This window comes from Lonchura striata, chromosome 4A (genome assembly GCF_050655825.1).
Source record: "Lonchura striata isolate lonStrDom1 chromosome 4A, ASM5065582v1, whole genome shotgun sequence".
NCBI classification, from domain to species: domain Eukaryota; kingdom Metazoa; phylum Chordata; class Aves; order Passeriformes; family Estrildidae; genus Lonchura; species Lonchura striata.
In genome coordinates, this window is record NC_140742.1 from 5,121,588 (window position 1) to 5,174,041 (window position 52,454).

Genomic DNA, 52,454 nt, shown 5'->3' on the forward strand with positions numbered 1-52,454 from the left:
GTATTTTACAGAAAAAGTTGACTTTAGTGATGATGGTCTTTGAACAATTCTTTGTTCAAATGTACAGGAATATAATGGGGGAAAGGGAAGCTACATTTCACTGGCAATTGGACTTCACAGACCTTAGAAAATTTAGAAATGTTTGATCCAAAACAGCACATTTATGGACCACATTTCTCCATAAAATAAATCAAACTCTTGTGCCCAAGCAGAAGAAATTCCCAAGGCCTGACATCTGTTGTAAATGGATGCAATGCAGCCACTGCTCTGGAGCAGGAGATGAGGATGAACAGTGACAGGGACAACACAGCGACACACAAAGTTAATGTAAGAAACTCTACAGCTTGCATTTCCAGTTGGCTGTTCCCATTTTATACCCACACCCCTTCCAGACCTCCTTTTCCCGCTAGTCCTTCTTGTTCTATATTCCTTTTCCCATGTTTGGTTTTGGTGACACCACCTTAGATCCATCTGTCCCAAACCTCCTCATCCTGGAGCAAACTCTCTGCCCGTCACTGCTGCAAGCACTCTGAAACCCCAGGGCGTGTTTCCTTTTCCATGTTTCTGTTTCCATAATTTAGGAGCTCTCTGGCACCATTTCCAGCATTTCATGGAGCAACTGGCACAGGGAGGCACTTATGTGACATGTTTAAAACTTATCTTTGGTAAACACTCACACACAAACTAATGTGTAATTCATGTTTTGCTTCCTGATCGTAAATCCTTGTTTGCTACCGGTGGATTTATGCAGGTATCTAAACACAGACAGGACTTCACCAGTATAAAATAGTTTTTCAAATGCCACTGCCAAAGATTTGTTTTAATTCACCTAAAAATAGCGCCAGTCCTGGGCTTTTGGAGTTTTTTCCTGACTCTTGTTTGTTGTGCATTAAAGCAGCTCTGATCAATAACAAATTAGAAAGTGAGCCCGTTCTGCTCTATTTTCACTTCCTTTCTCCTCTTGCCTTGGTTTTCAAAACCAATTTCATCACAATAGTTGTACCTCTTACAGCTTTTGTTATCTCTGAGGCAGATCCTGGGCTCTGACACTGCCTGACTTGAGCAGCCAAATCTTTCACTGGGATCACTGGAAATTTCAGACACACAAAATGCTGAGTCTGCTCTTGGTAGGGGCATTTCCTGCTCACCAGTACAAACCAGTACTCTGGGGAGGGGAGTGACCCCGAGTGTCTGACTGACCTGAGGAACGATCAGCCACCAAGAGACGACCCATCAATGTGTGTTTTCAAAGGTGCTGCAAATAAATGTTGCTGGAACTGCATGGATAAAACCAAGGGATGATTGACTTTGACGTACCCAGAGCACTGTCCCTTCTGACATCAGGCATTTCTACAGAGAGGTATTTCACTGGCTTCAGTTTTCATTGACACCATTTAAATTTTGCTTGAGAATTATTTTTTTTTTCTAGAACCCAGAACTTAGTGCATTTCATTTTTATAAAATTAGAATAATTTATATCCTTCTCTTTTCATTGCAAAAAAATACAGCCCAAACACACACCAAGGTATAAACACTTCACGAATGACAGATGCTTCACTTATTTCACCTGCTTAATGGTGAATTAGACATTGATCAACCAAACAACTTTGGCAACTTGCACAAAAATATGTCCTTAACTCAAAAGTGCTGATAAAACTCGCTTTAATGAGGCCTTTATTAAAGAGAGAACTGGAAAGAGAGGAGTGGTGAGTGCTTGGAGGTTGGAGCGTTCCTACACCATCCCGCTCTGTAGCTGTATGTGGAAAGGGTACAACTGGTAGAACACAGGGGGTTGTCCATGGGCAATGTAGTAGTTGCTGAAGTTTCTGTCACTGATATAGGGAGCAGGCTGATAGTAGCACGTGACATTGGCCGCGTTGGGGATGATGTTCTGTTCTCCGAGCACCTTTAAAGCCAGAATTGTGATCATATTGAGGGTTTGCCTTCGCTCGTGCCCCATGAGGCAGACTGTGCTCTTGTTCACCACCCCACGCAGGGTCATCAAGTAGTCGTACTTGCTCTTCTCCTCCCCGATGAAGTGGTTGCGCAGGTAGGACTCGATTTTCCTCTGCTGCTCGGCAACGTCGGGAAAATCAATGAAGAACCTGGAGCACATGTAACGTTCCAGAGATTTAATTTCAGCCTCATCTGCCGGCTTAAAGTCACGGACCAGGAGGTTGCTGTACTTCAGGAGGCCGCCTCCCCTGATCTCCTCCGGGTTCCGGGTGGAGATCAGTTTGTACTTCAGGTGGTCCATGGCTTGGTTGAAGTCCCCGTACATGCTCTCAGCGATGACGGCGGGGTGATAGTCCTGCGTCAGGGGCCGGTCCGAGGCTCTGTAGATGTCCAGGATGGAGTCCAGGATGATCTGGAAGGAGTCCACGCTGAACTCGAACTGCCGCCGCAGCGAGCTGACGAACTTCAGCTCCACGTTCTTGCCGCTGTTGTTGGACAGTGAGATGAGGCTCCAGCGGTCGTGGTCGGTGGAGACTTTGACCATCTTCTGCACGTAGGCATCTTTCATGGTCTGAGCCGTGATTTTTTGCTTGTTAACGCATTTTGGCAAGAAGTCCAATAGGCAATTGAGAACTGCTTCCTTAACGACCTGGAACTCGAGCTCACTGGGAAGTTCCACTCCAAAGATGATGTCCAGGTCCTTGTAACTGGTGCCATTGTGCTTCACCAGGATGTGACTGGCAGTGGAACCGTTCAGGCGGATGTCCCTGACATGGATCTGCTTCTCAATGAGCTGCTCCTTTACCATATGGATGATATCCTTTGGCTTTACCTCCAGGGTTGGAAAATTTCCTCTCCCATGAATAGGTATAGCCTCAGTTAAAACCTGATCCAGGATTTTAATCTGATCCCAAGTGAGATAACTGAATCTGTGGTCCAAGTCCTCAGTCATTGTGATATTGGTTGGCTAAACAGGGAGAAAGAGGAATTGGAGACAAATGTTAGAATTTTCTGGAATACCAGAGAGGACATTTTACTTGGTTATACCAAACTTCCTCCCTCCGTATAGTGACAGAGCTGTTAATTTTAGAGACACAGCCCCAGTTAACAGTCTGAGTCAACCATTGCACTTGTCACAGGCTTTTAATTGAATTTTAATGTACTCAGGTTTTAATCCTGCTGAGAAGCCATCACGTTATTGTATAACCCATGACTCAAAGTAAATGCAGCAAACCATATAGACCCAATTTAAAACTACTCAAAGGTTAATAATATGAAGTACTTGGTGGTTCTAATGGAACTCCAAATAAATTTCACTATGAAGAGATAAAATGAGCAAAATGAGCAAATTTGTTCTTTCTGTCCTGCCTAGACATCTCCCTTGATCTTCAGTGACTTGAATACTTTAAAAGTACTAAAAGGCCAGGAAGTTTTTTTGTGAGAACCAGGAATGTTGCAACCTGCTCCCTGTTTATCCAGCCATATGCCTTGGATGAACTTTGGTCTCTATGGATCATCTAAGCACACACATCCTTTAATATCACTTGTGGTTTAAGGACTGGTTATCTGATAATTGTCAAGTAATTTCCACGATGTTTCTGTGGAAAATATTTCCCTTCTAGGCCATAAGCCATGTTTTACATTAATGCATCAATGCTGCAAGTCGTAGTTTGCAGATCTGGTGAGAAAACCCCTTCCAGTCTTGTGGAAAAAGGACCTCCAGAAAGAATCACCTATAGAATACATGGGATGAAGCTCAGCTTTGGGAATTTCTCAGTTTAAAATGATACCTTGAATTCACATGGCATCACATTTAACAGGGAGATGAGACACTCAGGTGGTGGCCAGGTGGCATCTGAGCGGGCTCAGTGAGGCATGAGCCGGGTGGAAGAAGTGCCTTTGGGAGTCTGCCAGCACCCAGAACCTGCTTCCGAAACACCCCCGAGTGTTTCTGCAGCCAGATGGCTCAAACATATTCTTTCAGCCACAGCTCAAGAATAAAAATAAAGTAAAATCAGACTAAGTAACAACCCTACTGAAAAGTCCCCACTGTTGTTTCTTAACCAGTGGTGACTCCATATGAACATTGTCATACATTCCCCTTCCTTCACCTTCAGATTCCACATTCTGGAATATTTTAGTAATTTCAAGTAACTTGTGAGCTGCCAAATGGCTTGGGAATATGGCAGAGCTCTATTTCACATACTTCTGCTGGAATTTCAGCTCCCATTAAGTTGATCAGGAGCATATGTAATTCCAAGCACCTTCCTGGCCTCATGACAAAGAATGGGACTAACCAGATGTTTGAAGTTGAAGGAATGTTTTAAAAGTTGGCTAAAGCAGCACTGAAGTTGGGAATTTAATTGACCGTGTGAAGGTCTTGGAATCAGTCCCATAGGTCTGGCACAACCATGTAGCTCCTGGCATTGTGCACATAGTGTATAAATACACCTATAACAGGTATGTTTACAGGTGTATTCAAAAATATCCACATTTTTCCTGCAGGCATTTAGAGGATACAACATTTGAACTGAAAAGGAGAGAAACTGCCCTTCACAGCACTGCCAATTTTACATGCTAATGATTTCACAATTGAATATTCATTAGAATTCCATGCTTATTCCTTTAAAACTATAGCTGTGCATCCTTCAGAGCCATTATGACAACTCAGTAAAAGTCTGTCTAAAAAACAGCTTTTACAGAGAGCTACTGTTAATTCTGGAAGTGGGACAACCTTGGACGGAGGCAGGTTGGAAGGAGAAGGTTTTGTTCAAATGTTTTATGCTGCCATGTTGTTACCTAAGTCATCCATAGAATAGCAGAATTAAGGTTGCAAAAGACTTCCAAGATCATCAACTCCAGTTTTTTGTATGTCAGATTATGGTGGAGCAGCCCAAATGAAACCCTAGCAAACTTAAAATTGTCAGAATTGTTGTCTAAGCAGCAGTTTTTATTACAACATTTGTTTGATATTGCAAAACCTTGACCTTTCTGAGGCTGATGCTGTGATGTAAAAAAAAAAAAAGGGAGTAGAGAGGGGAATGTTGAAATTCACCCCCCTTTTAGCAGAGGGACCCTCTTCAAACACTTGAAAAGTCAGAAGATGGACATATCCGTAAATAAGCTTAGAGATCCTTCCTTTATTGCTACATGTTTTTAGGTATTTCAGATGTTATTGCAATATACTGAGGTTTGAAACTGAAAGGAGAAGGTAATGTCAGTAAATCTCTCTTTTGTGTTGAAGAGGCATCCCTCAAAATGCCATTCTTTCTGAAGTGATTCCTGGAGAATCTGAGGAGGCTTTGGGAGCTCAGAGTCTCACCATTAATGTTTTACGATAAATATTAAAGAATTCTGTGCTAAAATACACCTTCAACTCTGACAAGTGAGAAAAGTGTACTAGGAAAAAACCCAGGAATTCAGTTTTCCAAATTATTAAAAAAAAATAATTAATTTGCAGGTAAGCCTAAATAAATATTATTAGTAGGAGTATTTTTATTATTTACAAATTTGCTACCAGTTTGCAATCCAATACTTTAACCCTGCACTCTCCTAGAGGGATTTTATCTTTTTGTTTCCTTCAATCACATCTGGCAAAAAGAACAATTTCCAGGCAATTTTATAGTCATTAGAAGCCTGATTTCTCAAAGCAGGGGCAAATTTACTTACTGAGGTGCTCAGGATAATGCCAGGAGTTATTATTAATGTAATTAACCTCAATTCCAATACATCATCAGCAACATGTTGTATTTAGGTTGTAATTAGTCAAAGTGTTGTGTAAAACAAGAGCTCCTGGGATGAAGGGAAGGAAACTCCCTGCACGTGACCACAGCACCTGGATGAAGCCAAGCACAAGTGAGTACTGAGCTGGTTAATTAGAAAAGGGGCTGGAAAATCACTTTATTCCTTTGAAACTGCTGTTGTATGCAATGGAAGGTGATCACTTTACAGGGGAAGAGAGTAATAGGACAGGGGAATGGTTTCAAAGCAAAAGAAGGGAGGTTTAGATTAAATTAGACCGAAATTCTGAGGTCCTGGCACAGATTCCAGAGAAGCTGGGGCTGTCCTTGGATCCCTGGAAATGTCCAAGGCCAGGCTGGACAGGGCTTGCAGCACTCTGGGACAGTAGAAGTGGAACTGCAAGCAGATGATCTTTAAAGTCCCTTCTAACCAAACCATCTCAGGATTCTCTAATCCCTGGATGCAGGTCCCTCACTGGCACCCCCAATCCCAGCTGTCCCTAAGCCTTCCCTGCAGCATTCTGCCAGAGACTTCCCTTTGTGAAACTCCTTCCACACAAATACCCCAAAGCATCTCACACGTTCCACATTCAGGGTTTTCGTGTCCTAAAATCTGCACATGGGCAAATGGAAGCTGCACAAACATCACCACCACGGCAATGAAATTCAAAAGAAGGTGTTTTTCCCCACACTTCATCAATATTTTAATTTACTGAGATTCTCTCCTAGCAATTTTTCTGAAGATTTTTTGTTTATGGGATTTTAAATGTTACCATAAACTGCAGCAGACCCTGAATCCCATCTCATTTAAGATCTCTGCCAGAAAAAAAGGATGAGGAAAAGCAGTTTTCAGGGTGTGTTCTTTTACATACATCGGCTAGAGAAGAACAGAATAAGATGGATCAGATTCAGTCAAGTTTTGTGATATATCATCCTTATTATAAGGTTAGAAAAATATTTCCCTGACTCAACTTCCAACTTGTCCTTGAGTGGTCACCTTCACCTGATAAAGCAGTGACAATGTGGAAAAATGTTTGGATACTTAAACATCATATTGTTAAGTTTTATCATTTGTTTTCCTATTCAAATTAGAGGCTCTAATTTTCTTTTTGGAGCAAGCAGCTCTGAGTTTGGGCTTATAATGATGCTAAAATGTTTCATTAAACACCTCTTAGCACTCCACTGTGCATGAGCCTCATCAAAAAACCCCAAGCAGATCGGGCTTTACATCTGAATGAAGCAAATCTGTCATTCTAATGACAGCTTTCATGCTCCCCACAACTTTCATAGAAACAGATACTTGCAGTCTAGAGAACAGTCTCATCAAATTTAGCTCATATTTTACTGATAAACTGTTTAGATTCTCTTTTTATATATTCCATAATGTTGATTCAGTGTGTTTTCAAAGGGTTTGCCATGTGCTGGCATTTTCAGGCAGGATACAGCTGAAATAGTTTTTGTGCAGCTGTGGCAGCTCCATCCTCTTCCCTTTGCTTCTATTTCTCCCATGTTTTTCTGTTTACAATAAAGGTTGGGAATACTTAAATGCTCCAATTCTTTTTACTTTGCACTTGAAATGGTTGTGCAGGGACCTTTCACAGATCACAGAACTCCAGAATGAGTGAGGTTGGAAAAGCCCTCCAAGATCACCCAGTCCCACCAGTGCCAGATCCCCACCTTGTCACCAGCCCAGAGCTCTGAGTGGCACCTCCAGTCCTTCCTTGGACACCTCCAGGAATGGGGACTCCAAAACTCCCTGGGCAGCCCCTTCCAATGCCTGGCCACCCTTTCCAAGGAGAAATTCCTGCTGCTGTCCAACCTGAGCCTCCCCTGGCATGCCTTGAGGCTGTTTCCCCTCATCCTGTCCCCTGTTCCCTGGGAGAAGAGGCTAAAAAAGAGATGTAGCAAAATATTTTGGGAGCTGCTGTGGCAGCCTTGTTTTGGGGGATTGCTCCAGAAACCCCCACAGAAATTCAGCCATTCCTTTTACCTCTGCACTGGCTTTCCTGCTTACACATTATAAACATCACTATGAATGTCCATGACCTCCTGCTAAAGATTTATTTCAACTCAAAGATCCATTTCTCTACTAAGCTGGACATTAGGAAGTATTTTGCTCACTTACTTCAGAACTGCAGCTGGCATAATCTCCAAAGGCAGGAATATCAAATGTGGAGGGACTTCCAGTCATAATTTAAACCCAGACGAGACAAGGAGAAGCAGTAAAGCATCTGGGAAACCTAAATGGGGACATATTTAAACTGATTTGACAGTGCTTTCCATGAGTTTTTCCTTCCATTAATGTTAATGCAGGCGGTGAAGGTGTTTATTTATCCTGTTATCAGGAGATAATGCATGAATTGCCATCAGTTTTCAGTCCAGTTCCCACTGAGTTTCCCTGGGATAACAAATGTTAGCTCAGCTCTTCCTTGGCAGATAAGGCTGCAAGGTGGGCAAATGCACTGCAAAGCTGTGGGCTTGGGCTATGCCACAGAATGGCACCTTAGAGGGCACAAAAAGCAAACACAGGATGAGACTTGATCCTCAAAAACGTGTCCTACTTTTTCCACCAACAGAAGGAACATGGATAATGCCTTTAAGGCAAAGAGGGCAGGGTTAGATGGGATGCTGGGAAGAAATTCTTTCCTTTAAGGGTGGGGAGGCCCTGGCACAGGGTGCCCAGAGAAGCTGTGCCTGCCCCTGAATTCTTGGAAGTGTCCAAGGCCAGGTTGAACAGGGCTTGGTGCATCCCAGACTAGGATGGTTCCATGCCCATGGAATAAGATGGGATGTAAGGTTCCTTCCAAACCATCCTGGGATTCTGTTTCTACTGGAATATTACAGGATATTGGCTCAATGAGCTGGGAGTTCTTAGGAGGCACAAAATGAGGAGTTTAACTTGGGCACTCAATATGAAATCATTATCCATATTCTGTCATGCTGGATATTTGGGTTTTTTTGGAAGTCCCATTTTTCCATCATGACTCATGGTAGACTCATTCTTAGCCAGATGGGGATCCCCTCACAGGACAACTTTTTCAAGGGCCTATTTATCGTGACTTGATATCAGTTCCCACAACACATGAGGCTCCATCTCACAGGGCCTCCAGTCCAATCCAACCAAGCCCTTTAAAAAACGTGAGGCCAGCAGTATCTCAATCTAAAATACTTCAATAACTTTTAAAAAATAGCTGCCATATGCAATATTTGGTCTGTTTGTGGCTATGGTCATCCCTGGGAAGTTTCTGCTTTAGGAAAATCTTATTTGTACTACCAAACACATACTTATGGACTAAATCCTGAATAATATTCCCAACAAGAATGAAAAATTCCACAGACTCACCGTGGCAGGATGACTGGGAGCGTGTATTCCAGCAGAGTTAATAGGATGAGTCACTGGATCATTTGGTAGAAATATGAATTGTCATCTTGTCGCTGACAGAAACACAAAGCTCCCCGGGAAAGCTGCAGGAAATAAAACCCAACAAACAATCACATTCATTTGGAGATCAATGTTAACCACCGGTCACCTGCTGGACATAATAAATGATGCATTATAGCCTGGCAGTCCTGCAGGTAACAACAGACTTTGAAGTTGGGAATGGTAAGGGAAAAGTAGTGGGAAAAGCACCAAAGGGTTTATAAAGACTCTGGGTTTCAGGTCATGCTTAATCCTCTGCAAGGATATTAACAAACCTGCCATTTTCCCTATGGGATTTTGAGTGGGAATTTATTATTATTAATAGACATGCAAATTAGCAGGGATAGAGTAGAATAATATAGAATTTAGAATGAATAATAATTCAGCAAGATGAAGTACTATGAATTGTGTAGTGGCTTTAGATTCTTTCTATCAGAGTGTGCAGCTGACAGGAAGGTCTTGTTTCCTGGCACATGAGGTTATTGGTTCATTTTGAGTAAGCCCAGGATCCTGTTGCTGGAATTTCCATGTTCATGCCAGGTGCTAGAATGAAATATTTCTGTAAATATTCACCTGCTATCATAAAGGCACTTCCTTATATTTGCCTCTCATTTCAAACACGTGCTGACAGTCAGTATTCTCAGGCTTTCCTTGCAAGACCTCCCATTCCAGCACCCATCCTGCAAAGCTCACAACACCCACTCAAGTTCCCTGACTATCCCAAGCAGGGCCTGTCCACTCTGTGGTTTGATATTCACAGGAATATATACTCTTTCTTGAGTTGTGTTCCACAATCGTAGCTTTTATGCTCAAATTACATATGGTTCTCACTAAAGGTAATATTTAAAGTATGATTTAAGGGTAAATATCTGCATAACCTGCAGGGAAAGCTGAAATTATAGCCCGAGGAGGTATTGACTGTGTTATTCCTTTATTAGGAATATAGTGGATTTTTCCTCCCTGCTACAGCAGGCAGATTTTTATCCCTGAAAATGCCATTTTAGTGCTGCCAGAAGCACAGCACTTGCTTTGCTCACCCTGTGAGGACCTGTCTGTTGTGCCAGGGCCTGTCTGCAGCTTTCATTTCCTTTCCAACTCCTGATGGGCAACTAATTATCTGCATGCGTGTTCCTGACCTGCTCCCAAATCCGTGCACCGACGGCTCACGTTGGCAGCTGGAATAAAGGGTTAAATCTGGCAAGGGCTGAGCTCTGCTCTGAGCCTGGCAGTGAGCAGCAAGTTAGGCCTTGATGGCAAAGGGAAGAGTTCTGGGCTGCTTAGATAAAAGGATCTCAGCATGTGGAGTCTGGAAAAGTCAGACAAATCAGTCACTTTGCCAAAAAAAAATTAAAAAAAAAATTAAAACTTCTTTTTAACACTGAAATATTGTTATTTCTTTCTGTTCAAGGATGGAAGGTTTAATGGATATATGATATCCATTAATGGATATATCACTGTGATAGAACAGATTAACACTGAAGCAGAATTTATGGCTTCCCCTGATGATTTTTAGGGGAAGAAGAGAGGCACCTTTATAGCTTTTTTTTTTTTTTTTTGTAGAAGAAGAGGCATTATTATATAATATGTTCATAGAAGCAGCAGCTGAATTGATGAGCTGCTTTGCCTACTGGGACATTATTCCCAACAACTGCCTTTTATTGGCTCAGTCACCACAGGAAAAAGCATCATTTCCATACTCTACGCTCAGGGTTCCCAGGATTTTTTTCAGCTGAAGGAAAAACGAAAATAAAATTGATGATGTCAACAATTCCCCTGTGTTTTAAAGAGACTATTTCCCTGTGCCTGAATCTGGGATGTGAATTATGGCAACATGCACCAACAAAACCATTCCTAAGCCTTTTTTGTCCTGGTGTGTCTGTGCCTAAGGAGCACAGGACTATCCTGAGATCCAGCAGGGACTGGGAGATGACTGGGCTCTGTGCCTTGGATTCCCCTCTGTGCCACAATTTCCCAGCTGAGCTGGGACTCCTTTGGGCACCCCCAGTCCCACGTCCCACCCTAAGGAATATGGACTCTCAAATCTTCCAGGTGGAACTCAAATCTTTGGTAGATGTGGAGGTTGCTCAGACATCTCATGAGCTCTCCCTCACCTCTCAGGAGGTGACGCCTCCTGAACTGGCAGGAGCAAGAGCCAAGGGTCCCAGAGATTCCTTCCTCTCCCTGTGTGCTGCAGCCTCCCCTGACTGCTCTGCTCAGCTCCTCAGACTAATCCCAAAATCTATTTACTCACTCGAGATCCCAGTGACTCAATCCAAAGCTCACTAATCAAAAACTCTCATTATTATGACTAAACTGCAGCAAAAGCAGGCAAGGTAAAAACTGAAACAATCCTCCTTTTCCATCTATTAACCATCTTCATAATCATCTCTCCTCTTCAAATGCCAGAGGAAGAGGGATGAACGATGCCAGGTGCCACTGCAACCCTAAAGCTGAGCTGCTTTCAGGTAAAAAGGGCATTACAAAGTCAAGGCTCTCCTCAGGAACTCTCCAGAACCATCTTCCCCTCATCTACACCGAAGGACAACTATCAAATATTCCCACGGTCACTAACCCATGAAAGGATCCTCCAGGATCACATTTCTGTCCCTCATTTTTTGAGAGGATTCCAACACAACCACATCCACTGAATAGATTTCTCTTTTTTGACTGATCACACCCCAAAACCTCTTGCTGGAAGCTGCATTTAGTTCCTTCAGTCAATGCAGTGTGGGGGGTTCCCCTCTAAGCCAGTACTGAGCCACTGGGGTATCGAAGGTGAGTTTTGATGGTTCACCCCGAGTGGATTTGGAGCTTTCCTTGGGAGGAGCCTAAAAGATGAAAGCAATGCACCCTGAAAGCCTCTCTACCTCAACCCTGCTCTGCTCAGGTTACAAAAGTGTTTCTGTAGAGCAATTATTCTGTTCCACTCCAGGAGTATTTTCATTTCATGGCAGAAGCTGTGAGCTCCAGGCCCAGGCTCCAGGCTGATTTGTGAAGCACTTTAGGATCCCTCCAAATAAAGATCCCTCCAAATAAATCCCTCCAACCCCTCCCCTCTTCCCTATTCCTACAGCAAGAGCAGAGTTTTAATTCAATTGGGAAAACTTCTGTGTGCTGGAGCACGCTGGGCTGGCACCTCCACAGGACTGTGTCTCACAGGCTACTCAAAGATTACTGTGTCTTCCATTATTTAATTATGTTTCTATTTGTGTTTACGAAGTTCATATAGAATTCATACTTTTATGAATTAATTTCCATACTTGTATGAGAAAGTTACTCTCTGAATACAAAACACAGCAGTGGGATTTCATTTTAATGCCATTTTCCCAATTTTACGAGTAACACTGTAAAAATAGGGGGAAAGAAATGAATTATTCATTATCTTCAAAGTATTTGCTGCACAGGAGTTTATGTTTAATTTTGCATCAGTAACAACCAAGATTTCCATAGAAAATAGTTTTTTGATAAGTGAAATGTTTTCTAGAATTTGCAATGGAAAAATCTGCAAACTACAACAGGAAAAAGGATTCTGGCTGCAGCAGCAGAGCAGGGAACTGCTCCTCTTTTGTGGCGAAGGCAGCACGAAATCTCTGTTGACATTATTACTAAAAGGCAGAGAGGAGATAAAGTGATGATTAAACCCAAGGAAAAGGCCCAGGCCCTGCAGCACAGCTGTGCATTCGTGACTTTTCCATCACTATCAATAATTCATAATGACCATCATGCACCTGACAACACCAAGTTGGGGAGAAAGACTGAGTCAAGCTTTCACCAAATGTGCAAAAACATTCAACCTGACATCGGATGTCAGGGCAACAGGACCTGCTGGATAAGCAAAGATCCAGCAGAAAGGGTAATGGAGAAGAAAATCAGCTGATGTGGACATAAATCAACATCTGCTGTACCCGTTTGTGGCATTTTATGGAGGAAAACTCTCCTTTTGGTGGTACACACTGAAAGAAAGTTTTAGAGCTTCTAAAATAAGTTTTTCTAGAAAAGAACTGAAATGATGGTTTACCTGTGAGCAATTCTGCAACATGAAGGAATCATGCTCAATGTTATGCTCAAGATTTGCAGCTGGATTCTCCTTTGCTGTACCACACTAACTCAGCATGGCCATAGGCAATGGCACATTGCTGATTCCCTGGGGCATCTTAGAGTCTCTGCTGATGCTTTGAAAAATTATTTTTGCATGAAGATCATGGTGGAAAAGGCAAAAAGCCAGACTGCAATTCCCAAAATCTTTGTATTTTTTTAGTGTTTGAATCCAAATGGCATAAACTCATAGAATCCTGAGAAAGGAATTGACTGAATAACAATTCAATTCAGCAGGAATTGCTCTGGTGTAAATGGGAGCAGAATTGGCCTCGCTGTTCGTGGCTGAACATCTGAGTTCTGCAATACAAACTCTGGGCTGGCTTCCACTCTCCATGGACCATCCCTCACTCCATGTTACCCATCCTTTCATGGTGAAATTTGACTTGGAATTTGCCTCCAAATCCTCTGACTGTTCATTGACTTTCATCCATTAAAACCACTGGGTTAAACACAGACACATAAGAGACATATGATATGGAAGGCATAACTACATATTAAATCCATAAAAAAGGTCTATCCCCATATGCAGAGACCATCATGTTACTGAGAACTCAACAAACACTGTCAACAACCTCAGGAGGACCCACCAAGGGCTTTTCAACACAAATGAGAGAGGAAAAACAAAGCAAAACGTAGCAAAATTTCCCCCCTGCTGTGGCCAAGCATGGGTGGCACAGCCCAAACCCCTCCTGCAGTCTGATCATCAAGGCCCAGAACCACGAAACCACTCTGAATTAGGAGTGTTTTGAAACATGGGTAGAATTTAATTCCTTCAAGCACTGTTAATTAATGAATTAATTTACACTGCCAGCCTAAATGCTGCTTAATTGACTCTCCAAAATTACTCAGTCTCAATGTGGTCTTTCAAGAAACTTGGTCTACTTCTGTCTCCCTGATTTAAGGTCGATTCATAAATTATGGGACTCTACTGTGTCAGCAGTTACTCCTGATCTTGAGCAGGAGCTCAAACTCTGATCTGCAGGGCAGGAATTTAGGGTCAGGCTTTTTGCTCACAAGGGTCAACGTGTCTCTGTGTGGCAGCTGAATCATTCCAGAGCACACAGTCCTTACAACAGCCCTGTGTGTCTGTGTGTGCTTAATGAGGCAACAAAACTAAATTTACTGTAAAGTTGTGCCTGGGATGCACAACGGGGCAGGGAGGGTGTGGAGGCAGCACTGCCTTGAGGTCAAAGGTCTGCAGCACTGCAAATTACAGGAATTATTGGTGCTCCCTTTGACCTAAGCTGTGGCAATGCCAGAGGGATAAGACATAAGGAACAGAAGGTATAATGCAGACAGCTATTCTGCCTCCACACATCAAGCCCATATTCCCAAGTACTGGATGCTGCAGGCACAGCACATAGAGGATGAAAGGGCACAGCGATTGTTTTTAACATTTCTGAATGGGACGGACACATCACATCTGCCTCTAGAGCTTAAGGAGAAGTCAGGAGCGTGAAGCATGGGAGAGTCCCTGCTCTGAAGTCACTGTCATTCATTATTCATCCCTCGGCCTTTAGCGGAGAATTCGGCACATCCCCATTCATTCCCACCTGGCTGCTTTTCATGGGAGCCACGAACAGGCTGTTACTCTCAAGGCAGCACACGGAACACAACGTGTGAGCCTGCAGAGCCCAGCCTCCTCTTTCCGAGGGAACAATTAACGCTATTACAGATTTGCAGTGGCTTAAAGATGTGTCAGAGATGCCTGTGGGAGAAAGCAGGGAGCACACGAGAGGGATTCCTGGCTGGGAAGACACAGAATTCCAGCCCCGAGTTGCTGGAAAGCAGTTTTGCTTTGCATGCAGGCACTTCCGAATAGTTCAGGGCACAGAATCGCAGTTTGCTGTCACTGTCACATCACTGTCACTGTCACCTCCAGGCTGTGACCTCCCCCAAAACACGGATGGTCCTTGCAGAATACACAGAAAAGGCCTCAGCTACCAGGGCTGTCATCATCTCAGTGGGATGACAGAGCTTCCAACAGCGAGTAAGGCATGCCACGCTGCTACTACCGCTACTATGAATGTGGCGAGGCAGGGCTTGCCCAAAGCCAGGGAGCTTTTTTGGGATTCAGGCAAAGCAACGCCCGTAGTGGGATGGAGCTCACGTGCAGCCACACACTCACAGCCCCCTCCAGCACCGCCGCGCCGCCAAGCCGCCCTTTTTACAAGTTCACCCCTAAAGTTTCGAAGGAAAACGCCTTACGGAGAGAGAAGGAAAAGGCCCGAGCCCAGCCGGGCGCTCCGCGTCTCTCCAAGTTTTTTAACCGAGCCCAACCGCTCCCGCAACGGCCCCGCCCGGCCCAACCCCGCGGGCACCCGCGACCCGCCGGCCCTGCGGGCTGGGCACAGCACCCGCCGTGCGGGGACACCCATCCCCGGGCGGGGACACCCATCCCCGGGCGGGGACACCCATCCCCAAGCGGGGACACCCATCCCCGGGCGGGGACACCCATCCCCGGGCGGGGACATGCACTCACCGAGCGGGGACATGCACTCACCGGGCGGCTGCGGGGGACACTCAGTCACCGCGCGGGACTCACGCAGCGAGCGGGACCCTCCCTCACCGCGTGGGGCCACTCCGGGTGCGGGCGCAGGGGACGCTCCGTGCGGCTCCGCGGGACGGTGCCCGCGCCGCTCCAGCCGGGGCCGCCGCTGTCCGCGGCCGCGCCGGTGCTGAAGGGGCCGCCCCGCCCCGCCCCGCGCCCGCCCCCGCCCGCCCCCGCGGAGCGCAGCGCCATGGCCGCCATGGCAACGCCGTGAGGGGCCGCGCCCGCCGCAGCGCCGTGAGGGGCCCGCCGCCACCCCGCCATCCCGCCATCCCGGCGGCTGTGTCACACCCAGCACCCCCGGTACCCCCGGGAGCTCTGCCACTCTGTCACACCCGGCACCCCCGGGAGCTCTGCCACTCTGTCACACCCGGCACCCCCGGGAGCTCTGCCACTCTGTCACACCCGGCACCCCCGGCAGCTCTGTCACACCCGGTACCCCCGGGAGCTCTGTCACTCTGTCACACCCGGTACCCCCGGGAGCTCTGCCACTCTGTCACACCCGGTACCCCCGGGAGCTCTGCCACTCTGTCACACCCGGCACCCCCGGCACCCCCGGAGGCTCCGCACACCGGCCCCGCGGCCGTGCTGTGCCCCGCGGTGACATGGAGAGGACGCGTGGCCACCATGGCCTCGTCCAGCCTCCCCGCCACACGCCTGCCGGTGGAGGGCACGGAGCCGTGGAATCAAAGAAGCATAAAATCCGGGAATTGTTTGGCTTGGAAAAGCTCGCTAAAGCCACCGAGAGATCTCGGCGCCAAGCCCACCGCTAATCCCTGTACCCAAGTGCCACATCTGCGTGGCTGCCAAATGACTCCAGGGATGGGGACTGAGGTCCAGGAGCACTTGGACAACGTTCTCAGGGTTGGATTGTTGGGATGTCTGTGCAGGGCTGGGAGTGGGACTTGATGATCTTGATGGGTTCCTTCCAAGTCAGCGTATTCCATGGTTCTGTGATTCCACCACCGCCCTAGGCAGTCCAATCCAATGCTTTAAGAAAGCTTTCCATAAAGAAATTTTCCCTAATATCCAACCTGACTCTCCATGGTGCAACATGAGGGCCTGTCAGCCCATGGAAAAAAGGTCCCACTGACTTGGTGGCAAACATTTTTATCCTGGTGATCCAGTTCCCAGATCACTAAACCCAAGAAAAGTCATTAAAACTTACTTAGTTTTGAGGTCCTTCCTGCACAAATGGTCTGTGGGTTTGGCCTCTCAGTATTTCATAAAATCCTGGAATGGTTTGGGTTGGAAGGGACCTTAAAGAGCATCGTTCTACCATGCCATGGGCAAGGACATCTTCCACTATCCCAGGGTGCTCCAAGCCCTGTCCAACCTGGCCTGGGACACTGCCAGGGATCCCAGGGGCAGCCAAGCATGCTCTGGGCAAGACACCTGCATAGGATGTAGTTGCCAAGGAAATCTAAGGAAACCTACGTTTCAGACGTGCAAATAGAAGGATTAAGATGATTGAGGAGAAATCAGTGATGTGAGCACCAGCACCTTCACTTTGGCCACTCAGTCCTCCAAATTGTGCCTCACCTGCAGCTCTGCTCTTCCAGGAGTAGAAAATGCTTGGCTGCTGTGTGATCCTCAGCTCTGGAACCAGGATCTCCTCCAGCATGGCTCTGCTTGGAGATGGTCCCACTGTAAATATTCTGTATGCTCCTCCCTGTACAAGGCATGATGTCACAGACTCAGTTCTGGCTCTAAACACCCAATTTAAAATCCAAGCTTTTCAACATGAGCTTCTAAAATTTATTATCTTTGATCAATTACTTCACTGGATGGATGGGCTAAAACCTGGCATGGGATGAGGTTATGGCATTTGTGCCATTTTTAGTAATTTCCATTGCACTGTGACACCGAATACCTTTGATGTTGTACAATGTTTTAAGTTTGCTCAGACACAGACCTAAAATGATAGATAATTTACTTAACTGTTCTGAGAAAATATGCCAAATGGGTAAGCCATGATTAGTTTTGAAAAAAAGTGCAGGTTTAGTACTACAGTGACTCATAAAAATGAGCAAAAAAAAAGGTCATGAAAGTATTTTAAACTGCATTTTATCATAGGGAAATATAAAATTACCTGAAATAGCTGTGTCTATACTTGACCTTCCAGCACCCCGATACTTGTAGGCTGGCTCCTGGGTATTACACCAAAGCAGGATTTTAACCTTTTCTCCTAAAAGAATCCACAGCAAGGAAATACAACCCTTGTTGAACATAAACGTCCCCAGACCAGCTGTTATTCTTTAGGGCCCTTAAAGACATCTTTCCTCTTGGGAATAGTTTTATGATGGAGCAATTGCAGCTACTGCAAAGCAATTCACAATTAAAGAATCCCACTCTGGAGAAAACTTCATTTTATGTCATAAAGTTAGTTTATAATACTTTATATTCCCAGCTCTGAAAAGCATTTATATTTAAATTACTTTATATTACTGTACTATTTTAAAAATTTATTTTCTTTGTTTATTATTATTACATTAATTTATATTCCTAGTTCACAAATTAAGGAAAAGAGGCGAGGAAACATTTGAAAATCACAAATTCCAAACACAAACCAAATCTCAGCCCCAGAAAGTTTCTTTTCCAGTTGCCTGGTTCCTGGGCCACCAGAGCCAAGCTGGAAGGAGCCCAGAGGCCCTGGACAGGCAGCATTTCTGGAGAGAGAAATGGGATAGGAGAGCATCCTAACTCTTAGCCTGTGCCAGGATGAAGCCCATGGCTTGCCCAGCCATTGTATGTAGCTATTGAGTGATTAATTTGGCAAATTAATTAGTTAATGGTCCTCCTGCACTAAGGAAAAGATACATATCTTTCTTTTTTTCCCACTTTTTATCACTAGGAAGTTGCAGCACCACTGCAAGGCTGGGCAAGGGAACAGTGTTCAGTACTCTGAGAAAAGTTCATGTTCAATAGGCAATGAACCCAATTTAATGTCAGGCAGGGAGAGATGGATCCTCTTGGAATTGTGCCTTTACCTCCTTGCACATTTTCAGGGAGACAGATGTAAAAATGTGCCATGGTGATGTCACGATGCTGCTGGGACTGGCCACAGGCAGGCAGGTCAGGAGTGCCACCACAGGGCTGGCAGCACCACGTTTTCCAAGGGGAAAAGTGGCAGGGACTGGGTGAAGGACAAGGACATCTCTCTGATGACATCTCAGGGCCACTGAGGTTGCTGGGACTCCTGCTCCTATGTTCAGTAAAGCTGGGATTTCACCCAGCTCCTTTGGAAATGCGGATTTTAAAGGCCACCCCTGAGGCCAGGTCTCCTGTGCTGATGTACAAGAAACAATCCCTAAACCTGGACTCTTGCTGCCTCCTCTTGCTTTGGCCCTAACTCCAGAAAACACTTAATATATCTGTAAATACATTTCCCACTGGCAAACTCTTGAGCAAACACCTCATTTAAAGATTTGCTTATCTCTAATTCCTTGGTGAAGAAGTAAGGTATTACTCCAAAGGAGTAAAAAGGGATAATCAAGCTGTAAATCCTCACAGTTTCTATCATTTATAACCAGAGCTTAGTCATCTTTTGACCAGTGACGCACAGCGCTGATTTCTTGCTGAATAAAATTGTAGAAGCACAGCCAGTTTTTCACAGAGCTTGGAACTGTGCCCTTCATGGGGTTTTATGAATGCAGAGCTCAAGGTCCATAGTATGCCATGGATAACCTAATGCAAGGTCATGTTTTGCTGGAATAACAGAGCCTAAATCCTCCACAGCAACGATGGGGTCCAGCCCTACCTGGAGATTTTATCAAATTTCACAGGGATTTGGCTGTGCAGAACAAGTTCAAACTGTGAGAGCAATAAAGGCAGTTGTAAAACGCTGAAGATTGGAACTGTAAAGGTCAAAGCCTGATCTGCACTCCCCCAATTCTCACATGTATTTAGATCTGAGATACCCTGTGCATTTAGCTCGGTGCTCTGCAGTTCAGCAAGGTGGAAGAAAATCATCTTTACCATTGGAAAATTCCATCACAAGGCTATGTTTTCCTTCTAAAACTTCAGAATTTCATGTCATGAATGATGCATATTCTGTCTCAAAGGAAATCATCCCAGAAGAAACATTCCCCATGGCCTTAACTTTATGCAGAGGCTGCTGGACCAGCATGGGAGTGTGTAATAGTGCTTTTCCCAGGTGAACTGGACATTCACTTCTGCACACACATACACACACAAAGACAACAGAACCATAAGAAATTTTTCTTTTCAGCCTGGCAGAGTGAAGCCAGATTGCACACAGGTCTCTCAGAGCACTGTAAGCTCTTTCCTCTCATCCCCAAGCACCTTGGATTGAGCACTTGGCCAGGATTCAGAAGGAACTTATATTCAATTTAGTAGCCACTGAGTGGAAGTACTGAGAGCTCCTTGCTGTGCAAATTTCTCTTAAGAAAGTCCAAGAAGTCCATTGAGGTCAGGGGTTTTATAGGTCCTGCTCCCTTTTATGGAATTTTACTCTTAAATGTGAAGCGACTTGTTAATTTTTAATTGCCTAAACCCAGAAATGGAGAATATTTTGATTCATCCAAAGAAGCTCTCTGAAGGCCATCAATGCTCAGAATGAAAATTAAAACAATCAACCCCCTGAGATTAGTCAGAATTAGCTCTTTTCCTGTACTGGTCTGTATGAAATAATTCCTTGACCTTTGACCAGGGAGAAAAAAGTTTAAAAGCACAAAATAAGCTATAAAAATGGCCATTAAAAATTTCCTCAGGAAATCTATTTAAATGCTGATGTCATTTTCTCCAGTCACCACTTCAGTTTTACTCTGTGTTAAACCAGAAAGGCACCATCAGAGTCACAAGGATGGCAAGGTTTGGCCAGGCAACAGCAGGAACATGGAAGAAACATCCACGGGGGAATGCACATGCAAGGGTTGCCAGGAAGACCCTGCTCCAAGATGAAGAAGAAATCTGAGGAAAGAGGTGTCTCCATACTTTGGAATCTGAGGTGGATCCTGGGACATGAAGCACAGAATGATTTGGGCTGGGAGGAACCTTGAAGATTTCCTTGTTCCAACCCCTCTGCCATGAGCACTCAGCTAGTCTTGCTCCAGATGTCCAGGTTTGGAGAAGTTTGTGGAAGTGTTGAATTTAAATAGAGGTTTACCAGTCCAGCAGGTGAGAGGTGCAGAAAATCCACTCAGGATCGTGACTCTATAATGGAGTGAAGAAGAGGCCTCTAACTCAAGGCAAAGAGTGGTGAGTTCCAATGTGGTGGAAAGCCAAGGGAAACAGGAGAAGATGTGGCCTCATAAATCTGGTTATACTTCCAAAAATATACTGCAGGAACATGAGATGCTACTGGGAACACACAGAGTGCAGCACAGTGTTCAGCAAAGCATGGTAACCTAATTTCCGTGTTACATGAAAGAAGAAAACCCTGACTCATATTTTATGAAAATTGTAATGGTGAATCAGCAAATTACTTCTGTTTATCTCCTCCAACGTCAGCACGCTGAAGTCTGGAGCAACCTGAACTAATCCCAGGGCACTTTTAAATAGAATATATTCAGGCCAGCTGAAGCTGGGCTAAATGGGAGCAAGCAGGAATTCGTCATCAATGGACAGCTGGGAAGCTCAGAAAATGCTGCTTCCTGCCAGTCCAGTGAGAAGGAAAGATAAGCTCTGTGTGTGCCCTTCACCTCTGACTCCTCTATCAGATCCCAAATAGAAAATGTTTACACTTCAGAAATGTGTGGCTGTTATAACACGATGTCCCTGGATGGCAAATGCTGATGGCTTTGTACATGTGCCTCTTTACACATATCCCTGTGGTGGTAGGAAGAAAATAAAACTGCACAGAAATCTATAACCTGATCTGGTTTGTTTAGCTGCTAATCCAATCTTCTCTCCTAGTAGAGCTCCAATAATTTGATTGTGTTGTGTAGGGCACTCTGGAGCACCTGAGGGATGAGAATGAAATACTGTAGATGAGCAGAGAAACTGCTGAAATGCCTTCCTGCATCAGTGCTCTGAGTATGTCATGAGATTGCTGCTGCTCACCCTCACACCCAGGTGAGGACACACAAATCCATGAAACATTCCACAGATGTTTTGTCAGGCATCGGAATGGGGCTGCCCAGGGCGGTGGCAGAGTCCCCATCCCTGGAGGTGCTCAAGGAATGACTGGAGGTGGCACTCAGTGCTCTGGGCTGGTGACAAGGTGGGGATTGGGCACATGCTGGATTCGATGACCTTGGATATCTTTTCCTACCTCAGTGATCCTGTGATTCTGTGATCTCCTGCTCCAGGGCTTTTCCAGCCATCCCAAGCTGTTGAGGGGAGCACAGCAGGACCATGGACAGCCATGCACCGCTGGCATGTTGGCCCCCACTGGAAGCAGCAATGTCCCCAGTGGGGTCACACCTGGCCACACACCTTCCTGTAGGTTTGTTGCACTCACTGGTGCTGTAACAGCATTAACTGCCTGTAAATTCCCATTATCCCGCTCTCCCCGTGGTGAGGAAGTCGTAATTGTGATGAGTCTCCCCTCAGGCTCCTCTTGTCCAGCTGTACAGACCAAGTGACCTCAGCCACTTCTCAAGACCCTTCACCATCTTTTGCCCCCTTTGGACACTCCCTAATAATTTAATGTCTTTCTTATTTGTGGTGCCCAAAACTTCCCCCAGCACTGGAGGTGAGGCCACCGCAGTGCAGAGCAGAGCAGGACAATCCCCTCCCTTGCCTTGCGTCCCCCAGGACAGGGATGTCTCGCGGCTGTCAGGGCACTGCTGACTCAGATCCAACATCCCACCGATTGGGAGCCGCAGGGAAAAGAGCCGGGATGGCCCTTGCCGTGCAGCGGGGCAGGGGCTGGGGCAGCCCGCGTCCCAGCGGGGGCAGGGGCCGCTGGTGGCACCGGTGTCCCGGTGATGGAGCAGCGGCTGTTCCGAGCCGGAGCCCCAGGCCAGCCCCGCAGCTGGGGCTGAGCTCAGCGTGACGGCAGCAGCGCTGAGTCACCGGGCAGCAGAACAACAGGAGCAGTTTGCACATTTGCGGAGGGGGAAAGGCTTGGAGCAGACCGGATGGGATCGTTCAGGGAGAAGCAGCCAGGCTCTGCAGTGGGATTCATGTGCTACAAGGGTTGCATGGGCTTTGTGCGAAAAGAGCTGCAGCAGAGCCTGGTGTTATTATTTACTGAGTCGTGCAATATTGCAGCAATCCCAAAGAATGACAAATGCTGAGCGATTCCTTCAGAGAACCAACAACTCTGATAAATGCTGCACTGAGAGGAAGGATTTGTTTTGATCATCATTGAGAAAACATGTTTGAAACACTCGGCACAGCACAGACAGCCCTGGCAGCAGAAATCTGAATCCCTGGAGCACAGAGTAGTCACGTAGGCTTCTGGAGTTCCCAGTCGCATGATTTCAGCTAGGGAAAAAAGGGGAAAAGCCCTAAAAGTACTCTGGAGGATTATTTCTTAAATGCCCCAAATTAAAATGCAATAAAAGGTAAAGCAAGGACATAAAAATACCGTTTTACCTTGGGAAAAAAATTGCTATCCCACATAAAAGCTGTTGAAGTCTCTGAGCCTTTGGAGGTCTTTGTCTTCTTCCAAGGCTGGGCTGAGTTTAACCACAGCTATACAACCCCAAGTAGTGGCAGTGCCATTCCCGGCTGCTGTATTGATTTATTATTGAAAGGAGGTTAATTTTTTAAAAATAAATAATTTTGATTTTTTTTATCTTCACGCCGGTTCTTTTAACTGCTTTTTTCCACTAGTCTTTTTCCAGAAGAAAAATCACTTCCCTGTCACATTAACTAAGTTTAATTTTCTCCATAAATCTGTCCCAGGCTTCTCATTTGCTCAGTGGTTAACAGAGTATTTTCAAAGGCTAAATATTAATCTATTTAAGAACAGACAGAAGGCATTTGGGGGGGAAAAATAAACATTCAAGTCATTTTCAGAACTAGCAGTTTGTTTTCCTCAATCTATTTTGAATGAAACCCCACGTCCCTGTTTTAAATTGAACATCCACAAACCATTGCAGAACACAACCAGCACAGCTCAGTAGAAGGTTGTGCCAGCGCTCCTGGCAGAGATAAGCTGGAAATGAAGCTTATTCGGAAAATTCATTATAATGTAACAGGGAAATCTTAGTAGTAAAAATAAATTAGCCCAGTGATATAGAGCCCTTTGGTTTTCCCTGTCCTACTGGCTTTCAAAAAGACCTAACTTAGATTTACACCAATTTTTCTGAAAATGACACAATCTGGGGGACCTCAGAGATGTAGAATCAGATCATTAATGCTGCTATTGGAGAATTAAATGGTTTTATTGAACTGATTCTTTCATGCCCTCTGGTTGTTGCCTTTCAGAGCCTGACAGGTTTGCTCTGAATTCCTAAACATTTCATCCTGGTCTTTACAGTCCAGTTTGTCTTCATTGCTCCACAAAGAGACAGGACAAATCCCTCTGCTGCTTCAGATAAATAATGCCCATGGTGGAAGAAGTTTTCTTGCCATGAAACTTTAAAGGAGATGGCAACATTTCAAAGGACAGCCAGAAGGTCTTAAAGGCAATGATGTTTAAAGAACATGGAATATGACTAAGAGGAGCGTGAATTAAAAACAGACAAACAAACAAACAAACAAAAACCCAAAAAAACCAAACCAAACAAACAAAAAACCCCCAAAACAACCCACTAAAATTTAAAAATAAGATCATATATAAAATATATAAAATAAAATAAAATAAAATAAAATAAAATCAATTTTTTTTCCTAAAACATTAATTACTGGACTCTCTGCTTTCCCAGAAAATCATATCATTTCTGGTGTGCATTCTAAATGAGAACAATTTTTGATGCATTTTCTGTGTAACAGAAACTCAGTTTTGTCCACTTTCAGTAGTGTTTTTTAGGTGGAACTGTTACAGGAGTGTCTCAGTGAAAGAACAACCAGCAGTTCAATGCTGAACAAAACAACATTCAGTTGCTCAGAGAAGCTGTGGCTGCTCCATCCTTGGAAGTGGCCAAGACCAGCTTGGGCAGGACTTGGAGCAACCTGGGATAGTGGAAGGTGTCCCTAACCATGGCAGGGAATGGGGTAGGGAAGGGGTTTAAGGTCCCTTCTAACCCAAACCACTCCATGGTTTTATGGTTATCTTATACTTGTAGTGATTTTATCGAGTCATGGAAATGCTCACTGGGGGATGTAGCCATGCAATGTGTGGTACAAACATTGTCACGATCAGCAGGCCTTTTACACCCACCAGAACATCCCTGTTTATCCAGGTCCAGAGCTGTATTTTGCCATCATCTCTCTCCTGCAGAGCCAGGACTGATTTGTCGTTCCCTCTTTGAACTGGACTCGTGCAGTTGCCAACCACCTGCAGTGGAAATCTGGTGAGTCACCAGCATTTTGGACCATCTGTAATTGTGAGCTGCAGAGTCCTCCTTCTGTGGTGAATCTGCTGCAAGTAGAAAAGCAAAGTGGCCAGTGGGCAACGCGTGCAGGTCCTGGTGCCAGTGCTGCTCCATCCAAGCAGCCTGGCTCATCCCGAGGGATAACATCATCCCTCCTCCCATGGCCAACTGCTTCTGCCTCAGAGATGCAGCCAAGATCCCACATCCCCCAATGTCTTTATCACCTTAATTTCTCTTTGCTGTATGTAGAATTTCAATACAAGTCTAATCCTTGTATTGCATTTATTTGCATACCCTAAAACCTGCATTTTAATGACAAGTGTTCTCGCAGGGTCAGAGTCCCAGCAGTGCTGTGTCTCTGTGGATTTGCTCATCCTGATGCTCTACCCCCTGAATTCCTATTTAACATTTGCTGCCTCTTGCGCCTCATGCGTGACTGACACCGGGAGTGACTAAGGGAACAGATCAATTATTGTGATTAAAATTGATCCTCATCGCTCTTGGTGTCACAGTTCACAAGCCAGCGCTCATGAGCTCATTTGGATTGGGCCTGTAACCATGGCACATGGTGAGAATCCCACTGAGCAGAGTAAAATCATCACTACGTCAAAGCTAAAGGATTTGCTCATCACAAGAATAAGAATCAAGCTGTGTTTGTGGTCTTTATACCTAATGGCTAAGTCATATTTAGGTTTGGATGCATTTCAAAAATGACATTTTATAGTAAGAGCCACTGCTTGGGAGGTTTATGAAATATGGGATCTCAGGTACCATGAAAGGAAAATGTTACCTTTGTTCTCTCTTGTAAAACATGAAGGGTATTCCTGTAGGCTCGGTTGAAAGGTGTGAAGGGAATGCCAAATATTTGTAACACACTGCACTGAAAAGCTCATTACATTTAACAAATCCTGGGTTGGTCAATTCCTGCATGTGAAAACACAAAGGAAAAGGGAAAAAAAATAGATGTAAAAGAACATGATGGAGGCAGAGTGAAAGAAAGAGAAAGACTGAGCTGAGACACCACAGGCAGAGAAGGAAAATTTTATGTAATGAATGTTTTCCACCTCATCACCTCCTTCCTGCCCTAAACACCATCACCACCTGTAAGTGCACTCATTAAACCGGCAAATCCATACACCTCCATCATGCCTGGAAACTGAATTCTGCTGAGTTTTCAGCACTTTTATTTAATAATTCTGATTTTTTTTTCATATTTTCCATTTGCTCCTTCCCTAGCTCATCTTTTTGTGCAGCTCAGTTTGTCAGTTTTATTTCTCTAAAGTGCTACGGAGGGAGCAACATATAATTCACAACTCAATAAAATTTGAGGAAAAATAAATATTTGCTGCATCCAAGATGAGATGGAGGATGTGTAGGAGGGGAGGATGCAGGAGGTAGACTTGAAATTGCTGCTTTTGGAAGACATTTGAGAATTGGTACCTCAGTGCAAAATGTCTGGGGCTCTCAAATGGATTGGTCAAGAATTGAAATGAAAAATGCAGGAGGGAACTGTTCAGAAATCATGTCTGTGCAATGTGATTTCAGTCTAATGAGCAGTACTGGACACCCATGATTGTTTGAAGGTAAACCAATTTACTTACAATTTTTTTGGCTGGAAAAAGCCACCAACAGCACCTTCACCTTTCAAAACCTGGGGTACAGCAAATTCCTCATTTTAGAGGAAGAAAGTCTATACTAAGAGTTCAGAGATTAATTAACAGCTTTATTCCCTCCTAACCATTGGTGACTCAAATGGCAAAAACCAGGGACTCCAATGTCAAAGTTGTTCTTTTTCTCCTGAGTGAGAGAGGCTGGAGGGTCTGGGCACTGAGCTCCTGTGAGCAAATCCTCACTCTATGCCCAAAGCACAGCACAGGAGGGACCCTCCTACACTTCCACTTGTTATTATAATGAAAATATTTCTAAATTATTAAATTACATAGGTTTCACTGCAATCTGTGCCGACATCTTGGTGTGTTTCTACACCTGCACCCACAGTACGTGACATATTTAATTCAAGTTGCTGAAGATAATTGCTTGGTAATGTGTTTCTTTCAAATTTGGTGGTTTTTTTTAAAGAATGAAAATTCAGTCATGATTGCCTGGAAAAAACCCAAACCAATAAAATGTATTTCTTTTTTAACTCAGGTAGCTTTTTAAGGTATATCATCAGGATATTTCCTCAGCAGTCAAAAGGAAAGGGAGATTTCAGCTGGAATTTGTGAGCTAATGTCGTGAGCAACTCTGAGGAAGCTGCAGCCCAGTGTGTTTCCTCCTGTGACACCTGTGTGACACTGATTGATGCTTCTCCAGGTTTAATTGAGGTAGAATATTGCATGCTCCTGTTTCTGAGCAGGTTTTGCTGCTTTGTTCTCTAACACTGTTGTGAGTAATTAGGCCAGGTTCAGTTCTCTTTGACAGCCCTGAAATGAATCATTTTTTTTCAGAGTAGATGATCCCTCTAATACTTCATATCTAATATCACTGCCACCTCCAAATTGTGTCCTAATGAGAGAGTTCCAGGAATATTAAAGAAAAAAGAGGTGTATAGTCAATGATCTAGTGTCTGCTTCTGACCCTGGAAAACCTTATTCATTTAAAGAACTATTACTCATGAGAATTACTGTGCAAGCTTCCAGGAGACTGAGCACAGGATGGTTGTCCAAGCAGGAATGGATTCTTTAACTACTAAATATGTTAAATCTCTCCTCCAGCCCTCCCAAGATGTGGTTTAAAACCATAGAAAATAACACTTCTGTGAACTGGTGATACTGAGAATTATCAGATGCAGAAAATATCATCTTTTCCCATCTCCTGGATGAAAAGGTCCTTCCTGCAGACCTCTCCTATTACACACATGGAGTTGGTCACTGCTGTGGTGTCACCAGTTTGGTTTCACAGCTTTCACAGTAAGGACTCAGTGATCTTTAGCACTATAAATTCAGACTCCTGAGACACCAGCAAGAGTAATTAGTTACTGGTTTTGCTCAAGTGTCTTCTGCCACACTCTTTGCAGTTCATTTGCCACGAGCACTCCTGCGTTATTACTGTATCCACAACTCCTGCAGGCATTTCACCTGGGAAGAACTGCCAGCTCAGATGCATCACTCCTCTGGCAAGTTTTGTCTGAGATGCTTCAGCAGAATATATCCTTAAATATAGATCCTGGTGGGTGGGAGGCTGGACATGGCCCAGCCCACAGCCCCCAAGTCCCGGGCTCATCCCAGGCAGCAGGAAGGGAGGATTCTGCCCTGCTGAGCTGCCTTCACCCCAGGATCCAGAAGGACGTGGAGCTGCTGGAGCCAGTCCAGAGGAGGCCACAAATTATTAGAAGGGATGGGGCAGCTCTGCTCTGGAGAAAAGCTGGGAGAGCTGAGGGGTGTCCACTGTGGAGAGGCTTTGGGGTGACTTAATTGTGGCTTTCCAGTACCTGAAGGAGCTGAAGAAAGACTAAGAGACTATTTATTTATTACACGGCCCTGGAGAGATGGGACAACTGGGAGATGGATTCAAACTGAAGGAAAGGTGTCCAAAGGAGGGGACATGAAGATGGTGAAGTGCCTTGAGGAGCAGCTGGGGGCACTTGCTTTGCTCAGCTGGAAGAGACTGAGGGGACACGCAGCGAAGTTACAACTCTGTAGTGAGGGAAAGCAGAGGGGCAGGCGCTGCTCTCTGTGGTGACAGGGACAGGAGACAGGGAACGGCTGGAGCTGTGCCAGGGTCAGGCTGGAGATCAGAAAAGGTTTTTTTCCCCAGAGGGTGTCAGGCATTGCCCAGGCTCCCAGGGTATGGCCCCAAGGCTGCCAGAGCTCCAGGAGCGTTGGGACAACGCTCCCAGGGACGCACAGGGTCGCATTGCTGGGGTGTCTGTACAGGGCCAGGAGCTGGACTGATGATCTTTGTGGATCCCTTCCAAATCAGGATATCCTGTGATTTAGATTGACTATGTGAAAAACGCCAATCACTTGGTTTTTAAAATTTGAAAAGTTTAATAATAATAAAATGGTCATAAAAATAGTAATACAATTAGAGTAATAAAGTTTGGAGTTAGGAAAATTACAAGACAATAAAAAGCAAAGAATTACGGACGTCTGGATGCTCTTGTACACTAAGTCACGAAAAGTATACCTTGTGAACAAAGGTCTTAAAAGCAATAGCCTGTTGCATATTCACATATCCTTCATGGTAATGCATACATTCTATTCAAAACAAGAAACTCTGTCTGTTGTATGTAACTGCCTCCTTTAATCCCCAAGGTGTCTTTGAGTCTGAGCAAGGCCTGAAGAAATTAGCTTCTTCTGATAAGAAAACCATAAATTCCTTTTCTCTGGAAGATTTAGGTGTTCCTCAAAGCGAGTATCTCATTCCTTAAAAAAAAAAAAAAACTTCCCCCACATACATAGTCTCTATTTTAACATTATGTTGGAACTTAAAACTATATTTAACACACTACTTAAGAGAATTAATGTTGCAGTGCGCTCGGGCTGTGCTTTTTCCTGTTTCCAGGGTCTCCTGTGACTGATCAGAGTGTCCCCTCCTTCCTGCTCTAAGGGGGCTGGGGAGAGCCAGACAAGCCCTCCCTGTCCAGAACCTTTGCTGTTCACTCTCTTTTCCCCCCGGATCTCATGGAATACAGAAGCTGGACAACCACATCGGGGTGAGAGCCTCTTTTGAATTTTCGCCCATCTCCTGGTGTTCCTCCCCTCAAGGCCTCGCATCTCTGGGCTAGCCTGATAATTTAGGCGCTGAGAGAGGTAGAGCGTAAAATTAATGCAGCATAACTTTCTAACATTACACATATACTCATTGTAACATTTGCGAAAAGCCAATCATAAAATACGCATTTTTCACAACTATTAGGAGGAAATTCCTCTCTGTGAGGGCGGTGAGGCCCTGGCACAGATTTCGCATCCCCGGAAACGTCCAAAGCCAGGCTGGCCGGGATCTCCATCACCCAGCCTGCGGATGCGCCCCTGCCCTCAGCGGGGAGGCCGGGATGCGGCTGCCGGTGCCTCCCAGCCCGGAGCCGCAGGCGCGGCCCCGCCCCGGCTCGTCACGGGGCCGGAACCCGGAGCCGCCGGAGCCGCCGCCGCGGGCCCAGCGCTGCCCCAGCCCGGTCCGGAGCCGCCAGCATGTCCAACATGGAGAGTATCCTCGGGCGGGGCGGCGGGCGGGCCGGGCCGCGGGCGGCGGCGGCGGCGAGCGAGGCCTCCCCGCCGGGAGGAGCCCCCGAGGAGGGGAACTCACTCCCTTCATGGCCGGGCCCGAGGAGGCGAACCCCCCTCACGGCGGGGCCCGAGGAGCCGAACTCCCCTCACGGCCGGGCCCGAGGAGGGGAACCCCCCTCATGGCCGGACCCGAGGAAGCGAATCCCCCTCACGGCCGGGCCCGAGGAGGGGAACCCCCCTCACGGCCGGGCCCGAGGAGGGGAACCCCCCTCACGGCCGGGCCCGAGGAGCCGAACCCCCCTCATGGCCGGGCCCGAGGAGGGGAACCCCCCTCACGGCGGGGCCCGGGGGAGGGGAACCCCCCTCACGGCCGGGCCCGAGGAGGGGAACTCCCTTCATGGCCGGGCCCGAGGAAGCGAACCCCCCTCACGGCCGGGCCCGAGGGGCAGCAGCGGGAGGGCTGGCTGTGACACGGGCAGGGGCTGAGAGCTCTCAAGCTCGTCATTCGCTTCTAAAGACGAGAAAAGCGAGAAGGGATCTGATATTTCACACAGTATCTCCAGGGGGTGTCAGAGGATGGTGCCAGGCAGTGTTCGGTGCTGCCCAGCACCAGGGTGAGCAGTGGGCATAAACTAAAAACCAAGAGTTCATCTCGGCACGAGGAAGAACTTCTTTCCGTGGAGGGGTCAGAGCACTGGAACAGCTGCCATGGGAGTGTGGAGTCTTTGTTTGGGGAAATCCCAAACCCACCTGGACACGTTCCTGTGTCACCTGCTCCAGGTGACCCTGCCAGGGCCGGGGGGATGGAGTGGGTGATCTCCAGAGGTCCCTCATAACCTCAGTTATTCCATGATTCTGTGGTCTCACCCCGCTGGAGGGACAAGGAAGTGAGTGGGAAGTTCGCTGTCTCTTCCCAAGGTGTGCTGAGGCAGTCTGGGCTAGGAGTGAGGAGGAGGAGGCAGGGCTGTGGTGGATGGCGAGACAGCCCAGTTCCTGAGGCAGAAACCACAATTTATACTAAAAATAGTATACATGGGACAGCAGGGACAGCATACATGTGTGTAAACTGGAGTGATGTCAGCGGGGCTGTGCCCCAAACAGCCACCACGTCAGCTGTGCTTCCTGCTTATGGAAAGAATTTACACTCAGAGCTCTGTGTGGGCTGACTGAAACTTTTCTTGCTGTATAAAACCATCTTCACACACAGGGACAGAAAACTCTTACAGAGCCCAGAGGTCTCAGCGTGGATTCCAGTGGTCTCAGTGTGCTTGGAATGTGCAGGCATTGCTGGCTGTCCTGGAAGGGACGGACAGGATTGCTGGAGCAGCTGACTGTGAGTCACAAACTGAGGTGGAAGTTGGGTTCCACTGGGTTTGTGGCGTGTTGAGAAAGACACTTGAAGGGAGGAACAGGAATAGGTGAGCTGGTTAAATGTCAGGTAAATTCCTTAGCTGAGTAACTGAGGAAGTTATTTCAAAATAAACTGCTCTGGTTCTGGTACCTACATTAATAGATATCCTGAATGCAAAGTCATGTTGGTACCTGTTTGTAGCCTGTTTGTGATGTTTATAGGATAACAAAAGACATTCCTCATGTTTCCAGGTTGCTGTCAGAGTAAGAGGAATGGCTGGACTTTAAAACAGAAATCAGCTCTGGAATAATTTATGTGCTTGAAATATTGAAGAAATCTTAAGTACTTGTAATGTTTAGCTTTGTGCTTCCACTTAATTGTTAATCATCTTAATACCTGCTACAGCTTCCTCTTGGGATATCACAGGTGGCAGGAAATAAACCTACAAGGCTTTTTACTTACATGTTGTTTGAGAAAGACTGATATTATTTGGAAGCTTTCATCAACAATATTTTAAGAGAATGGTTTTGATTGTTATTTTTACAGCGCCCACTCTATTCTCTGTCAGTAATAATTTAGTGCAGTCATTCCAAATCACTCTGAAGGCTTGTCTTACTGTTTTCTTGGAGCTTTCTGTTTAAGCAGTTGAACTTTTGTTTTTAAAATTTCTCTTCCTGACTGAAGTACTCTCTGCCCAAAAGTCAGATGACAGAGCTGCTGGGGATCCTGGGATCATTCACATGATCCAGGGCTGGGAAGGAGCTGGATGAACAATTTAAATCCATGATCTTACTGGGTTGTAGCTGGCTGAGCCAGTTTGCTGTTACACAGTTCATTTGTTGTGTTCTTCAGTGACTTTGGGGTTTTTTTGGATTGGGGGGGTTCCAGGCAGGTCAGGAAACCACATCATTTCACTGGGAGTCACAGGCTTCAGGTGTGGGACTGAAAGTAACTGGCAGAGAACCACTCTCAGTTCCTCTTGGGGGGTGTTTGGTGGTTGGATTTATCACTCTGAAATAGGGTTGGTCCCTTAACTTGCACTGCAGAACACCTGTTTAATTTGAAGTTTGCTGCAAAGGAGCTCAACAGGAACTCCAAAAAATGCGACAAAGAAGAAAAGGCTGAGAAAGCTAAAATTAAGAAGGTAAGTCTGAACCAAATTTTTAGATCTGTTGGTTGCTTGTTAGGGCAGGAAGACATCTGGTGTTTTGTTATTTCCTTGGTGTGCATGCTGATAATAATGTGGTAAATGTTTGTGATTTAAAATATGTAACTATAAATGTTCCTGTGTTTATTAATAAAGGATAAATGAGGATAAATCGCTGTGCATCCTCGTGGATGGCTCGTGGCATTTGCTTCCTTAGAGGATTGTCTTGTATGTGCTTTGGTAGAGACTTTGTTCTCAGAGTTAAAACCACTTCATGTTTGTCAGCTTGTATTAAATGGGCTTGTGGAGAGGAACTTCAAAACAGCTTCTGAGTCCTTGAAGTAGTGAAGAGAGAGACTGAGTTGATTTGATGTGTTTTTGCCCATGAGATACAGCTGTACCACCTGTGCCTGTGTTTGTATAGTGAGACTGAAACTGTTTTCAGGAACAGAAATTGTGTTTCTGCAGCTCTGCAAAACTGCCTATTTGAAGTGCATTCTTTCCAATGCCTCCCTTGGAAAAAAGTTAGGTGTTCTCATCTTGGAAATATTTGGGATCTATTGTGGCAAGAGGGAGTGATTTATTTACTTCTTTAATAGAAAAATACATAGTGACTAATCAATGCTTCTTTCAAAGCCAAAACAGACTACACAGGAGTCCTGTGTACAAGAGCTGGGAAGGGTAAAAGGCTTTTCTTTTTGTCTCTCCCTCTTTGCCAAGGCCATCCAGAAGGGGAACATGGAGGTGGCGCGGATCCACGCGGAGAACGCCATCCGCCAGAAGAACCAGGCCATCAACTTCCTGCGCATGAGCGCCCGCGTGGACGCCGTGGCAGCCAGAGTCCAGACTGCTGTCACCATGGGCAAGGTGAGGCCCTCCCCATCCTGCAGGGGCAAGGAGGAGACCTCTCATCTTCTCTGCAGTGGCTTCATCCCGGCTGCAAGGAGCTGGGAACTTTCACTTTCGGTTTTAGGTGTAGCCAAGAGTAAATCGGCTGCTGGAGTTCCTCTGGCTGCTGCTCTTTGGATTATTGCACGAAGATACTGCTCCCCTTCAAAGTAAAGTCATGAGGTAGAAGTTGTGAGTCTAATAGACAGTTCTTTAAGATAAACTAATTTACTGGTCTTCACCTTCAAAGTTTCTTGTGACCTGTGGACCAAGTGTATCCCTTAACAGAGGCAGGTCTCAAATCTACAGAAATGAATGCCATAGAAAGCTCATTTTTAGTGACTTGTGCCTCAGAATGTGTATTTCAGTGGCTGAATTAATTTCTAGAGCTGGGAATTGTAGGAGTTATTTAAAATATGACATTCCAGATGGCAATAGGATGTTCCCTCCTATTTGGTACTGTCAATGCTTTGTGGACAGAGATAAGAGACCTGAGTAAGAAATGTCAGAATGCCAGAATAATTTGGGTGGGAAGGGACCTTAAAACCCATCCAGTGCCACCCTTTGCCTTGGGCAGGGACACCTTCCACTATCCCAAGTTGCACCAAGCCCCGTCCAGCCTGGCCTTGGGCACTTCCAGGGATCCAGGGGAAGCCACAGCTGCTCTGGGCACCCTGTGCCAGGGCGTCACCACCCTCACAGGGAAGAATTTGTTCCTAAATTTCTCTTTTTTACCTTGTAATGATTTCCTTCCCCTTGTTTCAGGTTACAAAGTCAATGGCGGGGGTGGTGAAGTCTATGGATGCCACCTTGAAGAGCATGAACTTGGAAAAGGTAAATAGACTTAAATTTCTTGGAGCTGACATCAAAAGCCAAAGGCACAAGTTTTAAAAAGGGAAATTCACTTGACAGTTTTCCAGTTGAGATGTATTTTTACTGTTATCTGAAGATAAGTGATTTGATTCGTATTTTTCATAGATATCTGCACTAATGGACAAATTTGAGCATCAGTTTGAGACACTGGATGTTCAGACACAACAGATGGAAGACACAATGAGCAACACTACAACATTAACAACGCCACAAGTAAGAATGATAAAATATATTTTAGCAAGGTGATCTTAAATTATGTGTCTAAACTGTTCAAGAACAGCACTTGAAACACTCAGGTGTATGTTTGGGGTTTTTTACAGGTAAGTTGAATTCTGTAGAAGCATTATTTACAAGGCAGAGTTCAATTAATGTAATTTTAACTGCTGAACACCTCTGCTCCTTACTTTTGAGTTCATACCTCATAGTGATTAAGCCCAAAACTATTCTGCTGAAGGCATTTACCTTTAAATCAGTTTTGCTAAAATAATTCCTGTCCTCAGAAAATCTAATAAGAGGTTTGTCAGAAACTCCAAATGCAACAATCCATTTTGTTTTCCTTTAGAACCAAGTGGACATGCTCCTGCAGGAAATGGCAGATGAAGCAGGGTAGGTGAAATTTCTATTCCTTTAGAATAAATCTTGGTTCCCACAACCCTTGCTGATTGTATCTAAGGTCAAATACCCTTGTTTTATAAGCTGTCTCTTGGAAGCAGAGAAAAAACTCAATTTTCTTTTTACCTCTGGACATACCTGACTTGTCCTGGTTGTGAGTCAAAATTACTCACCAGCATGGGTAACTCTGGGGTGTTCAGGATGTGCTGTCTCACTATTCCTCTGCTGTCAATTATTGTGCTTCCCCCTTGATCCACCTGTGCCTGACTTGGTGTTTGCTCTGTTTTCTCCTGTTAGCCTTGATCTGAACATGGAACTACCTCAAGGACAGACAGGTTCTGTTGGTACAAGCGTGGCCTCAGCAGAACAGGTAAATGTTGAATTTCAGTGAGGTTGATGTTTTCTGGAGAAATGGGATGTACGAATTAATGCTTCACTCAGTCAAAACAATATGCTAAATTGCTAAATTGTATTTCAGCTATTCCAAGGAAACTGTGTGGTTAAAAGTCTTGTTATCAAAGTAATTTTAACAATACACTTGATGAACGTTAAAGGGAAGGGACCTTAAAACTCATCCAGTGCCACCCCTGCCATGGGCAGGGACACCCTTCCCTATCCCAGGTTGCTCCAAGCCCCTTCCAGCCTGGCTTTGGACACTCCCAGGGATGGGGCAGCCACAGCTTCTCTGGGCACCCTGTGCCAGGGCCTCCCCACCCTCACAGGGAAGGATTTCAGCCCCCTTGTCCTATCAAATATTCCACATTCTCTGAAAAAATTCTTCCCCTGCTTAATTTTGTGTTCTGAAACTCTTTCCTCACAGCCACGCTTGAGGTCTTAAGCAAATCTTGTTAAGCCATGAGAGAATTTCTCATCATCTAAACACGAGATGGCAAAAGTTGCTTTTCCTGTTGCTGATGGTTGATTTTCCCTTTTTATTTTCCAACTGTGCAGGATGAGTTGTCACAGAGACTGGCCCGCCTACGTGATCAAGTCTAACTGAACAGAGCTGCAGTTCTTTGGACCTGCTTCCAAATTCCCTGTCTGGAACTAACCCTGCACTACACTCGAGGTGTAAAGCAGTCCAGCTTAGGTGTTTGAATACTTGTAATATAGGGTACTTCACTCTCAGCTTGCTTCTCTTTCTGAAATACATTAAGTGACCCAAAAATATCAGCTCTAATGTCCTTTTCTGTACATTTGGAAGTTGATCTATTTTTTGCAAGCTTTTTTCACAAATTCAAGTTGATGTTCTAAGTCAGCTACTAATGGTGGTACATTCTAGTTCCAAGCAAAGCAGAGTGTCAGATATATTTTAAATTATGAAGTGTTTTTTTTTTAAATTATGAGAACTGTTTCTGGTTGGAGAACTGATGGATCAGTTCAGACAATTGTAGATCATTTTCTCACAGAGCCAAACTCCTGGAACATGCAGGGATGGACAGCGTGGATCTCCTGGGAAATGCACTTGTTGAAACAAATAAGTGGACTTTGAGTTTTTTAGTCTTTAAAATTTAGGATAAATGTGCTGAAATTAACAGTTTAGTTAAAAAATGAGTTACCAAAAGCTGATTTCGTATAAATGGGGACTTGTATGGTGGCATCACTTCAGCACAGGAAGAATAAAGTGTATTTTTGGACTCTTTGCCAGATCTGTTGCTCTCTGCAAATAACATCCCATTGTTTTTAATATTCTGGTTGTATGGAGGAGCTAATATTAGCAATTCCTGTATATTTCTGCATAGTAAGAGAGTCTGGCTGCTCTCAGTAGCTTCAAACTCTTGTTGCAGTTGTAAAATAAGAAATGGTTGTAGAAATTTGTACCGAGTCCACTTGTGATGTGTTGTGATAAACAGTGATGTTCAAATTCTCTTCCTGATTTTTTTTGGCTCATTTTTATTTTTTGTCTTTGTAGGGGTGAGGGAAGGTGTGGAGCACCAGGCTTGGAATTGGTTCTTACATGCCTAGTGTTCAGGGCCACTTGGGTTTTCCAATGTTAGGGAGTTATTTAAGAAAAAAGTAAAAACTCAGTTTTTTATTGAAGCAGGATTTTTCAGTGAAAATGGGTAAAAACAATGAAACATTTCAGGGCAGTTTCAGATGTTATTTTGAATATGTTACCCAACTCACTCCAAGGGTTGAGCAGGATGTTATGTACTGAAGTAATCAAGGTTACTGCAAAAATAAGGAAAGTAAGATAGACAAAACAAGCTGAATTGTTGTGGGATTCTCTCGCACTGGCAGCTGAACTAAAACCATGAGTTTAAAACGGGATCTTTTCACTTGTTAGAAAGTGACATTTAAAATATATGTAAACACACTGAGTGTTCCTCCTGTAAACAGGAGAAGTTGGAAGGTGTTTAAAAACCACGTACTGACAGCTGTAGTTTTGGCTATGATTCCTTCCAATGATTAATAAAACATCCTAGAAAGGAACTTTTCCCTGCATTTTCTTCCCTGGCTGCTCTGAACATTGTAACCAAGGTCATGGTGTATCTATGCAACCCAGTTACCCAGCTGGGGTGACTGTGTGTGTGCCTTTGCCTTGCTGGACTTCCTTCAGCTTTTTAATATTCAGTTACTTCATATCATGGGAGTGCTGGAAGCTTCCTGCTGTGGAATCACTCCACGCCAGAGTTTACTCAGAGCTGTCCATGAACTGCTGAGGATTCAGTGTCTGAAAGCAGACAGCTCCAGCTACTGTGTCTGGCTTCTAGTGTTAAAAATGATGCTGCTGTTAGACTGGTTTGGGCCATTCTGGAATTAGTTGAGGGTCAGACAGCAGTTCTGAGCTCCCACATGGTTGATTTTCCCAGTCTGTTGCCTTGCTGTGAGCCTTGGAGGGATTTAAAAATAGACTGGGACTGAGGTTGCTGCAACAGAAAGGTTAAATAAGCTTCATTATTTTATTGATTGTTGTGGAGTTTTGATCTTATCCCAGGCTGGTGAACTCCAGAACCAGCGCAGATTTCCAGTGTTGTCCCTTGAAAGGAATTAACAAATACAAAGGTTTGACTGATATAATTAAGGTTATGTCTGTGGTGCAAAGAGGCTTAGGCAGAAATAGGTGTTTGAGACAGGGAATTTCTGCCCTGTTGACTCCACTCCAGGAGCTGCTGTGTATTTCAGCTGTGCCAGGGTTTGGGACTGGCAGCTCCTGTGCACAGAACTCCTGCCCTCTCCTGGGGAAATGCTTTCACTCCTGGCTGGGAGCTGCATCCAGAAAGGTTGACATTTTAAATACATACATTTTTCTCATGGCATTTGGAAATGCTTAAATCTAAAAGTTACTCTTAAAGCAATATTTGAGTTTCATTCTTCCTCCCTTCACGCTCCTCAAAACATTTCTCTTCCCTGAGCAGCCCTGGCTCCTCACTCCTACCTTGTTTTGTCTCTGTAAGTTGACTGTAAAGTTCATTTCATGTTAAATCACTTGTTTGTGTTTTTCTGGAACCTTATTGCCAGTAAAAATGTCAATATTTCTGCTGATGAGCAGGCACATCTAAAGTGAAACATTGCTTGAAATGTTGCTGGATGGTTTTGCTCAGCATTTTTATCCTCTATTTCTAAAATTCTTTGTGGTAGCTTTGTCTTCATGAGAATCCAAAACAAAGACATGCAAAGCTTCAGATGAAAGGAGAGGGAAGCAAAACAAAAACAAGAACTTTAATGTCATGATTGCAACGGGATAAAACTTACAAAGTTGCCTTTGTGGAGATCCTTGGAGCCAAAAAATAGTGAAATTTTGTTAAACATAATCAGCAGTTGTGTATAGACATAAATTCTGAAGCTGGTGCCATGTATAGAGAAGAGAATATTTTTTGTAGCTCTGGTTGAGTTCACTTTGAAAACTGCTTTACTTGTATGGGACAGTTTGTAAATGTAACTGCAGGTGGAAAATAAAATTGTACAGACAACTCATTCTGGGTGTGTGTCCAGGTTGTGTGGCTGCTACAGGTCTCTGTATATGGATGGACAAGCAGATGGGATGTCTTTCCTTTGGGAAGGCATCCAGAAAATTCAATCTTTGTGGGGAGAAAACAAGATGAAAATAAAGAGGGTACTACGGAGAGAGATTTGGGACAATCGAGGAGTAATTAATATTAAGTGTAACAAGATAAACTAATTTTATGGGGTGTTTAAATATGTTTAGTCTGATACTGAGAGACTCCCGTGCTTAAACATCTCTGAGGGTTTTCTGCCCTTACACACAGAACAAGGGACCACTGGAAAACTGGCAAGGAGGTGGTGCGGGTTGGAATTTGGGATTGGGTTTGGCTTTCAAATCTTCAATTTTAACATTTCTGTTCAGTCGTTCGAGAGCCAGCAGAGGGCACCTGAGGCTTTGCTTTGCTGGATCCCACAGAAATGACTGGCTGGGGTGGCTAAAGGAAAGCTGGTGGGCTCAGGGAGCAGTCTCCCGTGGAATTTTTGTTTGGGCAGTATCCACTCGCTGTGCCCGGGCTTTGATCCCAAAATCCAGCTCGGCAGCGCATCCCCGGGGCCGCCAGCTGAATGGAGTCAGTCTGCACTAAACTCTTAAAACTCTTTGCTGCCCTTGGGGGTAATTTAGGTCTCTCAGATCTGTTAGGAGTGAGGAGGGTAGTGAGTAACCTTGTGCTTAAAACTTGGGTTTAAATTTCATTTTTAGTTAAATCTTGGAGGTTTTTAGCTGTTGTTGTTCTACTCTTGACCAGTGATAATTCTTCTGGTTTATACATAAGGAAACACTCAGTATGCACTGATTGAAATGGATTTTAGTGGTAAAATTTAATTTTTTTTATCAGAGCTTTGATGAGCTTTGCTTTGATGACAGATTGACTTTAATTTCAGGATTCTCTCTGCAGTTCTGCCTTCACCTCTTGCTCAGGCTGCTTTGAGCTCACAACAGCACTTGGCTCCCAACTTTCTTGTTTCAAACAGTATTTTTCCAGCAGAACCCCGAGTAGGGTCAGTGGCCTTGCTTGTTTCGGAAGCAGCTCCCTTCATTACCATTCCGTGAGGGAAAGGCCCGAGTGAACAATCTGTAACTAATTTCACGTGCCACTGCAGCCGCTTTCACTGGGAGAAGATGCACGGAGAGAATCTCCCAGGCTCCTGCTTCCCTTTGCTGCTCTTTGTTAGGGAACTCAGCCTGGATCAGCTGCATGAAATGGTTCAAAAGGGAAAATCAAAGGGGCTGCAGGATCCAGGCTTTGGGAAAGCTTTGCAGGATCTTCCAATGGTGCCAGTCACCATACGGAGCTGCCAGATCCAGACTCAGCACAGAGGCTGCTCACAGCCCTTACCTAAATAAGGGGCATTTCAGAGAATAAAATATTCCATATTTCTAATCTAAATATGCATATTTAATAATACAAACAATCTAGAGAATTATATACATATGCTAATTATATAGAATAATAACCCAAAATATAAATAAACAAAAATATCAAAATAAATGAAATCTAAATGTCTAAAAAAATCTTTTACAGTCATGTCTGTTTGTATTACTTGGGATATTCTAAATTTATTAAACCTGAATGAAACAATCATTTTGTAAAAGTCTAAAGCAACGAACATGACATAATGTGTGTATCTGACAAGATAATAATCAGCTTAATTTAATTTCCCTGCTATCTGATTCATAATTCTTTATCACAATCAATTTCTGTCAAAATGAGCTGTCAGAGATAGGAAAGCATTTGAAAACTTCTTTAAAGACGCTCAGTATTTTTTATTAAACCTTTTATGACTCCTTTCTTTTTTCAAAGATTAGATAAACATAACCCTGGAGTCTTTACAGGAGATATTTCCCTTTATTCTTATCACAACCAGGGCTTTGTTTCTTGTGCTGCAAAATGGGTCATTACTGGAACCATTAAGCTGGATTTCTGTTGCTGGTGGTTTTTCAGTTCTAGGCTTCATCTGAAGCCCCAATATTTGCCTGGAAATCCATCGGAGAAGCCGGCGGGCCTGTTCAGAGTGTTGTAAATTAGTTCCAGTCTCCACGAGCCTGCTGTGACTAATTGATGTGACCTGGAAGTGGATAAAGTCCATAACAGTAAGATCAACTTTTCCTCTGGTAATTTGACAAATAGAGCCCTTTTTTAAAGTCCTGTGTAGGCTCCATTCCCCATTTGTTCTGTCGTGATGGGCATCGTTTCCGTGTTGGAGTGATAATGATTTTCCAGATTTCTACTGATTTGTAGAGCAGGTGCCTTTATTTAATAATGCCAGAAGAATGGAGAGATTCAACAGCACCAACCAAAAAAGGTAGCAGCTGTTTATCAAAGCCATTCCTTATCCAGTTACCTCTATGTAAGTATTTGACCACTGCTTAAAATCTACATATTGTCATGTAAAATTACAAAATTTTTTTGCAGAGTAGTTTTATGTGTAGACAGTAGAAGTAATAATGTATTAGTGGTAATTTTTACATTTAAAAATAGCACTGTTTTTTATTCAAATTTTTTAGAAATACAAATACTCACCAAACCCCAAGTTGTCTGATGTGTAGTGAGTTTAAAGCAGCAAATATAGAATATCCCAGGTTCCCTTCCAAATTTAATGCTTTTGCTGAATTTTTTTTTATCCTGTGGTTGGAGTAATAAATAAACCAGATATTCCCAAGCTCTTCATTAAGGTTTATGGGGATGTTTGGGAATCTGGCTGTTTTCTCAGGATACTCTTTACCACACAGGTTTTCCTCCTCCTGTACTACAGAGATGTGCAGGAAGGCCGGTGGTTTGCAGAGTCGTTCCAGCTCATTTATTTCCTACAGCCACAGGGAAATCAGGAAATCTCAGTGTTGTGTGGGCTTCTGCTCTTGCAGAAGGGGCTGCTGGAATGGGATCTGTGCAGTGGAAGCTCCTGGAAACTCCATGTTGCTGCCTAATTAATTTTTAAAGAAGAATTCTAGGCAGCCACTCTAAGTACTATATTGACTGTAAGTAAATCCACGTTACTTTCTGGATTTAAGGGATTTAAGGAATTTCTCTGCTCTAAGCCCACATCCCATTCATGCTCTCCCGTCCCCACCAACTCTGCTGAGCTCCAAAATAGCCTCACCATGACTATAAACCCCCCAGCACTGAGCCAGGGGAGTCCAGTCCCTATTTATTTGTGCTCCAGTGGGATGTGAACCTTGGTCTTCCAGGGTGAAAGGTTGGGGGATGAGTGTCTTGTTTACCTGTGCTTTTCAGAGAATGTTTTCCTTTAATCTATTAAGCAGACACACCATTTTGTCCCGTGGTGTGCAATGGGATCGTTAACGATGCACTTAATTACTACCAAACCACATCTGAGCACCCGATGGCAGCAGGCAGGAGACTCAAAGCTCAGCTGGTCAGGCAGGAGGGTCCAGCAAGGTTCCCCCACCTCAGGGTTTAATAGAAACATCTTTCCATGAGCTCCTGTGATGCATCCCTGATTTATACACGGCTTTGGTGATGGAAACAACCACACTGGATGGTTTCACATCAACTCTGGCTTAGGGCAAAGTGGGAGTGAATGAGGAGAAACAAAACTGTCAATGGATTTTAAAAGCCAAATTGGATTCTTTGGAAATTATTTTCAAAACCAGGAAAACTAATTGGACTCTTTGGAAGGTATTTTAAAAACCCCAAGACCTGAGTTAATTCAACCACTCTAGCACTTCTGCCTTGAGCACACCTGAGGATTTCTCTTCTCTGAAGCTCTTATATTCAGTCATTCACATCCCAAAGGCGGCATTTGTGCTTAATTTTTTGGCAGTGCTGCAGATTTGTTGTATATATTAATCAGCCAAGGTATAGAGCTTGGGCACATCCTCCACCAGGCACAGACACAATAGGGTGGAGAAGGCCCAGCAAACACAGCTGGTGAACATATTTACCATCCACTGGTTAGTCACACTTGTGGAGTTTTAATTGAATTACCTTTGACAGTGAACAGCAAACCTGGTGGGTGATCTACTAAATTTAACTGATGAATGGGCTCCCTAAAATCAATTAGCATCCAGGGCTGGGAGCATGAACATATCCGTCGCTCGGCGGGGACCGGAGCGGGCTCGGAATGACAGCAGCAAATGTTGGCCGAGTGAAAGCACGGATCTCCTGCCGCCACTGACCCCTGCTCCCCACATGAAAGAAAAACAGGAGCCTAACAGGAGCTGAAAGAATCCGACAGTAAATCATTTCAGCCCTGTTTTGCACAACTGATACAGGATGCTTCTAAACTGCTTGATTAATGCTGGGCAGTATATTAAAAGCAGGACGTGGCATAGCAAGGAGTCTGTGGCCAAGCACCAACTCCACAAACACCATCTGCTCACTGAATTATTTTTGAGAGATCCAGGATAGAAGGAAGCCAGGAGGAATTAGAAATGGCCTTTTCCTTTTGCTACAGCGATCAGGCCCTGTCTGTGGGCACAGAGAAGCCCCGTCAGTCTTTGGGTTGTTTGTTATCTGAATAATCAAGTGATGGCAAAATGCAGGCTGGAGGTTCCTCTGACCTTTGCCTCGGCGCAACCCGACCCTGCGTGGGGCTCAGGCGGAGCATGTAATGAGGGACAGCTGGGATGGGCTGGGGAAGGAGCACACGCATGTCTGAGGGAGAGGGAGAAAACACGCACCATGTCTGTGGGAGAAGGAGAAAACATGCACCATGTCTGAGGGAGAAGGAGCACACGTATGTCTGAAGGAGAGGGAGAAAACATGCACTATGTCTGTGGGAGAAGGTGCACACACATGTCTGAGGGGAAAAGGAGCACGCACACACCATGTCTGAGAGAGAAGGAGCACACGCACACAGTGTCTGAGGGAGAACACCATGTCTGAGGGAGAAGGGGACACACACCATGTCGGAGGGGAAAAGGAGCACATATACACGTCTGAAGGAGAAGGACTGCACATACACAGTGTCTGAGGGAGAAGGAGGACACACACACCATGTTTGAGGGGAAAAGGAGCACACACACACCATGTCTGAGGGGAGAAGGAGGACACACACCATGTCGGAGGGGAAAAGGAGCACACATACACAGTGTCTGAGGGAGAAGGAGCACATACACACTATGTTTGTGGGAGAAGGAGCACACACAAACAATGTCTGAGGGAGAAGGAGCACACAAAAAATGTCTGAGGGACAGGGAACACACACACACAATGTCTGAGGGAGAAGGAGCACACGCAATGTCTAAGGAGAGAAAGGAGCACACACACACACACACACACACACACACACACATCCGAGGGGTTCCTGGCTTTGCACAAACTGAAGAGAAGGCAGAGAACTCTTTATTGGGGCTTTAGGGTTTGGAGGTGAGGAGAAGAGCAGCAAACAGGGTGATGACTTTCCCTCCACCCTGTTTTGCTGGATCACCAGCTAAACCTTCCTCAGGAGGAAATCTGGACCAAACCTAATTTACTGGGATATCGAGTTAAGTGAAGACTCAGTCTGGACTAGGCCACATGTGAATGTTATTAATATTTTTTAATTAATTTTTTTTACCAAAATGAAAATAAAATGTATCAATGCTAATGATGCTCAAACTGAAATCTGTCCAATGAGCCCTGGAAGTGCATTGGGACACAGCAACTTAAATCCTTCTTTTCTGTGGGGGTATCCTCCTTCCCAGGCTGCTGCACTGGGTACCACTTTATAGGGTGTTCTGAAGTCCAGGGAAGGCACAGTGGGGCTTTCTTTCCTTGCCGTCATAAGTCATTGACTTTACACATTGATTTCAAGAGTAAATGCATGAAGAACATTTTATTTTATTTTATTTTATTTTATTTTATTTTATTTTATTTTATTTTATTTTATTTTATTTTATTTTATTTTTTAATTTTATTTTTTTATTTAAAAACAAACGCTATCAAATAGTACTTTTTAAGGAAAAATTCTCACCTTGCACAGAAAGTCCAAACCTCATGGGAGACATTGGACTGTAATATCACTGAGTTATAGAATGAGATGAGCAGAGATGGGGTGGAGCAACACCAGCCTAACTCCCAAGTGTTCCATGCTTGCTTTAAAAACGTGACGTTTCAACCTGTAAAATAAAAAAAAAAGGGTGGGATCCAACACATACTGATGCTGTGCTCTGAAGTGCTGCATAAGTTGCATTCTACTTAGCACAAACCTATTTTTAAATTTAATTTATATTTAAACCACGGGCTCCTGGCCCGGCAGGACAGCCCAGAGTATCCAGTGCTTTCTCTTCTCCTGGCTTTGCTCCCCTCCTGCTCTCGGAGCTCCCCGAGGTCTCGCTCCAGGCCCGGCTGCTGCTGCTGCTGTGCTGACAGCCCTGCTCCAGGGTGCACCTCCAAACACACCATTCCCTGGCCCATCCAAAACTTTGGCTTCCAGACAGACACGCAGGAACACGGCTCCAAACACCCAGATCAATCCCCTCAATAAAATTTCATGCATTTTCAAACAGTATCTGTCTTGATTTGGAAAACAAAAAGCAAAGAAAAGACAACGGCAAAAAACCTTCCCAGTGCACTAAGTGAGAAATGTGGCTTTAATTTAGACAGCTAATTGCTTCCAGCTGAACCAGCCATTAAAAACAGTTGAAGAATTACAATGTAAATAGATTAATGCAGACAAAGCAACATGTGCACTATTCCATGTCTTCTTGTTACCTACAAAATACTTGGGCAGTGACACACTGTTAGTCTAAGCCACTTGTTAGGTTCTGTGCTAATCAGCTAAAATTAAATAAACATGACTGATAAAAATGACTGTTGTGTTTGAAAATTGATGCACCAACAGAATTTACTCCAGGAGATAATTACAGATGATTAAGTAACAAAGAAATAATTCCTACGGCAAAGGGTGAACGCCGGCGGCACAGGGAAGGGGCACTCGCCAACGTGCCGGCCTTGTCGCTTGGAGGGATGAGCCAAAGCTGCAGCAAAGTCCACGGGGGGCAAAAACTCTGAAGGAGCTTTTCTACCCCAGCAGTTCCCAGTGACAGAATGCAAAAGGGCTGGAAAATCGGTATTTTGCTCTTGCAAAAACATGTATGTTTTTCCTCCCTTGTCGTACCCAAGGGATCAATCCCTTCATATGACTCTTTACTTTTAAATCCTAAAAAAGGGCTCATGGGTGAAGCATGTAAGTGAAAAATATCATGTTTCTTAAATAATAATATTAATTTGAATATTAAAGCTAATTTCCTTTTTCATCAGAATGCAATCAGATTGGGACTCACATTCTAAAATGTAAAATATCCTTCAGGCAGTAGTTTTAAAATGTTAATTCTTAGACAAATTTATTATTAGAATAATACTGATTGGAAGCCTTGGAAAAAGAATGTTTTCAAAAATAAAGAATAAATCTGGGAGGCTTTTTGCATATTTTTCTTTTCCATCAGGCTTGTTGGTGTGAGCCCTGTAGTAACAGGGACATCCAAAAAATAAATGAAAGGCTTTAAACTGAAAAAGGGGAGTGTTAGATGAGCTTTTGAGAAAAAATTCTTTCCTGTGAGGGTGGGGAGGCGTTGGCACAGGGTGCCCAGAGAAGCTGTGGTTGCCCCTGGATCCCTGGAATTATCCAAGGCCAGGTTGGATGGGGCTTGGAGCAACCTGGGCTAGTGGAATGAGATGGGCTTTCCCATCCCTTCCAACCCAAACCATTGCATGATTTGATGATTCCAAGGAGCTGACTCCTCCACAGACCTTTACACAGCCATTTCTACACAACTTTTCTCCATATTTTCTTTAGCACGCTCATATCCTTGAGCATCTCACTGAAACACATGTTCAAGTCAAGATTAGCCCCTATGAAATGAAAATCACTCAGGCTGCAGAGGGGGAAGTGGAATATTATTCTTCATCCTGAATTGAAATATTAGAAGCTGACTCCTGAATTATACTCCGGGGTTACCGAGCTCTAATTGAGATTGAAATTGGGCCGCTATTTTTGGTGCAGCCTGGAAAGCTCCGAGTCTTATTCCCATTTGTGCCAGTGGAAATCCCCACCCATCATCTCAAATTCTGCTCTGCCTGCACCTTCGGGGTGAGGAGAACCTTCTTGGCCCCTTCCCCCCCGAAATAATGATAAATGACAGCTACTCCAAATTGGAGCTGGCTGCTGCTCCTTGCCGAAGGGCCGAGGGGAGGGTGGGAAGGGGCTTCTCCCCAAAAGCTGATTGACAGGCAGGGTCAGGATGGGGGGAGTGTTTGCTGGACTCTGTCAGATCCCAGGGAGTTGCTGACAGCTCGTGCTGCCATTCCCTTCCTTCCCTCCCTGGCCAGATTTATGCTGCTGTACTGAGAGTGTGGGATAAACTCTGCCCAACCCAAAATGAAAATGTGCTCCTATAAATCTAGTTTTTTTTCTTCTGCCAGTGCAGTCTAGAGGGGTTGGGTTTCTCTGGAGGAACAAATAGCGAAGATTCCCAACACTTTGAAATATTAAAGCAAAGTTGATGGGACTTTCCAGTCTTCAAGTCAGAGCCATGTAGCAGAAACCATGTTTCTGAGCAGAGGTGAGGGTGGGGAGGTCCTGGCACAGGGTGCCCAGAGAAGCTGTGGCTACCACTGGATCCCTGGAAGTGTCCAAGCCCAGGCTGGACAGGGTTTGGAGCAACCTGGGATAGTGGAAGCTGTCCCTGCTCATGCAGGGGATGGAACTGGATGGGCTCTATGGTTCAACTCAAACTATCCAGTGGTGGTGGTGGTGTCCAGGAAGAAGCAGGTCATGAAAATCCCATTGGTTGTGCTGGAAAAATCCCCCAGTTAAGAACAAGCTGCTTCTCCTCCCAGGTCACTGACACGGTGTCTGGCTGTGGGACACGGAGGGACACGTGACACAAATGACCAGGGCACAGCTCTCACCTCCCCAGCCCCAGGCTCTCCACATCCCCAGGATCCCTTTGCACACACGTCAGGGGGTCACCCTGGGAGCTGGGGAGAGGTGTCCCCTTGCAAGGAAAACATGGGGCAGGTGCAGGCCTTGGGGATGGAGCCCCGCAGAATTAACAACCTGAAAGAATTTGATTTAGCCCAATGTATCGATTGGTGCAAATAAGCAAAAAACATATTGGGCTGAGATGATTAAATAGCATGAGGCCTCTTTTTTTTTTATTGTAAGCAGTGAAAAATTCCAAAGGCATGACTGAGGAATTAATATGCAGCTATAAATGTGCTGCAGGGAAAAGGCCAGGGGAAGCAAACAGGACTCAAAATAGATTTATCTCCAAATGTCCCATGAAGCCAAGGAATCCACTGCTATAAACACAGGAATTGCAATGGGCCACATGAAACAAAGCCTTGCTTTCAGTGGCACCTGGGGATGGTGAGATGGAAGTAATTCCTCTTTAATGAAGATATGGTGATGTGTCCGAGGCTTTCTGCAGAGCAGCAATTTCTGCTGCCTGGGAAAAGGGGGGATTAAGTTACAGAGGGGCTCTGCTGGAGGAGGAACCCCTGTTTGAAGCAAACCCTTTGCTGGCATTATCTGTTTAATGTGTTGCACACCATTTGCAGCATAAACATTTCCAGTTCATTTTAATTTCATATCGGAGGAGAATCATAAAGACAGAGGATTATTGGTCGCAGCTGCGAGGATGTGGCAAATGCAACTTGAAGAATTATTCTGTCAGAGACACAGAGCCAGATATTATTGTTTTTTCCCTTACAGTCTTGCCAGCAGTTAAAATGGGGGTTTTATTAAAAATATTAATGTAATTAAAATCTATAGCCTTGAAAGCCTTTAGAGGAACTGGAGCTAAACCAAAGTAATACGTTTACATTCAGTTGTTGTAGGTTTGTAACAAAACAACTCTGCATTTGGTCAAGAAAGCAAAACAAAAGTTTTTTTAAGTTAAATCTTATATTTTAAAACATAGGCAGATTTGAAGAGTGCAGTGATTGATGTAGCCAAGAAGTTTCCTCCTAGGAAATGCTAAATTTGGATGTAGAAATTCATCAGTGGTGATCTGGACCACTGGTGTGTCCTGAGAGGGAGCAATGACTTTTATTCCCCACACGTGTGGTTTTAACAGCCAGTGCCCAGCTTTTCAGCCGTTGTCCATCAGTGTGATGGATCATCCTCCCCTTCTCTCACTTCCCAAACCCCGGCTGGAACAGAGGATTTTCCCAAAGCAAAGGAAATATTCCAGTGCAAAACAGCCACCCAGAGCAGTTTCTTTTTTCAGCTCTTTTTTCTTAATTCCTTTTCTCCAAGCTTTGTCCAGTAATAAACAACTGTTCCAAACTGCTGCACTGATCAAAAGAAATGTTTTAATCAGTCCCAGGCTAAATATCATGCTATTATGTTATCACTGGAGCAAATCATCCAAAATACAAAACAAAAATATCAGTTTAATATGCTCCAGATCAGGAATGTCTTGAAGAAACTTGCCTTCCTTACAGGTGTGTCCTATTTTAAGGAAAAAAAGGGGAAGAGTTAAAATGTGAGGGCTGGCGCTGGGGCCACATAGCTGCTGGGGCAGGAATGCCAGGATCTAAACTGGCCAAGCCCAATTTCTGCAAATAAAACACTTTTCTTCACCCCAGAGATGTTTTCATTAATTTTTTTTGTTGTTGTTTTTTAAGATGAGGAGCAAATCCCTGTTTTCACCTGCTGAGGAGCAAATCCACAGGGAGAGCATGGACCAATCCCTGCTACCTCCAAGCCATGGCTCTGGTAAGGGATGCAACCCCAAGGAGACACTGAAGCTTCCAAATTTTTGAAAGTGTCTTCCCAGGAGCCTGACCATGTCTGGATCTTATGAAGGGTCATGGAAGAAGTCAGTGGATGCAGGAGCATCCCTGTCCCATGAGCCCAGTGCAGGATGGCCAACAGAGACACTCACCATTGCCTCCAGAAAGTTTGACTTGGGCAGAGCTGGATCTCGTTTCCATCCTCTGCTCTGTTTTGTGTCCAGGAGACCTACCTAGCAAAATTCCTCCTTTTTAGGGCTCATTAAGCCTCATGGCTCCAGATGCATGAGTGATACTCAAAACCAGTTAAAAAATAAGTGATATTTGGTCATTTGGGAGGCTCTGGTTTGGAGAGGGATGCTCTGGCTGTCTCACCAGCAGGACCTGGAGGCAGACTCCCAGGGCCAGCAGCTACGACCATGCATTCCCAGAGGGATCCTTCATACACGTGGGATTGAGGGAATCCTCTCTGCATGGGATCCTCAAGGTGGTGAGAGGAGCTGGACGCAGGGGGATATCCTCACTGGCCCACACAGCTCAAACATCACCCAAACCCATTTTGTGGAACTGTGGAATGGTTTAAGGTGGAGGGACCTTAAAGCCCATGCAGTCCCACCCCTGCCATGGGCAGGGACTCCTTCCACCATCCCAGGCTGCTCCAAGCCCTGTCCAGCCTGCCCTGGACACCTCCAGGGATGGGGCAGCCACAGCTTCTCTGGGCACCCTGTGCCAGGGCCTCCCCACCCGCACAGGGAAGAATTCTTTCCTAATTCTTTGACCAAAAATTTTACTAAAAACCACGTCATAAAGAGTGGATATTGTCTTGGGAAGGATAAACAGCAGCAGGGATGAAGCACCCGGACCTGACCAGGTCCATATGAGCTCTTCCTTATTCTCTCCTTCCCATTCCTTCCCTCAAGAACTCCTCATCTGCATTTCCAAGGGCCAACGTGGGAAGTGTCATCACTTTCAAAGCACAAAGCCTTTAAAAATTCCAGATTTTGTTTCAGCTGGGAATGAAGTTTGGAGCTCTGCTTTACTTTGGTTTCGTTTAATCTCGAAAATCTCCAGGACACAGAGTTGTGTTTCTTCTACCAGCCTAAATTCTTAAATTCTGGGAATTCTGAGAAGTGAAGCAAAGGGGGCTGATGTTATCCGTTAGAAGAGCTCAGATAGAGACATTATCCTGCTTTTATGAAAGCCAAAGGCCAAATTCATATTTATTTGAGCTGCAGCAGGATCTGGCTTATATCCTGGACATTACAACATACTGTTCCAATCTCTATTTTTATTAGCAATATTGATAACGTTAGAAGAAATACGATACAGGAAATAGCATATCGACTTTGATTAATTTTACAGTATGACCTTTAACTAACATAAAGGAAGAATTCAGCAAAGGGCTGAAGCTAAAAGTGTTGCTGGTGAAGGGAGACATGTGGTACCTGCATGTCTTGACTGGGGCAGCTGGATATTCAACCTGGATTGGGCTCCATGGGAGAAATTTTTTAAGACTGTGCATTCTCATCTTTAAGTTTATTAACACTTCTAGACGTAATGGTTTGCTGCAAGAAATTAAGATATTGGTGTAAAATTAAATTTGTTTATTTTGCACAGGCAGTGGTGTTAAAACCCAGAATATTTCTAGGGATAGACATGTGAAATGCTTTCATTGCAGGGAGAAAAATCCCTAATTCCAGCCCCAAATCGCCAGTCTTGTGAGAGGATGGGACCTTATTGGACTCACTTGAAGGTGCCTTTAATTGTCCCCACAGCTTTGGAGGGCACGGGAGCCTCCACTCCTTGCATTTAATATTAATAATAATAGTAATTCTTTGCTTAGCACAAGAGGGTATTGTGGTGCTATTGAGAAAAAAACCAGTCCAGCCTTCTGGATCACACCATTTTGTCCTGGGATTGAAAACTCACACGAAACGCAGCCCCATCCCCAAAATTTATCAAACTGCCTTAAACCCACAGGGTGGTTAAAGCAATATGTGATGGTTTAAACCACCGAGTTCTTGAGATAACGTGGGCACAGCAGGATCGTTGTTCAGTGTTTAATATCCAGCCAGACCTGCCTAAAAAAAGGAAATTTCTGCTGGTTTCAGGCTGCAGTTCCAGGGGGAAGGGATGCAGCAGCTCACTCTGATGGACCAGGAGCTGAGGGCAGAATCCATCCCTGGAGCATCAGCTGAGTGATTTCAGCAGTAACTCCAAGTCACCACACAAGTCCCTGACTCGTTTCTTCCCCTTGGAGCCGGAGGTTTTATTTGAGGCCTGACTGGAAGCAGATGGACCTGTCAGAGCTCCTCAGGCAGGTGAGCAGAGCGGGCGGATGAGCTGCTAAATGTTCCCAGCTGCTGGGCAGGGCCCCGAGGATATTGTTGGAGCTGGGACCCAGCTCCGAGGTGAGATCTGGAGCCGGCGCCAAGAAGGAAAAAGTGAATTTCTCCAAAACACCATTCTCTGAAAACCTGAAAAAGCAAGGCTTTTGAAATAAGAGAAAATAGCTGAAAATATCTGCAAAATGTATCCAATATGTCTTCAGAGAGCCAGAAGCCATCCTCAGCTCCTTCCCCCATCTCTGGCTTTGTTCAGGATCTGCCTCCTTAGGCAGCAAA

The 52,454-nt window shown here is 44.7% G+C and overlaps 2 protein-coding genes across 3 annotated transcripts; one reads left to right on the forward strand and one right to left on the reverse strand.

Moving 5' to 3' along the window:
• Positions 1 to 1,647: 1,647 nt before the first annotated feature.
• TENT5D (terminal nucleotidyltransferase 5D) lies at positions 1,648 to 15,889 on the reverse strand. Of its 2 annotated transcripts, XM_021537713.4 has the most exons (4): positions 15,719 to 15,880; positions 9,040 to 9,161; positions 7,822 to 7,936; positions 1,648 to 2,923 (listed from the first exon to the last, which is right to left on the reverse strand). In XM_021537713.4, the coding sequence occupies exons 3-4, from the start codon at positions 7,885 to 7,887 to the stop codon at positions 1,733 to 1,735; spliced, it is 1,257 nt and encodes a 418-aa protein (XP_021393388.1). In that variant the 5' UTR covers positions 7,888 to 7,936; positions 9,040 to 9,161; positions 15,719 to 15,880; the 3' UTR covers positions 1,648 to 1,732. The 2 variants fall into 2 exon arrangements, with proteins under 2 accessions (XP_021393388.1, XP_021393389.1); XM_021537714.4 differs by lacking the exon at positions 7,822 to 7,936 and having other exon boundaries at positions 15,719 to 15,889.
• A 14,311-nt stretch (positions 15,890 to 30,200) lies between these two features.
• Positions 30,201 to 39,115, forward strand: CHMP1B (charged multivesicular body protein 1B). Its single transcript, XM_021537735.3, has 8 exons — positions 30,201 to 30,306; positions 32,724 to 32,821; positions 33,545 to 33,691; positions 34,478 to 34,546; positions 34,691 to 34,798; positions 35,148 to 35,191; positions 35,495 to 35,567; positions 36,149 to 39,115. Exons 1-8 carry the CDS (start codon positions 30,291 to 30,293, stop codon positions 36,191 to 36,193), a joined length of 600 nt encoding a protein of 199 aa, XP_021393410.2. The 5' UTR covers positions 30,201 to 30,290; the 3' UTR covers positions 36,194 to 39,115.
• The last annotated feature ends 13,339 nt before the right edge of the window (positions 39,116 to 52,454 follow it).

Excerpts from the sequence above, each read along its gene's own strand:
- CHMP1B (XM_021537735.3), top strand. Across the intron at positions 33,692-34,477 it reads CTGCTGTCACCATGGGCAAG|GTTACAAAGTCAATGGCGGG; the intron begins GTGAGGCCCTCC and ends CCCTTGTTTCAG. Across the intron at positions 34,799-35,147 it reads CAACATTAACAACGCCACAA|AACCAAGTGGACATGCTCCT; the intron begins GTAAGAATGATA and ends GTTTTCCTTTAG.
- TENT5D (XM_021537713.4), bottom strand. The coding sequence starts at position 7,887 with ATGACTGGAAGTCCCTCCACATTTGATATTCCTGCCTTTGGAGATTAT. Across the intron at positions 2,924-7,821 it reads ATGCCAGCTGCAGTTCTGAA|CCAACCAATATCACAATGAC; the intron begins GTAAGTGAGCAA and ends CTCCCTGTTTAG.